The sequence below is a fragment of the Poecilia reticulata genome, chromosome 14, assembly GCF_904066995.2.
Source record: "Poecilia reticulata chromosome 14, P_reticulata-male-v2, whole genome shotgun sequence".
Taxonomy (NCBI): Eukaryota; Metazoa; Chordata; class Actinopteri; order Cyprinodontiformes; family Poeciliidae; genus Poecilia; species Poecilia reticulata.
The window spans coordinates 385,401-437,408 of NC_088843.1; the positions used below are offsets into that span (position 1 = coordinate 385,401).

The 52,008-nt window shown below is 43.8% G+C and overlaps 2 protein-coding genes and 1 long non-coding RNA gene across 5 annotated transcripts; 1 reads left to right on the plus strand and 2 right to left on the minus strand.

Moving 5' to 3' along the window:
* Positions 1-22,664: 22,664 nt before the first annotated feature.
* On the minus strand, positions 22,665-38,669 carry znf346 (zinc finger protein 346). 3 transcript variants are annotated; one of them, XM_081615434.1, is made up of 7 exons: positions 38,533-38,669; positions 35,976-36,079; positions 35,775-35,864; positions 29,287-29,434; positions 28,979-29,194; positions 27,961-28,060; positions 22,665-26,718 (listed from the first exon to the last, which is right to left on the minus strand). In XM_081615434.1, the coding sequence occupies exons 1-7, from the start codon at positions 38,588-38,590 to the stop codon at positions 26,427-26,429; spliced, it is 1,008 nt and encodes a 335-aa protein (XP_081471560.1). In that variant the 5' UTR covers positions 38,591-38,669; the 3' UTR covers positions 22,665-26,426. The 3 variants fall into 3 exon arrangements, with proteins under 3 accessions (XP_081471560.1, XP_081471559.1, XP_081471561.1); XM_081615433.1 differs by having other exon boundaries at positions 24,302-26,718; positions 28,979-29,197; XM_081615435.1 differs by lacking the exon at positions 22,665-26,718 and having other exon boundaries at positions 27,964-28,735; positions 28,979-29,197.
* On the plus strand, positions 38,154-46,161 carry LOC145554818 (uncharacterized). The gene is made up of 2 exons (XR_014090827.1): positions 38,154-38,550; positions 44,444-46,161. It is a non-coding gene; the product is annotated as an uncharacterized LOC145554818 (long non-coding RNA).
* LOC103460018 (15-hydroxyprostaglandin dehydrogenase [NAD(+)]-like) lies at positions 39,424-51,398 on the minus strand. The gene is made up of 7 exons (XM_081615437.1): positions 51,069-51,398; positions 44,498-44,621; positions 42,860-42,966; positions 42,268-42,364; positions 42,087-42,163; positions 40,502-40,659; positions 39,424-40,411 (listed from the first exon to the last, which is right to left on the minus strand). Exons 1-7 carry the CDS (start codon positions 51,159-51,161, stop codon positions 40,276-40,278), a joined length of 792 nt encoding a protein of 263 aa, XP_081471563.1. The 5' UTR covers positions 51,162-51,398; the 3' UTR covers positions 39,424-40,275.
* Between the last annotated feature and the right edge of the window lie 610 nt (positions 51,399-52,008).

A 52,008-nucleotide genomic window follows, 5' to 3' on the forward strand; every position in this document is an offset into this window, starting at 1 on the left:
TGACTGGGCCACTCTGCCTCTGTCATCCTGCTGGGAGGCTGATTTCTACCACAGATTCAGGTTTTTACTCCATGATGATAACAAATGTTTCGGATCCTCATTAGGCCTGAAACGATTAATCAATTATTGCATTTTACATAAAAACTGAACATTTCCCATATGAAACTCCTCAACAGACAATTTTAACCTGAAATGGTTCAAATAATAAATTAAACACCTTTTGATGTCCAGCTATTTTTACAGGTTGATGTTTGGAGGATTGTTTACTGAAGGATGCTGCATTTTAGGCTACAAAATGTGTATTTTCTTGTTTTGCATCTTTAAATGTATTTATTCTATTGCATTAAAATGGTTGAATGAATGCGAGGTGGACCTGGACGCAGGTATGACGAGTAAATGACGGTTTAATGATGAGAACGGATCTCCAGCAGCGACAGACACAGACGGTTTAAATACTCGGAGCGGGTCGGGGAACCGGACACAGCAACTGACTCGACTGACAGAAAAACTCAAATCCTCACAGATTATGGACAATTTTCATCTGATTAGTTGCCAGAATAGTTGATTCATCACCAGATTAGTAAAAATGAATCATCATGATAGTTGATTCCTGGATCCTGAGCTTTAGAGTAACGAAGACGCTCCGTCTCTGTCCCGTCAGCAGGACGGTGTCCTGAGCCGGACCTGCAGGCGGCCTAGTCAAAGCCAGATTCCCGTCGGCTCCCGTCTTGTTTATGGATCCGTCTTGTCTGCAGACTGACTGATGCGACGCTGAGGCGGACAGGAAGCCCAGAGGTCACAGCGCCGCCGTGAGAGGAACAGGAAACGAACCACAACACGAACCAGACGCTGAGCGTTTCTGTGGTCAGGAAGGAAAATTAAAGATTATTCATGACAGTTCAGAAATACGGTGGTGTGGCGGCGCAGGGGAAGAGCATGGCCTCAGTCCTGGTGGCGGCGGTCGCAGGTTCGATTCCCGGCCGGCGCCACGTCTCCCCCTCCTTCCTGTCGGACACCAGAGCCAACCAAGCCTGACAGAAAAGGTCAGATTCAGTTTATCTGTGAGACACAAAGTTAATCAATAAAAGACGATAAAAATGATCCATGGAAACAGAAACTTTCAAAATTTACAGAGAAAAAGAAACAAAATCAGAAGCTGATCGATAAAACAGAACTAGAGTTTTTAACTAATTAAAATAGTGGAAAAATGACAGTATACAGAAAACCGACCTCCACCGGTCAGAGGTCAAAGGTCAATCGTTTGACAAATGAGGTCAAATCTTGTGGTGCAGCTCGTTTGAACGCACATTTTAAAAAATAAGAGCTTATCAATAATATCAATAATTATTTCTGCGAATGTGAGTTTATTCTGCTGTTTTATTCTCCCAGGTGGATTAAAAAGATTTAAATCTTCTGCATACCGACAGTTTTTATCTACGAAATTACTTTAATCATTAACCCAAAACAATATCTGTGTGTGTGTGTGTGTGTGTGTGTGTGTGTGTGTCTCTGTGTGTGTGTGTGTCTCTGTGTGTGTGTGTGTGTGTGTCTCTGTGTGTGTGTGTGTGTGTGTGTGTGTCTCTGTGTGTGTGTGTGTGTCTCTGTGTGTGTGTGTGTGTGTCTCTGTGTGTGTGTGTGTGTCTCTGTGTGTGTGTGTGTGTGTCTCTGTGTGTGTGTGTGTGTCTCTGTGTGTGTGTGTGTGTGTCTCTGTGTGTGTGTGTGTGTGTCTCTGTGTGTGTGTGTGTGTCTCTGTGTGTGTGTGTGTGTGTGTGTGTTTTGAAGGAAAACATTAAAAATAACCCCACAGCGCTGCAGTCGCCTGTTCAGCTGGAATGTAAATGAAGCATAAATTACATGTAATTAGCTGTAAATGGGCTAAATCAGAAACTGAGCCAAACCAAGCAACATTTCAATGTTTGCTTCTACAAATTACAGATCTATGTTCAGCATGCAAATCGCTTTCAGGTCAAAAGTTCAACCTAATTATCCAGAAAACGACTGTGAGGAAACGGCCGGCCTTCTCAGAACCAGCTGATTCAAAGATTTAAATTCTCTGTATCGGGTTTGACCCCCGGAGGAAACGTTGGGAAAAGGGAGTCCAGTTACTACAGATTCTTCTACTGGTTGCAGGGAAAATGACTCCTGTCCTGGATCAAACCTTCACCTCCCATCCTTCACCAACCGCAAGAAAGACTGAAGAATGTTTATAATGGATAACGGAGAAAACTTCATGTAAAAATGGACGTTTTTCTGAGTGTTTGGGCCTCAGATACTCCCCACTTTCACACAGATAAAGATGCTGCGGGTTATAAAAGCTGCTGGTCCCCTTTGTATGCGTCTCTTTTATTGGAAGACGTTGGACATGTGCACCTCCCCATGAGGGCCTGTTAACAAATGTCAGTTGCTGAAATGAATTTAAATGTTTGCTGAGCCTTTTTCTCTCTTTTCTGTTGTACTATGTATGTACATGTATAGATATGGATATGTGTTGGATTCATAATATTATTAAATAAAGAATAAAAGATTTAAATTCTCATATGGATCCATAACAAACTCAGCAGATTTGGAGAGTTTATTAAACAATCTCTATTTTTACATCAGTTTCTTTTATGCTTTGTTATTGTCTTTCAGTCTTTCCCTCAGTGGTGTTCCTTAAAAGGGAGTTATTCGTTCTACTGTCTATCTACGGAAGCCCATTTCTGCCATGAAAGGAAAAATTAAAGCTCAACAAGAAAACATAATCATGGGTTTACAGTCATAGTTATCAGATGTAGAGTAAATTATGAGAGGAAACCAACACTGTGAGATAGAAAGTCATGAGATTCAAATTCATAGTTATGAGATTTATTGTAATTATTATGAGTTGAAGACATAAATATGAGTCTGCTTCTCTAAGGATTCTTCTATAGAAGCAAATATCTCATAATTATGACTTTATATCTCATAACTTTGAGTTTGAAAGTCGAAATTAAGACTTTTATTCTCGTAATGAAGATTTCCTGTTGGGCTTTTATTTTTTGTTTCATGGCAGTAATGGCCTCCCATAGTTGCCACATGCTTGCTTTGGTTGTTTGATCAAATGTCATTTAAACTAAACTGGATTCTATACAGTTAGATATGAATTGTCTTGTAGAAAAACATTCGTTGTGAATTAGTGCTTTAAAATATAAAATGAAGTGAATTTTATATAAATGACTCAACAGTTTGTTTTTTTGTCCCCATGAAACGAGCAGCATTTCAGAGAAGCTCTGCTTTTTCACAAAGCTAACTCTTTGGAAATGCTATGACCGGGATTGTTTGAAAATAAAAATAAAAGTTATAGTTATGCTTTGCCTTCCAACAGTTTGGCCTCTGGCACATCGACTAACTGTTCTGTTCAAGTTGTGCTAAAAGGAGTTAGCATATTGTAGCTATGCTAGCTTAAAATAGCATCCCAATGCTAACGCTAACGTTAGCGTCCACAGTCCAGATGTCTACAGAAAAACCACGAATGATCAGAGAAACAAAGATAAACTTTGGTCCAATCAGCTGAAGAACCTGAAGATCAAAAACTATAAATATTTATGATTTTTATCTCATCAATAATTTAGCTGCAAAAAGGACTTTGGAATTGAAAATGTTGCTCATTTTGTCGATTAAAATGTGATTTTTACTTTAGCCCCAGCAACACAGCTCATGAAATGTAACATATTTTTTAAGACAGAAAGTGAAAAAGTTCAAAGGATATGAATAGTTTTGCAGATCACAATAAACTCTTCTTCTCTGGTTTAATAATAACAGTTATACTGCATATGAAGCAGTTTGTTTTTAATGAACATTAAGTGAAGCTGTGCAGCAGCAGCTAGATTCAATAATCCTGCTCACACATTAAACCTGTTAGTTTTTCTGGGATTTAATTGCGGCTGTAAAACAGAAAACCCGTCTCTGCTGAAGCGCTCAGCAGTTTTTAAGGAACTGCGGCGCTAGTCAGTTAGCGCTGCAGCGACCACATCACAGGCCGAGTGGTTCCTGCAGGACGCCACTGCACAGATCGCTGCTGGGTGGCCATCTTCTTAGGCGTCGCCATGCGGGCGTGTGCCACGAGTAAAACATGAGTGTGTGTGTCTCCACAAAGTCTGGAGGTCTCTGAAGCTGCTGTCAGGATCCCGCTGGACACTTCATTAGTGTCTGAGCAGCAGAAACAAACATCAACTGGTTCAGGCGTCTGCTGTCACTGAACTATGAGCCCCGAGGTCAGGAAGACGACAAAGTCACAGAATCAGAAACGACTCGACTGTTTTACCTGCTTCTAACATTAAAGCTGCAGTTTGTAACGATTGTAAAAATGTTTAAACTGTCTTTATGTTTGTTATGACACAGATTATCTGTGAACAGATGAATCTGCTGCCAGAAATGAACCAAAAACAACCAATCAGAGCCAGGAGGCGGGGCTTGGCGCTGTCAATCAAGGAGGGTGACTAACAGCGTTAAGACTGGCTCTGATTGGCTGCTTCTAGTCAGCAATGTGAAAAAAACAGAGGAGCTTGATTTGTCTCATACCAAACAAGTAAAAACATTTTTTTTATAAAAGCTACTGCAGCTTTCAGGATGTTTCCCTCCTTCAGTCAGTCGACCCGGTTCTACTGGACCCAGAACATCTGCTCCTCCTCCAGCTGCTCTGAGTCAAACCAACCTGTTCCCCTCCTGGCCTGTGGGGGCGCTGCACCAAGAACCACTGAAGGAAACGACACAAAAACCTCTGAAGACACTGAGAGCAACTTCCTTCTTCACCAGATGGAAACAAGATGGAGGATTTTAGCGGCTGGAGGATTTCTCTTTAGGCTAAAGACCAGGAGCCATTTCTGCTGCTAGCGCTAGGCTAGCATGTTAGCTTTGGTTGGATTTACCCAGAATGCCCTGCGCTGTAGGCCACTTCCTGCTTTTGGTGTTCACATTCAAACCGAACCCAGACCGAGGTTTGGAGGACCAGAGGTCAGAGGTCAGAGGTCGTTTTTGTGAATTCATCTTTTGGTCAAACACTGAAACTCTCTTCATGTCTACCAGGTTTGTATTTATTTAAAATATAACCCAAATAAACTTTGGCTCAGTTTTCTGTGCTGAACTCGACTTTAGAGACGAAGAAGTTTGACTGAAACAAAAACTAATTTAAAATGTTTAGGTAGCAGAATTGAAGACGTTTAATCATCAAACATCACATTTACAACCAAACTTGGAACCAAATCTAAATAATCTTAGTGTTGTATATTTAGTACTATTCTAAATTATTTTTACACTGTAAATTTACTAGTCTGAACAAAATCTGGCAGTTTTTTCTGAGTCTCACAGGAAAAACATCTGTTTCCTGCAGAAAGCCTCTTTTCCAGCTTAACTGGGTTGTTCCTTTGCTGTTTGCAGACAAAACTGGGCCTTTAAATTTAAATGTGAGGAACAAAGAGAATCTATATTTAGATTCTACAGTTTAGAGGGAAATTCTGCTGTATTTCCTGCTTTAACCTCCAGAAACTATTTGCTGCTGCTTAAAATCTACTGAATTAAATCAGCCAAAGGTGAAGGAAATACTGACATTTATATTCAGTTTGTGCCTCCGACATGGAAAGAATGAGCCTCATTATCAGTAAACGGTTTGAACTCTGCGTTAGTCGACTGACAAACTAAACAAGCCGCCTGACTCACTCAGATTGTCCTGAAGTGGGTTTGGATTCCCTGAATGTGAAGCTAAAATCTGCCACAAACTGTTTTCCTGCTTTTCTCCCGATGTGGGAAGAGCCTCCTGCGGTCGTATCAGAAACGCTGCTGGATTCCCAAGTGCATTTCTTTGTTTTAACATTTGGCTCAATGTGAGAAATGTGGTGGATTCGGGCCAGCATGTAACACAACTGCAGCAAAACCGGAGTGGAGTCAGGAAACCGGCTCTGAGTCACGATCCGGGTTTCTGTGTTTTTATTTAAGGTTTTTCTGTGTTCAGTCCTGTGAGTCTTGGTTGATCCCAGCTGTGTCCCGTTCCTGGGATCACCCTCCCAGTGGATTCAGTCCCACCTGTCGTCTGTCTAACGTCGTATGTTGTGTCGCTTTAGTCAGTTTTCCTCAGTAGAGCTGTGAAGTCCTGAGTTGCTGGTTTCAGTCTGTATGTCAGCTGCTAACAGTATTAGCTATGTGCTAATTTGCTGCCTGATCCTGGACTGTGAGCTTCTCATTAAACTCATCACCATCTTCCACACCCCCTGACCCGGAGTGTCCTGGATGTCAGCTGGTAGCTCAGAAACACGAGGAGATGAAGGTCGACCCCAACATGTCCGCCGTCCACAAACAGCAAAACGATTGATGTCATTTCCATGAGAGGAGATTCATATTTGCACATTTTCAGACTGCTGTTGCAGAACGAGTCAGTTTGGACGGGGTCAAGTATGAAACAGGGCACTTTCACCAAAAGGAGAGATTTTCAGGAGTGGACGACGTTTCCACCAAAAACTCACAAACATCTCAGAAAGTTTCTAGAAAAAATCTGGAAATTCATAAAGTCTAAAAATATCCATCATATATTTATGACTTTTGGAACTCAGAGAGCGGTTTGAACCCTAATCGACCTCTGACCTCTGGTCAGACCGGAGGCCGCTCCAAAAGCAGGAAGTGGACAACAGCGCAGGGCATTCTGGGTAAATACAACCAAAGCTATCGTTATAATGGAGTGTTGCTTTGATTTTTCATGTTTGAGAAGTCCGTTAGTCTCCATGGCAACCATTCAGCTGTTAAAACACCTGGGTGGACCTAGCCCCGCCTTCGAGACTTAGCTCCTCCCCCACTCAGCTCCTCCAGACTAGCCAGCAGCAAATAGCTGAGCTCATTACAGGAGCTGCTGCTCAGAGCAACGCTGGTAAAAACGTTAAAGGGTTAATGGAGGAGCCATGTTGGGATGACTTCCTGGAGGCGGAGCTTCAGGAAAAGCAGGAGCTTCTTAAAGAGACAGCAGTTAAATTTCTTTTAAGTTCTGTTTCATTGGCTCTACTGGCCTTTAGTTGGTAGCGAATTGGCAGAAAAGAGGATAATGAGAAGGAGGAAGACATGCGGCAAAGGGAATCGAACCTGCGACGGCTGCGTGGAGGACCAAGGCCTCCACATGTGGGTTGTGCTCAATTCTGCACCACCACCGCCCTCCAGGTCATGTCTGATATATTTAGCATTTTCAGTCATCTGGAGGTAACACAGATGCTGATTATGCTATAAAAGGCTTTATGTGCCTGAAAACCAGAACACTGTAAAAACACAACGTAATCTGGTTCCAGAAGCAAAACACCAAAACAGGAGCAGCCTGAAAATGCTGCACAGCAGGAAACGTGACGTTTGGTGTTGGATGTTTCAGGTGAAGCGACGAAATCGGCTGATTATCAGATCGACTCATTTCTCCTGCTAGAAAACAGGAAGGCAGGATTAGAGCGACGAGATCCGGATGAGACCCGGGAGGAATACACACACACACACACACACACACACACACACGCACACACACACACACACACACACACACACACACGCCTACACACACGCATACACACACACACCCACACACACACACACACACACACACACACACGCACACACACACCTACACACACACACACACACACATACGCATACACACACACCTACACACACACACACACCCATTAAACTTATGAAGTGATCCTGAGCAAACAAACACAAACAGCTGAAGGAAAAACCTTCAGGATTGTGAATCTAATAAAGAAAATCCCAGTTGAGGAAAAGTTGCACTGAGCAGGAAACGATAAGGAGCCGCTGCAGCCAAGAGGCAGCAAAGTTTACGAGCCGCATTAGGCCTCAGACTCAGTGGTGATGAGGAAGAGCTGCTGCTCATTATGGCCGTTTGTGGCAGGAAACAAATCGTCCCTGTGATTAGCAGAAATGTGAAAGTATAAAAACACCAGAGTTATCTTGGACAGATATCTGTGACCTCGAAAGGCGGTAATTGAGCGGAAAGGGGATGTAAAACATCCGCTGGTGGGTTTAGTGTGACTCTCACACACACACACACACACACACACACACACACAGCGCGGTGGCAGAGCCGGCTGCTCTGTCCGCCATTATCTCATAGCCTGAGCCTCCCGCTCTGCGCCGTTACGCGCATCTGCGTCGCATTATGCGGCAGATTGTGAAACGGCGCCAAGCCGCGCGGCTCGGGGAGGTTTCAACCCGGCCTCCTCCGGTTCGGGACGTCGGTCTCGTTCTGGACAGCAGTGGTCAGTTCGGTGCTGAGCGGTGAACCAGGATGAAACTGGAGGATTAAATGATATAAAGAAAGTTTCACAGCAGATGTTAAATATGAATAATTTACATGACCTCATCCACAGCTCAGCATTATTACAAAACAATAAACTGACAATTAAGCTGCCTGGTGGTTTGTTTGTTTGTTTGTTTGTTTGTTTGTTGGTTGGTTTTTATCGGTGTATCTGTAAAAGCCCTTCATTACATTATATTAATATTTCTGTAAACGTTTTGTTGCTCCTGATCATCTGCTTTGACTCCTTGCAGGAGAGATGAAGCTGTAAACTTAAACTGCACAAATGTGTTGAAGAAATGGATGAATTACTAGTAGACCTGTTGGTGACGGACACAGTCCGCCGGTTCGGCCCGTTCCTGATGATTCAGCTCAGAAAGTTCAGCTTTAACTCAAACTGTGTTTCTGTAACCCAGCTGGATTTTTCTGTGTTATTTGCTTTTCTGTATTGTTTTTACCATAGACATAATATATATATCCTTATATTATGTCTGGTTTTTACTTTATGGGTAGTGTCCCTTTAAGAGCAAAGTACGACATCACTTTACGGCAGCGTTCCGACTGCAGTTGCTACGGAAACTCGCGGGCTTTGGCGCTTCAGAGCTGCTGCGGAGACATGCTAGGCTCTGCCTTGACTTCTTCATGCCTGATAAATGATGATTTCCTGCTTATTGTGGCCGGTATGGGGGAAAGGAACCCTGGGAAGGTTCTCCTGTGTCCGAGGAGGAAGAGAGGGAGGCTGCGGAGGTTCCGTCCAGTAATAAACATAACTGGTTGATCGTAAACTGCTGTCTGAACCCGAGTAGCTTCTGTTCTTTGGTTCCATTTCCACTAAAGGAAGCACAGCGTGGTGTTAACTCAACACTCATCCATAAAACTCATTAAACTAAACAATGGGGCGACAAACTTTTCTCCATGTTGGTAAAACAGAGTCTGTTTCCGCGCCTCGCCTGCTGCCCGTTTCCTCCATGCCGGCTTCATTTGCCTCATTAAGCCGGAAGTGAGACGCTGCGATGCGCCGCATCGTATCGCCCCGTAAACACCGACTGCAGCAACGAACCGCAGGCGGAGAAATACAGGAAACCAGAGACAGTTTAACTCACTCAGTTTCCCCAACAGATTCAGACTTTTCAAGACTTTCAAGGAAATTGAACTGGGATGGACTGGGACTGACTGACACCATCAACTATCTATCTAAATGGTCAAATTTAGATATTTAAATAAAAGACATGATTGAAATGGACATAATAATAATAATAATAATAATAATAATAATTCTTATTTTGAACACCTGAAACATTTCTTAACCCAGTCAGTTTATTAGTTATATTTTTATTCATTATATTTCTATTAACTGTGTTTTTTTCAGGTCACTCAAAGACAGCTGAACTCTGACCTTTGACCTCAGCCTGTGAGGAGAAGTCACATGGCTCTATAAGCTCAGGTCTGCTGAGAAGGATTTCCATGTCTGGAGAAACTTGACCTTTGACCTCTGAGTTCCTAATAAAGTTGTGCACCTGTTTCTGCTGCTGGGAATCATGACGCAGTTTTGTTTTAATAATTATGTTATAAATGAGACGAGGGAATGTTTACATGAAATAAATGTAACAGAAAAACAAAGTTATGCAGAATTTAAATATGAAAATATTTTGTTTCAAAACAGGAAAAAAAAAAAAGGTCAATTTAACTTGATTTCTTTTTAAACTAGTCAAAGTGTTTCTGTTATAAAGGATCATGATTTATCCTGGACAACAAATCTGTTTATTTTTATAATAGACACATTTTACCAGATATTTTTGTTTTAGCTTTGGACTAAAGATCAAACGAGTCACAACTCTGAAAAACAAAAGATTTTAATGACGTTTCTGTATTATTAGTATTATTATTGAAGCCGTTCTGTGGGTTAGCCTCGCTGTCTGATCCACATGTGGGAACGTGAGAAAAGGATTGATGTGAAATCTGTTTTCTGATTGGGGGATTTTTCTGCAGCTTCATGATGAAACCTGCCAACGTTTTGATTCAAGAACTGCTGATGATTTCAGGCTGTTTCTCCTTAAGTGTTTCTGCTTTGCATGAGTTTAATCAAACTAAACTTGGAGCACAACTCCAGGAGTGATTCAGTTCAGCAGAGGAGATAAATGCAGACCATAAAAACATTTTAACCACAAAATTAAAACATCACAAACACAAAAAATATTTTAAAAGTTCCTCAGGGAAAAACCAAACAGAGAGCAGCTAAAAACAGAAATACAGTCAGAAAAGAGCAAAAGAATGTTTTTAAAGAGAGAAAAACACTGAAGTCCAAATCATTTTAATGTTTATGAATTAATTATTATGAATTTCACAAAATCTCCTTCGTTTTCTCACATTTAGGCCCACAAAGCACGATCTTCAATGTGATAGGTGAGGTGCGAATTCTAACTGACCTCTGACCTCTGGTCGGACCGGAGACCGCTGCAAAAGCAGGAAGTGGACTACAGAGCAGGGCATTCTGGGTAAATCCAACCAAAGCTAACGTGTTAGCCTAGCGCTAGCAGCAGAAATGGCTCCTGGTCTTTAGCCTAAAGAGAAATCCTCCAACCGCTAAAATCCTCCATCTTGTTTCCATCTGGTGAAGAAGGAAGTTGCTCTCAGTGTCTTCAGAGGTTTTTGTGTCGTTTCCTTCAGTGGTTCTTGGTGCAGCGCCCCCACAGGCCAGGAGGGGAACAGGTTGGTTTGACTCAGAGCAGCTGGAGGTGGAGCAGATGTTCTGGTTCCAGTAGAACCGGGTCGACCGACTGAAGGAGGAAAGCTTCCTGAGGTTTCAGTGAAAGACGTCATTAGTCATTGACTGAATCATGTGGATAAAGACGATCTGTGTTGTAATAAGTGTTTATTGTTATTTTTGACAGAAGGAGTGTGAATGGTTGATTTTACCGCTGTGGACTGAATAAAGCGCTGGCTGGAGGATCGGATCCTTCAGGGTTTTAATGCTGACAGGGCTCCAAAAGGCCGCTAAGCTAATCTGGTTAGCTGCAGATGGACATCCGGGATTCAGCACACAGGAAGCCAACACGCCATGTTGCTTTATCCCTGCATGTCCTGCCTTTCCTGTTTTCAGAGCGGCCGAAACATCCCGACCACCTCGGCCCACTCACACAGTACCCCAACCCAGATTTTACAGCTGGATGAAGAGCATCAATGGATTCAGTGAGCGAGAGCCAGACAATGGCCGCCATGTCCAGGCTGACACACCAGCCCAGGATTTCCTGGCTTAAACCACAAAAAAAAAGAAGTTGTACATTTCCGGCTCCAGAGGGAAGAATGAAGCGTTGCTGTGAATGTTGAGTCTCTGACCGCCTGGCGGAGCAGCAGCTGCCGCTGCAGGTGCTTTGTTTCCCTCTGTCATTGTGAGTTACTGTAAGAGTCCGGCTGGCCGCCTGACACCAAACGGCTTCAGCAAAGCAAACAGAGGCTGAATGAGCGGCGGGCTTCAAACGGCAGCGCATCCCTGACAATAAACGCTGCGGATCAGCTGCTGCGACTCTGTGGCCGCAGGGAGTCACCATGGAGTCACTATGAGTCGCCATGGAGTTGCCATGGAGCCGCTATGAGTTGCCATGGAGTTGCCATGGAGCCGCTATGAGTTGCCATGGAGTTGCCATGGAGCCGCTATGAGTTGCCATGGAGTTGCCATGGAGTCGTCATGGAGCCGCTATGAGTCGCCATGGAGTCGCTATGAGTCGCCATGGAGTTGCCATGGAGCCGCTATGAGTTGCCATGGAGTTGCCATGGAGCCGCTATGAGTTGCCATGGAGTTGCCATGGAGCCGCAATGAGTTGCCATGGAGCCGCTATGAGTTGCCATGGAGTCGCCATAGAGTTGCCATGGAGTTGCCATGGAGTCGTCATGGAGCCGCTATGAGTCGCCATGGAGTCGCCATGGAGTTGCCATGGAGCCGCTATGAGTTGCCATGGAGTTGCCATGAAGCCGCTATGAGTTGCCATGGAGTTGCCATGGAGCCGCTATGAGTTGCCATGGAGCCGCTATGAGTTGCCATGGAGTTGCCATGGAGCCGCTATGAGTTGCCATGGAGTTGCCATGGAGCCGCAATGAGTTGCCATGGAGCCGCTATGAGTTGCCATGGAGTCGCCATAGAGTTGCCATGGAGTTGTCATGGAGTTGCCATGGAGCCGCTATGAGTTGCCATGGAGTTGCCATGGAGTCGTCATGGAGCCGCTATGAGTCGCCATGGAGTCGCTATGAGTCGCCATGGAGTTGCCATGGAGCCGCTATGAGTTGCCATGGAGTTACCATGAAGCCGCTATGAGTTGCCATGGAGTTGCCATGGAGCCGCTATGAGTTGCCATGGAGCCGCTATGAGTTGCCAAGGAGTCGCCATAGAGTTGCCATGGAGTTGCCATGGAGTTGCCATGGAGCCGCTATGAGTTGCCATGGAGTTGCCATGGAGCCGCTATGAGTTGCCATGGAGCCGCTATGAGTTGCCATGGAGTCGCCAAAGAGTTGCCATGGAGTTGCCATGGAGTTGCCATGGAGCCGCTATGAGTTGCCATGGAGTTGCCATGGAGTCGTCATGGAGCCGCTATGAGTCGCCATGGAGTTGCCATGGAGCCGCTATGAGTTGCCATGGAGTTGCCATGGAGTTGCCATGGAGCCGCTATGAGTCGCCATGGAGTTGCCATGGAGCCGCTATGAGTTGCCATGGAGTTGCCATGGAGTCGTCATGGAGCCGCTATGAGTCGCCATGGAGTCGCTATGAGTCGCCATGGAGCCGCTATGAGTCGCTATGGAGTCGCTATGAGTCGCTATGGAGTTGCCATGGAGTTGCCATGGAGCCGCTATGAGTTGCCAGGGAGTTGCCATGGAGCCGCTATGAGTTGCCATGGAGTTGCCATGGAGCCGCAATGAGTTGCCATGGAGTTGCCATGGAGCCGCTATGAGTTGCCATGGAGTTGCCATGAAGCCGCTATGAGTTGCCATGGAGTTGCCATGGAGCCGCTATGAGTCGCCATGGAGTCGCCATGGAGTTGCCATGGAGCCGCTATGAGTTGCCATGGAGTTGCCATGAAGCCGCTATGAGTTGCCATGGAGTTGCCATGGAGCCGCTATGAGTTGCCATGGAGTTGCCATGGAGTCGCTATGAGTCGCTATGGAGTTGCCATGGAGTTGCCATGGAGCCGCTATGAGTTGCCATGGAGTTGCCATGGAGCCGCTATGAGTTGCCATGGAGTTGCCATGGAGCCGCAATGAGTTGCCATGGAGTTGCCATGGAGCCGCTATGAGTTGCCATGGAGTTGCCATGAAGCCGCTATGAGTTGCCATGGAGTTGCCATGGAGCCGCTATGAGTCGCCATGGAGTCGCCATGGAGTTGCCATGGAGCCGCTATGAGTTGCCATGGAGTTGCCATGGAGCCGCTATGAGTTGCCATGGAGCCGCTATGAGTTGCCATGGAGTTGCCATGGAGCCGCTATGAGTTGCCATGGAGTTGCCATGGAGCCGCAATGAGTTGCCATGGAGCCGCTATGAGTTGCCATGGAGTCGCCATAGAGTTGCCATGGAGTTGTCATGGAGTTGCCATGGAGCCGCTATGAGTTGCCATGGAGTTGCCATGGAGTCGTCATGGAGCCGCTATGAGTCGCCATGGAGTCGCTATGAGTCGCCATGGAGTTGCCATGGAGCCGCTATGAGTTGCCATGGAGTTACCATGAAGCCGCTATGAGTTGCCATGGAGTTGCCATGGAGCCGCTATGAGTTGCCATGGAGCCGCTATGAGTTGCCATGGAGTCGCCATAGAGTTGCCATGGAGTTACCATGGAGCCGCTATGAGTTGCCATGGAGTTGCCATGGAGTCGTCATGGAGCCGCTATGAGTCGCCATGGAGTCGCTATGAGTCGCCATGGAGTTGCCATGGAGCCGCTATGAGTTGCCATGGAGTTGCCATGGAGCCGCTATGAGTTGCCATGGAGTTGCCATGGAGCTGCTATGAGTTGCCATGGAGCCGCTATGAGTTGCCATGGAGTCGCCATGGAGCCGCTATGAGTCGCCATGGAGTCGCTATGAGTTGCCATGGAGCCGCTATGAGTTGCCATGGAGTTGCCATGGAGCCGCTATGAGTTGCCATGGAGTTGCCATGGAGCCGCTATGAGTTGCCATGGAGTTGCCATGGAGCCGCTATGAGTTGCCATGGAGCCGCTATGAGTTGCCATGGAGTCGCCATAGAGTTGCCATGGAGTTGCCATGGAGTTGCCATGGAGCCGCTATGAGTTGCCATGGAGTTGCCATGGAGTCGTCATGGAGCCGCTATGAGTCGCCATGGAGTCGCTATGAGTCGCCATGGAGTTGCCATGGAGCCGCTATGAGTTGCCATGGAGTTGCCATGGAGTTGCCATGGAGCCGCTATGAGTCGCCATGGAGTTGCCATGGAGCCGCTATGAGTTGCCATGGAGTTGCCATGGAGCCGCTATGAGTTGCCATGGAGTTGCCATGGAGCCGCTATGAGTTGCCATGGAGTTGCCATGGAGCCGCTATGAGTTGCCATGGAGCCGCTATGAGTTGCCATGGAGTCGCCATAGAGTTGCCATGGAGTTGCCATGGAGCCGCTATGAGTTGCCATGGAGTTGCCATGGAGTCGTCATGGAGCCGCTATGAGTCACCATGGAGTTGCCATGGAGCCGCTATGAGTTGCCATGGAGTTGCCATGGAGTTGCCATGGAGCCGCTATGAGTCGCCATGGAGTTGCCATGGAGCCGCTATGAGTTGCCATGGAGTTGCCATGGAGTCGTCATGGAGCCGCTATGAGTCGCCATGGAGTCGCTATGAGTCGCCATGGAGCCGCTATGAGTCGCTATGGAGTCGCTATGAGTCGCTATGGAGTTGCCATGGAGCCGCTATGAGTTGCCATGGAGTTGCCATGGAGCCGCTATGAGTTGCCATGGAGCCGCTATGAGTTGCCATGGAGTCGCCATAGAGTTGCCATGGAGTTGCCATGGAGCCGCTATGAGTTGCCATGGAGTCGTCATGGAGCCGCTATGAGTTGCCATGGAGCCGCTATGAGTTGCCATGGAGTCGCCATAGAGTTGCCATGGAGTTGCCATGGAGTTGCCATGGAGCCGCTATGAGTTGCCATGGAGTTGCCATGGAGTCGTCATGGAGCCGCTATGAGTCACCATGGAGTTGCCATGGAGCCGCTATGAGTTGCCATGGAGTTGCCATGGAGTTGCCATGGAGCCGCTATGAGTCGCCATGGAGTTGCCATGGAGCCGCTATGAGTTGCCATGGAGTTGCCATGGAGTCGTCATGGAGCCGCTATGAGTTGCCATGGAGCCGCTATGAGTCGCCATAGAGTTGCCATGGAGTTGCCATGGAGTTGCCATGGAGCCGCTATGAGTTGCCATGGAGTTGCCATGGAGTCGTCATGGAGCCGCTATGAGTCACCATGGAGTTGCCATGGAGCCGCTATGAGTTGCCATGGAGTTGCCATGGAGTTGCCATGGAGCCGCTATGAGTCGCCATGGAGTTGCCATGGAGCCGCTATGAGTTGCCATGGAGTTGCCATGGAGTCGTCATGGAGCCGCTATGAGTCGCCATGGAGTCGCTATGAGTCGCCATGGAGCCGCTATGAGTCGCTATGGAGTCGCTATGAGTCGCTATGGAGTTGCCATGGAGCCGCTATGAGTTGCCATGGAGTTGCCATGGAGCCGCTATGAGTTGCCATGGAGCCGCTATGAGTTGCCATGGAGTCGCCATAGAGTTGCCATGGAGTTGCCATGGAGCCGCTATGAGTTGCCATGGAGTCGTCATGGAGCCGCTATGAGTTGCCATGGAGTCGCTATGAGTCGCCATGGAGTTGCCATGGAGCCGCTATGAGTTGCCATGGAGTTGCCATGAAGCCGCTATGAGTTGCCATGGAGTTGCCATGGAGCCGCTATGAGTTGCCATGGAGCCGCTATGAGTTGCCATGGAGTCGCCATAGAGTTGCCATGGAGTTGCCATGGAGTTGCCATGGAGCCGCTATGAGTTGCCATGGAGTTGCCATGGAGTCGTCATGGAGCCGCTATGAGTCGCTATGGAGTCGCTATGAGTCGCCATGGAGTTGCCATGGAGCCGCTATGAGTTGCCATGGAGTTGCCATGGAGCCGCTATGAGTTGCCATGGAGTTGCCATGGAGCCGCTATGAGTTGCCATGGAGCCGCTATGAGTTGCCATGGAGTCGCCATAGAGTTGCCATGGAGTTGCCATGGAGTTGCCATGGAGCCGCTATGAGTTGCCATGGAGTTGCCATGGAGTCGTCATGGAGCCGCTATGAGTCGCCATGGAGTCGCTATGAGTCGCCATGGAGTTGCCATGGAGCCGCTATGAGTTGCCATGGAGTTGCCATGGAGTTGCCATGGAGCCGCTATGAGTCGCCATGGAGTTGCCATGGAGCCGCTATGAGTTGCCATGGAGTTGCCATGGAGTCGTCATGGAGCCGCTATGAGTCGCCATGGAGCCGCTATGAGTCGCCATGGAGTCGCTATGAGTCGCCATGGAGCCTTGATGGAGTCACCATAAAACAAAACCCACTTGCAGGAAACTTTTCAACAAAAAATACGAGTTTTAGTCAATAATTCCTTATCACTGATTTTAAACATTTCTAGTTCCCCCGGCAGTTTATTTTACTTATAACATTTGAGAAATATCTTTTCATCAAGATTAAGGAATTACTGACTTACAACTCCTATTTGTCTCTGAAAAGTTAGTTGTAATTTAATTTTGTTTTTTTTAAGGGAACTAAGATATTCAGACTAGAAACTCGATGAAAATATTAAAGTTTGAGTGTTTTTGCATTGTATGCTGTTTTTATTGCCAGTCTAAATGAAGAGTGAAATTTGTTCCCATAATTATACATTTATAAATAAATAATATGAGGTATATTTATATAACACATTGACGTATTTCTGGAATAAACCTTTGTCGAACATTTGAGGAAATAGTGTTTCTTCTTTCCTCTTTGAAAAACAAGCCAGTCGGGAAGCGAGCAGCATCAGAGTGAAGCCAGCAGCTCCGGGTTAAATCCGGGCTTAGAGGCGGCTCGTTCTCACCCAGGAGGAAAACTCTCCCTCTGAGGATCAGACAGCGCTCGGTTTTGTGCTGAAGGGAAATGAGAGACGCTGGTGATTATCAGCACCAAAGGCAAAAGATCCCCTCCATCTTAAACCCTCCAGAAAGATCTGAGGCTCGATTCGCTGCTTTATTCGTCCTGATCTGAAACACAAAAGCTCCTCATGATGGAGACTGAGAGGCAGAGCGCGAGACGTGGAGCTTATTGTGTAAAAAATCTTAATCTTTCCTTTAATTACTCGGAGTACAGTAGTGTGAAATCCTCCCTGTTCATTCAGGGAGAACTGATGAAGGTTCCTCCGCACTAAAAAGTTAAAATAGAAGCTTTACTCCTTTTTGCTGGTTTCTTACATGCTAGCATTAGCGCCCAACACAGCAGCTACAGGAAGCTGATACAGTTTCTGTTTGGCTGATAATTATTGTTCTAATAATAACATGTTGAGCTCAGGTGAGGAGCAGCAGGGGGGAAGGAAGCGCTGTGTGTTTAGGACCTCACTGACCTCTGACCTCAGGTTTTCATTCTTCAGTTTGGCTCTGAACTGAACACATTCAGCTCCACGTCCCAAAACCTCCACCGACCTTCCTGCACACCCTGACTACCACGCTTCCCAAAATACAAATAATGGAGATAATTACCTGTCATCTGCTTATTATTCCCACCATTAACACAACAATTGGAAACATTTTGCAGATTTTTCATTAACTCACTTAAGATAATTTAATAAGATGTTGGAAATGCATAAAAAAAGGCTAATGGACAAATAATGAAACTCTAAGTGGGAAAATAAAACATTTTGTTCCCTAAAATGCAGCAACACACCGTTCCTCTAGTGCAGTCGGCCCACCGTCTCCGTAGAATCAGCACTAATCCTGGTTTGATTTGCCAGAAACAACTAAATGAAATATTTATGACACCTGTGATTTTATAGCAGTTAATTCAAACATCTTCCTAAAAAACACAACAGAAATACAGTTTTCCTTTTCCAAGGTTCAGAATAATGTGTCAGTTAAATATATGCAAAGTGGCTCAAACTGAACCACAATGAAAGATACAAAATAAACTTTACACCAGAAAACAATAATTAAATGTTTCTGTAATAAACACAGAATAGTTCAAAAACATTACTTCATGTTTAACACCTACAATAAATCAGTAAGCTGAAACTTCAAAATGGCCGACAGCCTTTCCATATGAACCAGACTCAGACCGAACAGTGGACAGTTTACCTCCCTCTGACCAACCAGGTAAAATCAACCAACAGAAACCAACCAATAGAAACCAACCAGGTAAAACCAACCAATAGAAACCAACAACCAGGTAAAACCAACCAGGTAAAACCAACCAACAGAAACCAACCAGGTAAAACCAACCAATAGAAACCAACCAGGTAAAACCTGCTGAGGCCTCCTCCTGCCGTCTTTCTGATATATTAATATAAACAGTCTTGGATCTCCGTGTTTCTCTCGGCGGTTACAGCAGTCTGGTCTCTCTGGGTCTGAATTCATCCCAATCAAACCTCATTTTTACTAAAACAGAATTAAACTTAATATGAAGATTATTCCAACTTCTGCCACCAACATTAACCATCATTTATCTGTCATCTTAGCAGTTTATGAGGCTTTTGCCACTCATCCTTCCAGCTTCAGATCCGGACCACCGGCTGTTTCACGGAAATGACGTCACACTTAACGCTTAAAACAACACAGCAAACTAAAACTACAGAGACTACAGTGCCACCTGCTGGACACATAAATGTAAAATGTTTATGTTTTTATACAGTTTTGGCTTAATTACCTCTGAGGATGTTCTTTCAGTAAACGATCTTTAGTTTACATCACTTTAAACCAGTGGAGGCGTCCTGCATGTTTTATTCTCTCCCTGCTGGTAGAAACAACCTGTTCAGCTTGTCAACGTTCCTCTCAGGCCTCTAATGAGCCTCATTTGGTCCAGGTGAGTTAAACCAGGGAGACACTAAAACAGGCAGGACGCCTCCAGGACCCACTTTGGCCTCCACTGGTTTAAATACTCCAGTTAAATAATCAATTATTAAATTATTTGATGATTCTGTGGGCTGAAATTGTAACAATGTCCAAAGATTTTACAATTAAAGTCACACTTTGTGGTTTTAAAATGAACAGAAATGTGATTCAGCTGGTTAAAGATGGCCGCCTGAAGTCGCTCCGCTCTCGCTCACAAATCTGAGCCAGGAAACAGAAAACGGAAACATTCAGCTGATCCAGCTGTTTTCTCGCATTCTGCCCTTCCTCCTCGATTTGTCTCTGTCTCGCTCAGAGCCCCCCAACACACACACACACACACACACACACACACACACACACACACACACACACACACACACACACACAACAACCCCTCCACCCCCCCACAAGTATCAGGTGTCCTGGCAGTGTGTGTGTGTGTGTGGGGGTCAAACAGGTGTCTGCTGAGAGTCCCACACAGCGCCTGTTGGAGGAGGCAGGTTTTACCTCACGCTCCCAGCTGCTCTCTCTCTCTCTCTCACACACACACGCACACGCACACACTCACACGCACACACACACACACACACCAAGCACCATTTGTCCATCTGTCACAAGAATTAGATGTAATCCATGGGAATTTTCAGATGTCATGGAAGGAAGAGAGAAAGTGTGTTTGTACTTTGAGTGGAGCTGAAATGCGACACACAGCCACCTGCAGCACACACACACAGAAATACACACACACAAACACACACACACACAGAAACAGACACACACAGAAACAGACACACACACACACACAAACACACACACACACAAAAATACACACACACACAGAAACAGACACACACACACACAGAAACAGACACACACACACACAGAAATACACACACACAGAAATACACACACACAAACACACACACACACAGAAACAGACACACACAGAAACAGACACACAAACACACACACAAACACACACACAAAAATACACACACACACAGAAATACACACACACAAACACACACACACACACAGAAACAGACACACACAGAAACAGACACACAAACACACACACAAACACACACACAAAAATACACACACACACAGAAATACACACACAAACACAAAAAAAAAAAACACACACTCACACACACAGAAATACACACACATACAGAAACACACACGCAGACACACACGTCTGCCTGTGTGTTGTTGACATTCTGCCCTGTGGAAAAATAAAGTTTTTTCTTTCTTCATTCTTTCTGTTTGTTTTATATGATTTATATTAAAACTAAATTATAAAATCTCTGCAAAATGAAATGTAAAAGTTTGCCGTTGTTCTTACTGTACATCAGGTTTTAGCGTTAAAACTTAAAAAGGTTAAAACAAAAGAGAAACAACATTAGCTATAAGGCTAACATTAGCAAAGCTATCGCTAGCATGTTGACGTCCAATGAGCTTCGGTTTTACTTCTGGATTTTTCTAAATGTTTTTTATTAAATGTGAAAGACTCTGAGTTTACAAAGCAAAAAGAAATTAAGTTAAATATCTACAAAGTTATTTATGATATAAAAAATGGTTTATCAATGTTAAATTATACAAAAAAATAAAACAGCCACAACAAAGAAACTAAATAAAATCCTAAGTTTTTCAGTTGGTAAATAACAATAATGTAGCAGATATTAATGTCCACCGTTTGTTCTCTGACCTGCACACAACAGATGCTGCGGAGGGAGACGTTATGTTTTTACCTGCAAATTAAAATGTTCTACAACGGAAAATATATAATTCAACATATTTTTCTTTTAATCCAATGCCTTCTCTTTAATTTTATATGGGACCAGATGTATCTACAGCCTCAGAGGCAGACTTTAGAAAAGCCAAATCTGCTTTTCTTTCATTTATTAAACCTTGTTTGATACAGCAAGACTTCTTAAAGAGACAGTGACCCAAATCTGCTTCTTATTGCTGTTAACAGGCAGAAAGTTTTCCTTTAAAAACATGAAAAATGATTTACATGTTTTATTTACAATGATTAAATTTCTATTTCCTACAAAAAATATTTATTTACATACTGAATTAAAATTAATACGTGCTCAGTCTATTTTAGAAATGTTTTGACCTGAAAGTTCATGTGAGCTGCAGATTTAGAGACCAAACCTTCTAGCAGAAGAAGCAACAGATTTAAATCAGTTTTGGTTCTTGGAGCTTTTCATCACAAACTAAAAGTTTCTCAAATCTTTTTCTGCAGGAACCAGCAAAGTTAGTTAGTTACCCGCAGCAAGGGCGCCACCGTGTGGCCAGACTGAGCCAGCTTTTCAACAGGATCGATAAAAATGTGGATTTGCTGCTGCAGCAGCTTCCTGCGGTCATCGATCCAGCCGGACAGCTGCAGGATTGGGTTGTTTGGCCCGGTTCGGAAAGCTGGACGGGTTTCAGGTCAGGACTTTTCACGGCAAAGCATTTCTTCTTGCACTGTGGTTTTTAGAAGCAGCTGAAACTAAAATGGAGAATAAAAATGAGAATTTTTCTCAACAGTCTAAGGTCAAAGGTCAAAGCTGTTATGAACTTTTCTGCAGAATCATGTTTGTTTAGAAAACGCTGTGAGGTGGGGCTGATCAATAAATCAATTTGGTCGATAAACATTTGAACTCCTTGAGTGACGTCACCGCCCCCAGAGCCGCCATCTTGTTTATTTGGATTCTGAGTTCAGGTCGACTCCACGATGAAATATGATTTATTTTTTCAAATTCTGTCTAATAACAAAGTCAAAATAATATGAGAATAAAGTTTTAATTTTACCAGAATAAATTTGTTCTCTCAGTAAAATTGCATCTTTATTCTGGAATTAATGAATATAATATAAATATTGTCATAATTTAAACAGTTAAAACTCTCTGCAGCCTGGCGTTAATGCTGAAACCTGCAGATTCTGTCATTTCCTTCTTAGAAAAGGAAGTTAGAACAAAAACAGGTTCAAATCTGATCTGGTGTGAAACTGTTAGTTATTTTATTTTTAATTCATATCAGTTTTAATCTGGAGTCATCACAGTGAAAAACTTCCTGTTCAGTTTGTTCAACGATCATCAAAATAAATGATAAAATCTCAGCTGATGTAACATCTGCTTTGGTTAATGTTAAGAAAATGTCATGAACTTTTCAAAATAAATGAAGTTGATTTGTTTGTGACCTTTGAACCTGCTTTCATTCATCAATCAGTTTGCATTTTTTCACATTCACTTATTTTTATCCACATTACAAGAAAAGACTTTGTGTAAAACTGTTAAATGCTTTGCAGAACGTTTTAATACATAAACAAAGTGAAAGTAACTCTTAAAATCACAAACACAGGATGGGAACAGAAAGGCCGTTTCTGTCACACATGATCTGTACAGCACCAATAAAAAAAGCTTTAGACAAAAACATTCAGTACTAAAATATTTCCTGTTTTGACATCGTTTGCTGTGACATCAGGAGCTTTTCAGGGACAAACTGAGAAATCCTTCATAACTCAGATGAAGGAAACGGACATTTTCATGCCATGAACTTTTAATGAGACAATCTGGTGACAAACAGGAAACGTCTGCAGGAAGCAGAACTGGCTGAGAACGACCTGATTTACGATCAGCTCAGGTTTTATTGTTGCTTAAAGAGATTTCAGGACGTCTTACAGAAACATCAGGTAGAAGCCAGGAGGTAACAGAGCCTGTAGTTTAAATAATCAACACTATTTTAAAAAATGGTCAACATAAAAAAAACAAAGTAAAATGATGTAAACGGCTAAAAGAAACTCAGCAGAGAGCCGGTTTGGAGAATCTCCTTCAATACATTCAGAGGAAAAGTTTCTCTGTTGGTCGCTATTACTGACATGTAGCTTTAAAGCTGCGTAGATATTAGCTAACAGTGATCCGTTACGCTTCCTAGGACAGATCAGGATCCCTCTATGGCCTAAACAAAACCTGTTCATCACATTTTTTACATTAAATTATTCTCAGATAATCAGATTTCAGTCTGAGCTTTTTTAGGGTCTCTGTCGCTTTAAATCCAAACAACCTGCTGCTGGCCACGCCCCCAACTCAACATGAAACGTAGGCAAAACTATACAACCATACATCCTTGAAAAGCAATAGTGAAGCCTCCTGCACAACCAACCAGAATGCAGCAAGTCAACAACTAAACTCTTGACTTTTCCAGCAGCCGTTGTACCGACTAAAACCAGCTGACCAAGCGCTGGAGATCAGCTGGGTTGCTAGGTGACGGCGCCCGCTGAACGTGACTCATCAGTAGTTTTAGACACATGAAATCGCCAGAAATCACTCAGCTGTTTGCTTCTTAGAAGCATAAAAATATTAAAATGTGAATTCTGCGTAAAGTTTCACCACTGAAGCTGCAATGAACCGTTTTCACGGTGGGAAGTTCTTCATGGATCTCCAACTCGCCAAACTAAAGTCCGGTTCTGGTCCGACCCAAATGGACTCCAGCTCACCGACCGCTACAACAGGAATGCTAATTTAGTGTTGATCACTTCCTGTTGGTCACTTCCTGTTGCCAGGGGTTTAATGGCCGCCGCTGGCTGCTGCTGAACCGCCTGCTGGTGTCGCCCCTGATCCGTTTCACTGCAGCCCACTTTGGGTTCTGGTACCAGGAACGTTTGGGTCTTTCACATCTGGAAGGCTTTTCTGGGTCTGAGGTTCTGAAAGCCCGGCCGATGTAGAGCGGTCCGTTTCAAAGCCGCAGCTCAGATTGAAGCAAGGTTATGTTGAGAGAACATCAGCAGTCAGCAGCTGCAGGTTGGCACCGATTGGATCTTCATTTTAAGGTGGATTTAATCCGTCCAACCAGAAACTGCCTGATAAAACTCAACTTACTAACATTAAAGTTCATGGAGGGTTTAAAATGAAACAGAAAAAATGGATTGTTATGACGTCACACAGCCCTCACTTCCATAAACTTAAGATCATACAAATGTTTTTACAAACATGGAAACTCTCATTTAGTTCTTACGGATGTTTTTCAGTCAACTTCAGAAACTCAGAACCAATAAAATCCAGTTGGATTAAATATCATTTTGGATCCTGAGTTTTGACTTGTTCTGCGTTTAATTTGGACTCCTGAGGGAGCGACTCCCCCTGCTGGCCAACCTGAGCAAGCAGACAGGTGGATATCAGAACCAACAACCAGAACAAACCAGAACATTTAACACACACTTGAGCCCGACCCGTTTCAGCAGAACCTCCAGCCTCGGCCCGGGGCGCCTCCAGGAGCTCCACAGGGAACCGTTCCCTCACCGTCGGTCTGGAGTTCAAGGCTCTACGATCAGCTGCCATGAACCGGCGCTACGGATCGTTTGCGTTTCGAAAATTAATTCACTTCATAAAACGCCAATTTAGAAAAAAACCTCATGTTTTGACAAAACGTACTGTGGGACCCGGTGTGTGTTTGGCAGTAACAAAATTAGTGTATTTTGCTAAACTGCAAAAGAAACTTTTTTCTGTATTGAGTCACATGATCCAAAGCCGGATGTTACTACTGCTGGAAACCACGAAGAAGAAAACAGGAAGTGGTTGAGGACGATGGTGCTGCATGTTTCTAATGACTTATCAGATGAAAAACGATTCATTTTGTTTCTTATGTAAAGGAAGCAGTGAAGTTTTTTCAACATTAGTAGAATATCAACAACGTTTTTCTCCTGTTTAATAAAAATGCAGATGCTGGATTTGTTTACATTGTTCATATTGTTGCATAGCTTAATCAAAACACACCAATTTTGAAAAATCTCAGTTTTGTTGCTGGAATGAGGTGGATTTGTTGCCTCATCGGTCACATGACCAACAACAGGATGTTACTACTGCTGGAAACCTCGAAGAGGAAAACAAAGTGGTTGGGGAAGATGGTGCTGCGTATATTTTAATGACTTATGTGAACAAACGTATTCATGTGATTTTAATTGTGTCTCTTACTGGAAACAACAATTGTAAAATTATTTTTTAACAAACTATTGACTGAACTCAGCTGCTGTCAGAACAGCAGCTGAGTTCAGTCAGAGATCAGATTCTCCGATCCATCTCTGAACTGGTGATGGTCGTTCCTCTGAGCCGCGATCGCCACTGTAATCACAGGATGAAGCGCCGTTGTGTTACCGCGGCAGCGCTGCGTTCCCATAGCGTTGCGTTACCGTGGCGTTGCGTTACCGTGGCGTTGCGTTACCATGGCGTTGCGTTACCGTGGCGTTACCATGGCGTTGCGTTACCGTGGCGTTGCGTTACCGCGGCAGTGTTGCGTTACCGCGGCAGCGTTGCAGTCCCATGGCACTGCGTTACCATGGCGTTGCGTTACCGTGGCGTTACCGTGGTGTTGCGTTACCATGGCGTTGCGTTACCGCGGCGGCTCAGCAGTGGAAACCACTTCATGTTTCACATAAAATTGAAAAAACATCAAGGAAAACCTGGAGCCTCCTCTGTCTGAGACAGCGTCTTCAGTCAGAGGCATCTACAGAGCCGCTGTTAAACAGACTGCTACAGGTACAGCCATCAACATCTACAGCCACTGAGTGACACGAGTCAACACGTTTAATTTCCCTCTGGAATTAATACAGGATGTTTGAACTGAACTGGATTTTCTTGTCAAAAACCATAAAATTAGCAAACATGTTAAAAATACTGAGTCTGGGTCTCACGGTTCCCAACAAATCAGCCTGAAAGTGAAGATACTGACTGCTGATGAGCAAACAACAAAACCCCGCCTCAAAAAGTCCTGAACAACCGTTTAAAACGCGGCGCTTCTTTCTGCTGGCGCGTTTCCGTCGCTGCAGCTAAAAACATCGTAGTGTCCGAACTTTGAGAGGAAACAGGAAGAAGAACTGCAGCGTCTCGGAGCCGCGTCTCTGCAGCGCCCAGCAGGATCAGTCAGAAAAACGAGACAGAAAATGATGGAGGGCACATGGGGGCCACAGTCCAGACTGGTTTACAGGAGCTAAAGTTTAATGGGGGGGACTGGGAGTGATGGTTTGTTAAAGGGGGGCTGTTTGGAGAGTTCAATCCCAGTCCGGCCTCAAGTGTACTGGAACTGGTCCGAAAACGCAGAGAACTCCGGCGTGTACTGGTGGTTCCCGAACTGGCCTTCTCCGCCCTCGTACTGGTCGATCCCAGAGCCGTACTGGTCGTCAGGGGCAACGAACTGGTCGTCAGGGGCAACGTACTGGTCGTCAGGGGCAACGTACTGGTCGTCTCCGGGGGGGTACTGGTCGTCTGCGGGCGCGCGCTGGCCGTCGCCCCCGGCGTACTGGTTTGACTCCACAGCTGAAGGCTGGTCGTCTCCAGACTTCTGACCAACTTTCTTCATTCTTTAAAATACATTGAAAAACATAATAAATTCAGAATTAATTTCCTTTTCACACAGTAAAACTAAACATTTTGATCATCTGCAGCTAAAATAACAAGAACTGGTTATAATGGTTTCTTCGTCTGCCGCCCATCACAGTTATTTGAACAATTCACCCAGAAAAGCTCATTTGGGTGACTAATGCTTCAAGTTTGGTCAGATGAAGCACTTTAATATTTTACATTTTTGTAAAACCAGCCATGACCATATTCAGTCTGTGGGGTCCGACTGGAGGAATCTGCAGAAAACCCACTGGGCAGTTTTTACATGACAAGTTTGGTCCTTTTACAGCTTTTTACAGCTTTTTACAGCTTTTTACAGCTTTTTACAGCTTTTTACAGCGCCACCTAGAGGTGGATGTTGACCAAAACAGCAGTACGAAGAAAAAGTGGTACGGTTTCAAAATTATGACGATTGAGTTTCACAGCTATGTATGTAGCGATGTTTAGTGAGTTATTATGTCGTAATTGGAAAAAGAATCAAGAATCTGGCACGAAGATTAGTTTTAGTTTATTCCTTGGTGCACAATGTGGTGGGTTCATTCGGCTCAGAGTTCATCCCAGACTGGCTTTGGCTAACGACGTCTGAATGGCTCTGTGGTAAAAATATTCCAGATCAAAAGTTTAACAAAAAGTTTTTAACGTTTTGGGGGATCGGCAGCAGTTTGGATTTCAGCAGAGAAACATAATAAGACTGGAGTAAAACAAAAAGCCTCCGCAGAGGCAGGCGAGAGACCTGACCCTGCGTCGCTACGGCGACCTCACCCTGCAGCACCCGGCGTCGCTACGGCGACCTGACCCTGCAGCACCCGGCGTCGCTACGGCAACCTGACCCTGCAGCACCCGGCGTCGCTACGGCAACCTGACCCTGCAGTACCCGGCGTCGCTAAGTTCTCGGCGCTCACCGGAGGGAACGGTCATGCTTGGACCCGGCCAGTCGCTCGCCCTGCAGGTTCAGAGCCCTGAATGTGCTGCAGGTGTTCAGCTTGAAGCTGATCTGTTTTTTGTATTAAAATATTAATAATTGGACAGTAAAAAGTGATAAATAGGAGATTTTTTAGTAAAATTACAAGCTAAATAAATCATGCTGAGGTAAACCACCTGCTGCTCAGATTGAGTATTTAAACATAAAATACAAAGGTTTAAAAATATACATCTCCATGGTTTCGTTACTGGTTTAAATGGTCTGTTGAATCGTGACTTACTGGTTCTTATGCCTGGCGCCGCTGATGTGAGACTGGTACTGTTCCACGGAGTTGAGCACGATGCTGCAGACGGTGCAGGGGTATCCGTTTAGTGTCGACGCTGCAGACAGGACAGAAGTTATTTTCCCAGTGAAAAGCTGAACTTTCAGGGACAAAATGAGCAGAAAAGATACTGAATATTGATCATTAGTGATCTGGTGTGATCAGTTCTCCAAACTTTACAGCTGCAGAGCTTTTCATCAGGAGTTTACTGATGATGCAACATGAGAAGGAAGTGGAAGGTCAAGAAGATTTTCCAGATTCCACTTTGTCCATTTTAACCACTTTTAGTCCGTCTTTGTGCCTAGTCAAAGCCCGGTTTGGTTGGTGAGGTGTGAACGCCAACCGACCTCTGACCCTCCAAACCTCGGTCTGGGTTCGGTTGAAGTGAACGCCAGGTGGACCAGAGACCGCTCCAACAGCAGGAAGTGGACTACAGCGCAGGGCATTCTGGGTAAATCCAACCAAAGCTAACATGCTAGCCTAGCGCTAGCAGCAGAAATGTCTCCTGGTCTTTAGCCTAAAGAGAAATCCTCCAGCCGCTAAAATCCTCCATCTTGTTTCCATCTGGTGAAGCAGGAAGTTGCTCTCAGTGTCTTCAGAGGTTTTTGTGTCGTTTCCTTCAGTGGTTCTTGGTGCAGCGCCCCCACAGGCCAGGAGGGGAACAGGTTGGTTTGACTCAGAGCAGCTGGAGGAGGAGCAGATGTTCTGGTTCCAGTAGAACCGGGTCGACTGACTGAAGGAGGGAAACGTCTTTATATATGGATCCTTCTTCACTGTCTAAAGCAGCTGATGCATCAGAAACATCAGGCTGGTTGAATTAAACAGCTCTGCAGCAAGAACAAAGCTTTACTATTTTTAGTTGAAACATTACATAAATATGTAAATGAGGCAGAACATTTGCAGTATGCCACTAATATTAATGCAGTGAGTCTGCAGAGGACGAATGAGGGGAACCAGAACCGGGCAGCAGTCTGACCTGGTGCGGTGGAGGGGCCGTACGTCTCCATCAGCTTTAGCCTGGTCATGTGTTTTTTATGCTTCTTGCCGGCGTAGTGCTGCTGGGCCATGAGCGGGTTGTTGAACGACGCCTTGCAGGTGGAGCAGAAGCGATCTGGGTTGTTGTTGTTGTCGGTTTCAGAACCGCCGGCTGGATTGTCGGCAGGTTTCTCTGCTGGCTGTGAAATCTGAGAGGCTTCTGCAGAAAACAAGGTGTGTGTAAAAAACACAAGAAATGCAAAAATAAAACAGGAAATGTTCTTTGGATGATATGATGGAAGCAGCAACCTGGAGTCTGGGATTCAACAGCTTTCATTTTCAGCCTCTTGGCATGAAATTTGCCCTGATAGTGAGACTCGGCCATCACCGGAGACGTGAAGGTCATGTTGCACAGGTGGCACGCCTTCAGCCGGTCCGTGTCTCCGTTGTTGCAATCCTGCAGAGAAAAGATGCACAAACAGTTGGTCAAACATTTAACAACAAGGAAACGGTTCAATTTAAAGATGCAGCAACCAAAAATGTTTAATTTACGGATTAAACTAATCGATTAGTTAATCATTCTGCAGATTCTTCATTAAACTTGTATATGCACTAGAGCAGGGGAGCCCAAAGTGGGTCCTGCATGTTTTATTCTCCCCCTGGTTTAACACACCTGGATCCAATGAGGCTCATTAGAGGCCCAAGAAGAACATCGACCTGCTGAACAGGTTGTTTCTACCAGCAGGGAGAGAATAAAACACGCAGGACCCACTTTGGGCCGTCCTGCTCTAGAGCTTTGGAGCAGAGGGACCGCTGCAGACGCACTGCTGCAGACGCACTGCTGCAGACGCACTGCTGCAGACGCACTGCTGCAGACGCACTGCTGCAGACGCACTGCTGCAGACGGATACACTGCTGCAGACGGATACACTGCTGCAGACGGATACACTGCTGCAGACGTCAGTGCTGCAGACGGATACACTGCTGCAGACGGATACACTGCTGCAGACGGATACACTGCTGCAGACGTCACTGCTGCAGACGTCAGTGCTGCAGACGCACTGCTGCAGACGTCAGTGCTGCAGACGGATACACTGCTGCAGACGGATACACTGCTGCAGACGGATACACTGCTGCAGACGGATACACTGCTGCAGACGCACTGCTGCAGACGTAAGTGCTGCAGACGCACTGCTGCAGACGGATACACTGCTGCAGACGGATACACTGCTGCAGACGCACTGCTGCAGACGTCAGTGCTGCAGACGCACTGCTGCAGACGCACTGCTGCAGACGGATACACTGCTGCAGACGCACTGCTGCAGACGGATACACTGCTGCAGACGCACTGCTGCAGACGGATACACTGCTGCAGACGCACTGCTGCAGACGGATACACTGCTGCAGACGTCAGTGCTGCAGACGGATACACTGCTGCAGACGGATACACTGCTGCAGACGTCAGTGCTGCAGACGTCACTGCTGCAGACGTCAGTGCTGCAGACGGATACACTGCTGCAGACGTCAGTGCTGCAGACGTCACTGCTGCAGACGTCAGTGCTGCAGACGGATACACTGCTGCAGACGTCACTGCTGCAGACGTCACTGCTGCAGACGGATACACTGCTGCAGACGTCACTGCTGCAGACGGATACACTGCTGCAGACGGATACACTGCTGCAGACGTCACTGCTGCAGACGTCAGTGCTGCAGACGGATACACTGCTGCAGACGTCACTGCTGAAGACGTCAGTGCTGCAGACGGATACACTGCTGCAGACGGATACACTGCTGCAGACGGATACACTGCTGCAGACGGATACACTGCTGCAGACGTCACTGCTGCAGACGTCAGTGCTGCAGACGCACTGCTGCAGACGTCAGTGCTGCAGACGGATACACTGCTGCAGACGTCACTGCTGCAGACGGATACACTGCTGCAGACGTCAGTGCTGCAGACGGATACACTGCTGCAGACGTCAGTGCTGCAGACGGATACACTGCTGCAGACGTCACTGCTGCAGACGGATACACTGCTGCAGACGGATACACTGCTGCAGACGGATACACTGCTGCAGACGGATACACTGCTGCAGACGTCAGTGCTGCAGACGTCAGTGCTGCAGACGGATACACTGCTGCAGACGTCAGTGCTGCAGACGGATACACTGCTGCAGACGTCACTGCTGCAGACGGATACACTGCTGCAGACGTCACTGCTGCAGACGGATACACTGCTGCAGACGTCACTGCTGCAGACGGATACACTGCTGCAGACGTCAGTGCTGCAGACGGATACACTGCTGCAGACGGATACACTGCTGCAGACGGATACACTGCTGCAGACGCACTGCTGCAGACGGATACACTGCTGCAGACGCACTGCTGCAGACGGATACACTGCTGCAGACGGATACACTGCTGCAGACGGATACACTGCTGCAGACGTCACTGCTGCAGACGGATACACTGCTGCAGACGGATACACTGCTGCAGACGGATACACTGCTGCAGACGGATACACTGCTGCAGACGTCAGTGCTGCAGACGGATACACTGCTGCAGACGGATACACTGCTGCAGACGGATACACTGCTGCAGACGTCACTGCTGCAGACGGATACACTGCTGCAGACGGATACACTGCTGCAGACGGATACACTGCTGCAGACGTCAGTGCTGCAGACGGATACACTGCTGCAGACGGATACACTGCTGCAGACGGATACACTGCTGCAGACGTCAGTGCTGCAGACGCACTGCTGCAGACGTCAGTGCTGCAGACGGATACACTGCTGCAGACGTCACTGCTGCAGACGGATACACTGCTGCAGACGTCAGTGCTGCAGACGGATACACTGCTGCAGACGTCAGTGCTGCAGACGTCAGTGCTGCAGACGTCAGTGCTGCAGACGGATACACTGCTGCAGACGCACTGCTGCAGACGTCAGTGCTGCAGACGGATACACTGCTGCAGACGTCAGTGCTGCAGACGGATACACTGCTGCAGACGTCAGTGCTGCAGACGGATACACTGCTGCAGACGTCAGTGCTGCAGACGGATACACTGCTGCAGACGGATACACTGCTGCAGACGGATACACTGCTGCAGACGTCAGTGCTGCAGACGCACTGCTGCAGACGCACTGCTGCAGACGGATACACTGCTGCAGACGGATACACTGCTGCAGACGGATACACTGCTGCAGACGTCAGTGCTGCAGACGGATACACTGCTGCAGACGTCACTGCTGCAGACGGATACACTGCTGCAGACGGATACACTGCTGCAGACGGATACACTGCTGCAGACGGATACACTGCTGCAGACGGATACACTGCTGCAGACGGATACACTGCTGCAGACGTCAGTGCTGCAGACGGATACACTGCTGCAGACGTCACTGCTGCAGACGTCAGTGCTGCAGACGCACTGCTGCAGACGTCAGTGCTGCAGACGTCACTGCTGCAGACGTCACTGCTGCAGACGGATACACTGCTGCAGACGTCACTGCTGCAGACGGATACACTGCTGCAGACGTCACTGCTGCAGACGTCAGTGCTGCAGACGTCACTGCTGCAGACGTCAGTGCTGCAGATGTCAGTGCTGCAGACGTCAGTGGCTGGAGGGACACCAGCGCCATCTCGAGGGGCCATAAACACAACAAACAAAAACAACTTTCTCACAGATTTTTTTAATCCAAGTTGCTTAAAATAATTTAGCTATGGTAAAAACCTGCTGCGTTATTGTCTGTAATGTCTGATCACACGACTGAAACGGTAAAAACATGAAAAACTGACTTTCGTTTCACTATTTTCCTGCCTGGAAACAACGCGAGGAGGCTAAGCTAACGGAGCTAACAAGAAGAAGACGAATGTCCTGGAATCAGCGGTGAGACGCAGATATTTGGTTCTCCAACATCCCCAGATACCTGCATGTTGCTCCAGACATTTCATTCCGGTGTCTAAATTCTCTTTGTTGGTTTTGTGTCATAATGTTTTGCTATGATTTTGTTCTCACGTTCAGTTTCTGTTGAGTTTGTTTACGTGGGTCAACCTTGTTTAGGTCGGGCTAATATTGTTTATGCAGCGTAGTCCGAGTTTAGTCAGTGGACATGGATTTTCTTACATTATTGTGAAGTAACTATTTAAGTTTTCTAGCGTTTTAATGTACAGTGTTAATACTGGAGCTCAGGTCAGAGCTGGACACACTAAAAGTTAAATATTATGCAGGACTTCCTGGCTTTGTCATCTTCTTATTTAACACTTAGGCCTTTTCTGCCGGCATCAAAAACAACTTTCACAGTTTCAAATGTTTTTTCTTACACTGATGTGTCTGAGACTCGAACTACATGTTCAACATCTTTTTAATGTGTCATCAAACTGGACGTGTTGGATCCTCATGGTCAGCTGCCTCAGAGGACACACTCAGGTTTTGGAAACATTTGGAAAACATGTAGCAATTATTGTTGTTGTTTTGAATTAGGCTCAGAAAGAGCCTCACATTTAAAAGCACAATCCTTCATCTTCCTTATTAGTTTAACACCACATGGGTGGATTTCTTTTATTTCTGAGGAATGAGGTGGACGTGCATCAGACAAGCACACAGCAGACAGCTGTTTTATATTGAATGTTTTTCTAATGCCGAGCGCTGGAGCCGCCATCTTTACAGGCCACAGACCAAAACAAACTGTGTTCCGGTGGTTTTGTTGTTCCCAGTAGTTTTCATGGTGGATGTTGTGGCAGCGTTTCGCTCCAGGTTGACCCGGTTCCTGAGCTGGTTCGGGTCGTTCTCCGCCCTCAGAGCCTCACCGTCAGTTAACCAACCAGTAAATGTAATAAAAGCTTTGTGACCATCTGACACAAAACCGTGGCACTTCATGCTGAGGCGCACTATCCTCTATTACAACTTTAAGTCATATTCAATATTTAAAATAATTTTAATGTTAAATGTTTTCTTCATTAGCTTGTAGGTCATGTGACCCTTTGACTGGAAATCTCCAGTTTATTACCTGGGGACATCGTGTCAGCTGACAGAGGCTTTGATATTAACAAACCATGTGTGCTGAGGTCAAAGTGCCATCATTCACTGAAGGGAGACGTCAACTGGATGCCACACGAGCTGCAGCTCAGAACCATGTGGGGACATTTAGGAACAAATACTAAATGTTACACAGAACCAAGAAGGTTCCTGCTGGCATGTGAAGGTGACGTGTGTGTGTGTGTGTGTGTGTGTGTGTGTGTGTGTGTGTGTGTGTGTGTGTGTGTGTGTGTGTGTGTGTGTGTGTGTGTGTGTGTGTGCTGCAGCTTAGTGAACATGTGTTCACTAACATAATGCAAATGATGTTTTACACCAGAACGTTAAAACTGAACTGTTAATTAAAATGCAGATTAGCTGTTTTATGTAAAGTGTAGACAGTAAAAAAAGAAAATAGTTATTTTGGGATGTGTGTCCAGTTGGAAGTGTCTGTTTTCTCTCATTTAATGATTTAATGTGGTAAAAATTCATGAACAGGAGATGAAATGGATAAAAATCTGATATTTCAGAGTAAAAATAAATGTTATGAACTGGATGACATTCAGGTAACAAATATACAGGTAATGAAATCAATCCTGTCTGAATTTTATGTAATTGAACAGCTAACAAAATGTGATGATCATCTGAGGTCATACATTTGATCAAATTTTAAAAATATTTTATAAATAAATAAGGGCCAATAGATAAATGTATCCGATCATTTTGACCACTCAACGCGCTTTACACTGGAGTCACATTCACCCATTCACACACCGATATGCAGCTCGGTAGGCAACTTAAGTGCCTTGCCCAGGGGCACATGGACACGTGGCAGGAGGCAGCTGGAATCGAACCTGCAACCTTCCGATCACAAGACGACCGCTCTACCCACAGAGCCACGGTCGTAATGAGGATGTTTGCCTCGTCGATCCAGTTTAGTGGAATAATTTCAGATTTTCAGTCAAAGGGTCACATGACCTACAAGCTAATGAAGAAAACATTTAACATTAAAATTATTTTAAATATTGAATATGACTTAAAGTTGTAATAGAGGATAGTGCGCCTCAGCATGAAGTGCCACGGTTTTGTGTCAGATGGTCACAAAGCTTTTATTACATTTACTGGTTGGTTAACTGACGGTGAGGCTCTGAGGGCGGAGAACGACCCGAACCAGCTCAGGAACCGGGTCAACCTGGAGCGAAACGCTGCCACAACATCCACCATGAAAACTACTGGGAACAACAAAACCACCGGAACACAGTTTGTTTTGGTCTGTGGCCTGTAAAGATGGCGGCTCCAGCGCTCGGCATTAGAAAAACATTCAATATAAAACAGCTGAATCCTTTTCAAGTCAGAAAATAAACCAACTTCTTTTCATTCCTTTGGTGCCATGAGAAAAGCTGAACATCAGACAGACTAGAGCTGATCTATGGGTTGATTATTGATTAATAATTGGATGCAAAATGTGTTATCATTTGAACCAGATGAAGCTAAAACTGAAACTGGAGGAATTTTGGGTGGAACAGATGAAAGTTTTTCTTTTCATCTGAAACGTAAAATGTTTATTTTTTAAACATTTTCACCTTAATTACTGATCTGAATGTTGTTCTTTCAGCAAATTGTCCTTTTCTTTAGCCTTTGCACTCCAGTTAATCAGTTACTAAATCACTTGATCATTTCAATAATCGATTAATTGTGATCAATCGATTCAGCCCTGCTTCTCTGACGTAAAACTCAGGTTTTCAGTTTGCTCCACATCTAACTGAGGGTTTTCACTCACGTCGTCGGAGGTTTTGGGCTTCTTGACCGGATCGCCGTTCTCATTTTCCAGGGAAAGGAAACGCCGAACCTTGTTGGCATGTTTCTTACTCTGGAAGCAGAAAAACAGTTTGGACATAAAAAATAATCCAGGCTCATTGTAACAGGTGTTTCAATGAACCTGATGAGCTCAGAGCTTCAGCAGCGATTCTGCTGCACTGACCTGATAATGAGTCAACTTCTGAGACTGAGAAATCAGGACGGCGCTGCAGACTTTACACTGGGTGTCAGAAAACAGGTCGCCTCGCTCCCGGATCATTTTATCTACTGCAGGGCGGAGAGCGACAGAAGCAGAGGATAAATCATCTGGAAATAAAACACCCACGGCAGCACGGCTGCTGTTTTCACACTCATCAAGGACAAACCGGCTCTTCGATTTACACAAACCTCCCGAACGCCTCTGATGACGCATCAGCAGAGACCCCCGAATAACGCCGCCAAAAAATAAAAATAACATGTTTTCAGGCTGATCCGAGTCACAATTTAAAGATTCAACCTGGTGATAATTACAGAAATATAAAAATAATCTGGAGATTCAAGACTCCGTGGTTACACCAGGCGTGTCCAACATGTGGCGCGGGGGCCAACTGTGGTCCAAGCAGTTATTTAGGCCACATGCCAGTTGATGCAGGTAAACATTTTATTTTATTTAAAAGGGCGATTTTCACAAATTAAAGTCTCCTTAAAATGGAAAAGGTAAAGTGCGACACATAGTATTCTTATGTTTTGGCTTTAATAGTAAATAAAAATGGAAACATCCAGAGACTTTTACTCAAAAAGCAGTCATGCTCATTTATTAGTACATTTTATTTTTGTTGAGATAACAAAACATCCATTGTTTGTTTGTTTGTTTGACCAGGCTGACATCCTGCTGACCACGTCAACATCGTTTCTTTTAAATCGTGACATGCAGGTTTGGGTCGTTTCATTTTCTCTCATTTCCTTTGGAACAGGAAAAGATGGATCGTTAATTTGAAGATCTGAGGTGGGAGAAAATGCCAAGCACTACATATTTTTTTATTAATAAGTGTAATATCAATACAAATAAATGCAAACAAAGTATTGATGTTTGCTTGGACACATTTACTGAATAACTTCATTATTCACACCAAAATGACCAAAAGCTTCTCGTTTCTGATGGATTATATTTAATTAAGTCACATAATTTAATAAAGCACATTCCTAAAGTACAAACTTATTTCCAGTTCACCGATTCGTCTCTAGTATTTGAAACAAAACTAAATCTAGTATTTCAGGCCAAACTGTGGCAATTATGAAACAAAATGTAATATCCAGGTGTCTGGCCAGGTTGTTCACACCGTGATCACGTTTCACTGCAAAACGTGGAAATAATCTGCAGCTTAATCCCAGAATTTAACCATTTTTATTTTTATAATTAATGTAAGCAAAATATGTTTGTGCGTCACGGCATCACAGTTACTGTGTTAAAGTTTTAATGGTGAAAATGTTAATTATACTTTTAAAAACTGCTGCATAAAAACGGATCATTTTACAATAAAATGGCGTTTATTGTAAAACATGAAAAGACAAAACCTCCAATATGGTTTGTAGAAGAAAAGCATTTAAAAATATATATTTTTAAAGAAAGTAGTCAAGAGTAGCACTACCTAAACATATTTTTACTCAAGTAAAATTAGTCATCCAAGAAACTACTCAGGAATAAAACGGTATGACAGAAAGACTACACAAGTACTAAGTGATCAGAAAATATTACTTAGTATGTGAAAAGTTATTCTGTTTAAGAGTAAAATTAAAGAAAATCACTTATAAAACAGTTACAGAATAAATTTAGGCACTAGAAACTTTTAGAAGTCAGATTTTCAACAGAAACTTTAAAGTCGATTCGGTTTGTTTTGAGGTAAATTTGCAGCTTTTATCGCATTTTGATCTTCAAACGGCTCAGCAAATAAATGACTAAAACAAAGCTGGTGTGTGAACAAGAGGTCTCACTTTGACAGAAACCTGGTACATTTTTAATTAAAATATATTCAGTGAAGTTACTCCAGCTGAGTAGAGACTCCATACATTTTATTCAGATATGAGCAGGACTATTTCATAATAACATTACTCAACAAAAAGCAAAAAGGATGTTGGAGTAAATCTACTCTTAAAAGTGCATTTTATTACAAACCGTTACTCAAGTAAATGTTGCTAGTTTCTACAAAAGCTCTGCTATTTGAAAATGTTGCTAATATGCCCATTGTCAGTTATTACATTATATTTATTAATATAACGATTTAGCTTAAATGTGCAGTTGTATTAGTGATCGGTGAACAACGTGATGGGTTAAATTTAGAGCATCCTGTCAGGCTAGCTAGGCTCCATCGCGATGTTTAACTGTAGTCAGTGAGCGGCTTTCCCATCACTACGCACAGCAAACTGCATAAAAACACCTCCTCCCAAATAATTAAAGCAGCTTCTTCAGCGGAACACAACATGGCGGTGCTCCCATGGTGTTGTCCTAAACGTATTTTTCGAGAAAAGTCCGAATTAATATCGGATGCAGACCTGCTCTCGTCGACCTTGGAGCAGAAACGTTAGAGCTACTTAGCTTAGCACGTTTTAGCATTAGCTTCGAGGAAGCCGCGAAAAAAACAGCAATGTACTTCAACCGCTACGCCGTCCGGGAGGACTGCTAGGTGCGCTGACGCGGTTCTCTACTAGCATATGCATGCGTTTGGAGGATCCGGGTGTCATACCCTCCGCCAGTCCCGAAGGTAAGACAGGAAAACTGTCGGTCTGCATCGTCTCCGCCATGATTTTTCTACACACAGCATCGGCTTCCAACAGCGCATGCGCGGCTGCACACTGGAGGCATTTAGAAAACTCTGCTTCAAAACAATTAAGTAAAAGTCTCCTTTATAACACATCGAGTAAAATATGTGTTACAATGATGCAATTAAGATGTCAGATATTATACCCTTCGAAACATATGAGGGTTATTTAATGTTTTTGCGACTGTAGCTTTAAGAATTGACGTAGTCATGGAAACCATCTTTGATAAAAAACACATTTAAAATGCTATCTTATAACCCCGACATGGCTGGCTCAACATTCTGTAATCAATAAGCTCGTAAAGTGGACACACAGGGTCTGAGCCGGTCAGAGGTGATTGGAGAAGTTTCTAGAGCCGGCGACCTTTAGACGGTGCAGACCCTGAACCAGCCACTAGATGGAGACAAATCAGTCAGTTTTTAACTGCGTAGTAGGTCCATCTCTGCATGACTCCAAAATGACATGATTTGGAGTGGCCTAGTCAAAGTCTGACAGTTAATCCAAACAAAGGGCTAGTCTTCCTTCACAATTTGTAAAAGACTGACTGTCAGCTGTGGCAAACAGTTTATGATAGTTGTTGTTGCCAAACTTCACAGAGGACAAGAGAGATAACTAACTTTAACTATGAATATAAAATAACAACACATTATAAATCATGTCATTCTTATTCTGAGTAAAATTAGTTATGTTAGTTTGTTATACAGTTCATCAACCTTTTGGATCCGAATGATTTAGTTCACAAACTAAACTGTAACGACTGACGTGTGTCATGGAGAGGAACATTTCCACTGGTCAGAGAAAAAACCATCCACATGTAATGTGCATATAAATGTTGACTTTATTCTCCAGGTTCTGGTGACATGCATACAAAGTATGTCGATTGGTTTATAAATGACTAAAGTAACATCCAGATTAACGTTCTCTCCTGGCCTGGGGAGGAAAACGCTCAGCACAGAGAAAACGACAGAAAATGTTCTGTTTACAGAAAGCTGCATGTCTGACCTTTGGTTTTCTAACAGCAGCTGTTAGAAAATGTCATTAAAGTTAATGTCTAACAGATTTAAACCTTCTGGCTCTTTTTGTCTTCAGAAGATCAAGAAATTGGGCTCAGATTTCTGGTTATTCACATTTGTTGTGTTTTTACGTGGATTAAACCTAAACTTTCTGCTGCTGATCCTAATATAAACTGTGTGGAACATTTTATGTGCTAATGGCTTTTTAAAGCTCTTTTCTTTTAAATTAAATTGCCCCGAAGCACCAAATAATAACATTAATAGGTATGAAAATGTTGTATTCTAGTGTATTTCATTTATTTTTACATTGAAAATAATAAAAACATTGTTAAAATGGCATTACCCCTCTGTTCCTCAGACTGTAATCTGAATTCTTTTAAAGGTGCAGTTTGTTTGGTTTAGTGATTTTAATTTTTTTATAGAAAGTAATTTTATGAATGTCCAAAATGTCTGTCAATAGGATGATACTTTACTGTTAAGTTCTTTATTTTCTTAGTTTGGGTTCAAACTCAGTGGTAGAAAATGACTAGAAACAAGAGAAAAAGTAAATTGCAGGAACAACGTGGCGAAAAGAGGAGCTGCTGTCTTTAAGGCCGCAGCAGGTTGACGGGTTTTTGTGGAACCGACTCCAGATGTTGGTTATCGTTGGTGTTATTAGGGTTTATTCTGTGTTGGACTGAATGAAGGGAACTGCATGTACGTGTTTCCACTCGGTAAGACCAGCAGGGCCTCTCCGTTCTTTGTGTCGTCTGTCAGCAGCTCCAAGGCGGCGGCGCCGACGTCAGAAACCCTGAAACACATTTAAAACGCGTCCATCAGAGGATGTCGACAGGACGAGTAAAAAGCAGATTAGAATCATTTTCCAGTGGCGTGTGCTTACGCCAACGTCCCCATCACGTCAACTAGTTGGTGTGTGACGGCGGCCAGGTTGGAGAACTGACCCAGCCGAACCGGGATGTTGGTCATCAGGTCGGTTTGCACGAAGCTGGGGCAAACCACGTTGACCCGAACACCGTACCCAGCAGCCTCAGAGGCAGCCTGAACACAACAACATGGTTTTCCTGCCAGGTCCCAACCAGAACCATCCAGAACCACACAGATCCCACCCAGAACCACACAGATCCCAACCAGAACCACGCAGATCCCAACCAGAACCACACAGAACCACACAGATCCCACCCAGAACCACACAGATCCCACCCAGAACCACACAGATCCCACCCAGAACCACACAGATCCCACCCAGAACCACACAGATCCCATCCAGAACCACCCAGAACCATCCAGAACCACACAGATCCCAACCAGAACCACACAGAACCACACAGATCCCATCCAGAACCACACAGATCCCACCCAGAACCATCCAGAACCACACAGGTCCCACCCAGAACCACACAGATCCCATCCAGAACCACCCAGAACCATCCAGAACCACACAGATCCCATCCAGAACCACACAGATCCCATCCAGAACCACACAGATCCCATCCAGAACCACACAGATCCCACCCAGAACCACACAGATACCATCCAAAACCACACAGAACCACACAGGTCCCAACCATAACCACTCAGATCCCACCCAGAACCATCCAGAACCACACAGGTCCCATCCAGAACCATCCAGATCCCACCCAGAACCATCCAGAACCACACAGGTCCCACCCAGATCCCACCCAGAACCATCCAGAACCACACAGGTCCCACCCAGAACCACCCAGATCCCACCCAGAACCACCCAGAACCACACAGATCCCACTCAGAACCACACAGATCTCACCCAGAACCACACAGATCCCACCCAGAACCACACAGATCCCACCCAGAACCATCCAGAACAGTACCTAGCAACCCAAGCAGAACTCCAGCACGGTTGGTCAGCTGGTTTTACTGCTCAATTCTCTGCACTTTAAAACAAATCTTTGTTTTTCCTCATTTTTATGAAAAGTTTTGAGGATTAAAGAGAAATAACGAAAAGCTTGTAACATATTTAATGTTCCTTTGTGTAATTAATTACTCTATTGATTATTCTGACAATCAGACAGAAAAACTGGCACATTCAGCAGATTCTATATTAGAAATACATTAACAGATGCAAATTAACAAATAATGACATTTATTTTTTAAATAAAAACATTTCATTTCCTAAAATGTGACCTTTAGTTCGATCATTTCTAGTAAAGATGAATCTGCAGATAAAAACTAATTTCTAACGTCAACATGAGGAAAGTTCAGATCTGTTTATGGATTAACGGATTAATAATTGGACAGAAAAAAGAGATTAAGTGGAGATTAAACACAGTTGTACAGTTTTGGATTATTTACTGCTCGGACTTGTTCTTTTAGAAAATGTTTTTTTAGTCTATGCTCTAATTAACAATCGGTTACTAAATTATAGCTGCAGATTATTTCGTATCTGATTATTAATCTGTGGTATATAATTAATATCAGAGTTTCCTTACGGCCATGGCTCGGGTGAATCCCACCACTCCAAACTTGCTTGCTGTGTAAGAGGGGCAGCTCAGAAACGGACCGATTCCTCAAAACACAAAGAAAATAAACTTTATTTCTGACGAAACTCATTTAAAGACCAAATCACAGCCAGTCAGATGTTTGATTTTTCATTTCCAGCTGAATGTTTACCTGCCATGGAGGCCATGTTGACGATGACGCCGCCGCGGCCGCCGCTCAGCCGGCTCATCTGCTCCAGAGCCGCGTAGGTCCCTCTGATCACACCCATCTGAAACACACACACACACATGCATACACACATGCATACACACACAAACACGTACACACACACAGAGATACACACACAGAGAGACACAGACACACACACACACACAGAGACACACACAGACACACACACACACAGAGACACACACACACACAGAGACACATACACACACAGACACACAGAGACACACACACAGAGATACACACACAGAGAGACACAGATACACACACACAGATACACAGATACACACACACAGATACACACACACACACAGAGAGACACACACACACACACACACACAGAGACACAGACACACACACACACACAGAGACATACACACACACAGAGACATACACACACACAGAGACACACACACACACACAGACACACACACACACACAGAGACACACACAGACACACACACACAGACAGACACACACACACGTCTCACTGAAACTGCCCTGATGATGAAATGTTCAGTCTGCTCCATCTCCTCACCAGGTTGATGGAAATTGTTTTCTCCCAGCTGGTTTCGTTCAGGATTCCTGCGTTGTTGCATAAAATGTCGATTCCCCCGAAAGTTTCTACGGTTTTCTTAAACGCAGCTGCAGAGAAAAACAGCAGGTTGTGGTTTAGTTTATTTAGTTAAAGTTTTCTCCTTCAGTGTTCAGCAAAAAGCAGCAGTGAGTTGATCAGAAGCTTTATGTGATGTAAGAACCATATTTAGGTAAAACATCCATTCAGAAACATTTCATTGATCGCAAAGGGAAATTAAATGTAATTCATGATTCATAAAGGAAACGTGGCTCGATGCCTGTCTTTCTATATGTGGTAAATATTTAATCTGGTTTTTTTACAATAAAAAAAAGCAGGGCTGCACAGTGGAGCAGTGGGTAGAGCTGTTGCCTTGCAGCAAGAAGGTTCTGGGTTCGATTCCCGGTCTTTCTGCATGGAGTCTCCATGTTCTCCCTGCATGGTGGGTTTTCTCCTGGTACTCCGGTTTCCTCCCACAGTCCAGAAACATGACTGTCAGGTTAATTGGCCTCTCCAAATTGCCCCTAGGTGTGAGTGTGTGTGTGCATGGTTGTGTGTCCTGTGTGTCTCTGTGTTGCCCTGCGACAGACTGGCGACCTGTCCAGGTGACCCCGCCTCTCGCCCGAAACGTTGGCTGGAGATGGGCACCAGCAACCCTCCCGACCCCACTGAGGGACAAGGGTGCAAGAAGATGGATGGATGGATATTTACAATAAAATGTTTTATTTACCAGTTAATCTCCGTTTTCTCGTAATAATAATGTTTATTTTTTAAAGCTGTGTTTCACACAGACGGGCTCTGATTGGTCCGTCCTCACAGGTTCAGGTAATAATTTCCACTGGAAACCAAAGAAAATATCTCTTTAGTTGACTAAAAATTCAAACTACATTTTTATTTCATGTTTCAAAAAATAAAAACGTAAAAAAGGTCAGTTTCTAATATGACCTGTAGAGGGCGCTGAGTTCTGAAAACATTCAGAATCAGAACAACATCCTGGACTTTCAGCTGCATAAAGCATAAATCCCTCTTACGGTTTAAATGTTTTAATATGCGAGATAACAATCATCTTTTATTTAACCAACCTTCACTCAATTTAATAAAAAGTTTTACTTTCCCAGCATGCAACAGGAACGCTGGACAGAAAACGAATCATTTCCTTCGTCTGATTTTAATCTGCTGGAGCTTTTAAAGCTTTACGTGTTATAGCTGTACATTTATCATCTAATATTCTATGTTTCTCATGTTAAGTGTGTATAACTGTGTTCATGATGTGGACCCAGGAAGATTAGCTGTTGCTATGGTAACTACTGATGGGGATCCAGACACACACACAGAGGAAAACATGTCAGTTTGACTCTTTACTGATATTTCCTGATATTTTCTCATATTTTCAGATATTTCCTGATATTTTCAGACATTTTCTGATATTTTCTCATATTTCCTGATGTTTCCAGGTGTCTCCATGTTTCCAGGTGTCTCCATGTTTCCAGAGCAGCAGTTATGCAACAGAAACCTGATCCTGTTTGTCGTCTTTCTGGTTTCTGACAGACGTTGTGGAAAAGCTTCTGGCTCTCAGCTCAGCTCCGTGTTTTAACACGCTACCTCTGATCTGCTCCTCGGATTCAACGTCACACTTCAGGAAGATGGTCTTCTCTGCTCCGAACTGCTGCTCCAGGGCCTGCAGGGGGCGCTCTGCTGCAGCCTCGTTAATGTCCAGCAGAGCCACCTGCACAGGTCAGAACATGAGAAACACCATCAGTCGGCTGTGAGCCTCATGCAGAGACCAGAACTGGATTCTGATCTTCATGTTAACTCTGAGTTTAACAAGCTGGATGAGAGCATTAATGCAACATTCGGCCACAAAGTGTTAAAACTACATTATTCTAATAATCAGCACATCTGTCATTTAACCCATTCAGTTCAGTTTATACTAGTGATGGTAGATGAGGCGTCGTATCGTTTCGACCCAAAGCAAAACTGTTGATTCTGTGTCACTGAATACTGACACATGCTGGACATGCTGGACATTAAAAATCCTGCAGGCAACGTGGGGATTTGATGACCAGGTCCAGGGGAGCCCAAAGTCTGCCAGCATCCTGCAGGTCCCTAGTTCAACACACCTGGATTAAATGAGGCTCGTTTGAGGCCTAGAAGGAGCTTTGAGAAGCTGAACGGGTTGTTTCTGCCAGCAGGGAGAGAATAAAACATGTGTGGACACCCTGACCTATCCACAAATATTATGGAATATTACATGTTGTATTATGTCATATCTTCAGTTAAATTTAAAATAGATTTATATACAGTCAATAAATAATGTGAACATGAACCATAAAGTGAACATTTAAGTGAATGTTTGGAATGAGGATGGATGGACTGTTTTTGTTCCACACATTGTTATTTAAAAAAACAAAAAAAAAGTTTTTACAACCTGTTGAAATTGAGCCTGTTACGCTTTTTGACAAAACTTCTGCTGTAGAAAAAAAGGAAGTAAACTCTACATTTACAGTGATCCCTTGTTTTTCTTAGGCGTTGCGTTCAGAAAATAACCTGAAATCCGTGAAGTAGTTCCCTTTATGTTTTACAGTTATTACACAGCATTAATAAATACATTAAACCAAAGAACAAAACCTGTTTTCAGGTCAGCGGATGTTCATCAATCAGCATTAATGTGATCCAGTCGGTCATTACAGCTTCTCCTCCAAGCTGCACCAGATTCACAGCTGGATCTACGGCAGAGCCACGGATCTCATCAACGAGCCTCCGGTCCGGTTCTGCTGCCTCTGGCTACAGTTTGATTCTCCAGCAGACATTGAAAGTTTCAGTTTCCATCTCCTGATGGCCAATCTGTGTTAAACACTGTAACGTTATTGGCACTCAGGAAGCGCAGAGACTGTTTTTACCAACCATTTGGTCAATCAGGACGAAGAACACTGGAAAAAAACTGCACAGAAAAATCAGCGAAACCGTGAAAAGTGAACGGCGTCACAGCGAGGAGGGATCACTGTGTATGAAATGATTTATAATAAAGACGGAGTCATTTGTAGAATGGCTGCATATCTGAGTTTATCCAGGTGAATCTGGGACTTTATTCTCCTGCCTCATGATGCCTCAGCACTGAAAAGGTGGATTTATTTAAATAAGACAGTTTAGTGAAACATATGCGAGTCTTAACCTGCAGAACATGATATGAAAGTAAACTAAAAGTCAGTTTCAGCTGAATTTGGGTTCAGATAGATTAAGTAGAAACTGACAAGAACCGGATGAAACGACAAAATGAAAAATGTATTTTCCAATATAAGATCAAAATGGTCCCAGAGAGGAAACGTTTCCTCTGAAGCTGCTCCGTAGATGATGCTGTAAAAGATCAATAACTCCTTTGCTTTTGACAGATTCGCTTCCTTACAAACAGTTTGATCATCAATATTTGATCATCTGAGCGAAAAATCCTTCAAACATCAACATGAGAAAAGTTTCTGCTGGATTAACGTCAATACAGATCAGAGATTATCTGGGGATTATTAACTAATCAATAACTGGATGTGAAAGGTGATTAATAGACGAACAGAGTAGGAACCAGGAGAAACTGACACTGATCAATAATCAATTACTGTCGTGAATTGAGTTTTCTGTGTGTTCTCCACTCATCTTCATCTCCACCAGTGTTTCTCAACCTGTTTCAGCCCAGCGCCCCCCCAGCCCTAATCCAGGCCCCTCACCGCCCCCCACCAAAAAATTTGTAGGCTAGTTGCACTGAACATTATTTTATTATTAATGTTACTATCATTATTGTAGATGTTTTGAATCGCCGCACCGATTATGTTTCCCGGACACTTCAGCGCCTTACGCTGCTTCACCTCGCGCACATAACGGGGTAAATGTAGCGCGCGGGGGGGGAGCGTATGTTTCTACGTTTCTTCGTGGGGGGGCGCCGATTTATGTTTTCGCATCCACATGAATAATGTGTAGTTACGCCCCTGCCCATGACACTTCAACAATATTATTTTACCTTTTATCTGAAAATAGTGTCTGTTTATTCTTGCCATACAGTCTCTGTATTAATTATTGCTCTAAAGGTCTTGCCATACCAGTTTATTCCTCTGTATTTACTTTAGTTTCTTAGTTTATTCTTGCATTTTGTTCTTCATTCATTTCCATTTAGTTTCATTTGATTAGTTTTATCCTCTCTTGGTTTATTGTTATGTCCACTTTAGTTTCTTTCCTGTTGCTACATTTATTTTATCGTTTATTCACCATCAGTAATCTTCACTCATCACCTGCTGCTCCGCCTAATCATCATGTTTCACATCATGTGTTGATTTTTTACTGTTCAGCGTCGGATTCTCTGTTTTTATGCCATAATTCACATCTAGTTCGTCGCTCCATTTTGTCCGCTTCTCGTGTTTCAGAGTTTTGCACAATGTGCGCGGATTTTTTATTTATTTTTTTATTTATTTTTTTATTTTTAACTCCCTAAGATGCAGGGCGGTCGGGAAACATATCGATGGGGAAAAGGCATACTTTTAAAACAACGGAAACAATTTCTGCATTCTGGTTATTGAAATGTTAAAGTGCTGTGTTGTTCTATCACCCCGTTTCATACCGGACCACTTACAGCACCGTGTTAACGCTATAAAATGAACGCTCTCTATCGTGGTATCACCCATGGAGGGATTTCTTTATTTCTTTATTTAAATGGGTTCATTTTTCAGAGGGATACACAGTGAGGGCATCATGATTTTAGTAATTACATGTTTATAAGAGCCATTTTCTGTTGTCCTTCCATGGAAGCAGGCAGGTTTCAAACGGAAATAAAAGACTTTTTAATATAAATTGCTGCTTTGACATGATCACAGAACTGCCAAAACATATGTAGCTACATAAATACCAGACAAAGTGAATCACAGCAGCGTCATCAGCCGGTGTGACGCTGAACTGATGCGGAGCCATGAAGCTACAAACACTGAATAGAAGAAGAGCTGCCATCATACAGCTGCAGCTAAACATGGTTTAATGTTACACAATACAGTTTTACCAAGTTGCTCAAAGTCTAAACTGGTATTGTTGTGCATTTAAGGTGTAAAGTTTACCTTCGACCAAACGTCCCCCAAAGGCATCCCAGCGCCCCCCTTTTGTAAAAATGTCCGCCAGCGCCCCCTGCCGTGCTCTGAACGCCCCCTGGGGGGCGGTACCGCCCACGTTGAGAACCGCTAATCTACACTCATCTTCATCTCCTCCATGTTCTCTCTCACCTCCACCAAACAGCCACGTCATGACAGTTAGTAAATGTGTGATTATTTCAGTAATGATCTTGATTAATGTGATTGGTTGTAACAAAAAGACGTTTTTATTCTTTTCTTTATTCATTGAAACGTTTCCAGTCGGATCCATAAAACTTCATCTCATCAAACTGAAGACATTCAATAAAAACATTGAGTTTTCAGCGCCTGGAATAATCGACTGAATTGATCTTCGTCGCATCGTTTTGGATTTGAATATAATTTCCCTCTGGGATCAACAAACTCTTTAATTTGAATGTCTTTGGAGCGTTAGCTTTAGCCGCTGCCGACATTTAAAACTCCATTAAAACAGAAAACATCTTTTATTAAAGCTGCAAAGTTTCACTTTTATAAAAATCTGTTTTTCTCATGTCGGTATGATTCAGATAATCGGAGGAAAAAACGTTTAGCTGGTTTGTATGACGCAGTTTTAGGGATGTACCAATGAAAAATAAGAATTAAGATAAAAGGGTCATAATAGAATAAAGATGTAATAATAAGTCATAATATTGTAACATTATAAAAATAATGTAGTAATATTACGACTTTGTTCTGATAACTATGTTTAGTTATTGTCTTAGTGTGGCTCTACTGCCACCTGCAGAATCTCACTGCTCAGTCAGAATCAACCAATCAGAGAGAGGGGGAGGGTCTTAGTGCTGCCAATCACGCGGTGTATGCGCTGCTCACACCCTGCTGTGGTACAGCCGGTTCACCAGCAGTGATGGGAAGCATCAGCAGTAATGCTGCAGTGTGTACCCGAGGATGATTGACAGCACCAAGCCCCTCCTCCTGGCTCTGATTGGTTGTTTCTGACGGAGAGATTGATATTTTTCTGTCTCATATTTTTAATAAGTTTCAAACTTTCTTCTGTTTAGTTGGAGCATCTTTTACTAAATATGGCTGTGAAGCAAACTGATGATTTAAAGATGTTTTTCTGATGTTTGTTTGGTTTTAGTGAGATTTAAATAATGAATGTAATAAATTTCACTGCATTTCTGCTGATTGTGTCGTTTTAATGACGTTTCACGTTTTCTCTCTGGAAATAAGAAACTTTAAAGCTTCTGATTCTTCGTTTCACTGATTGTGTTGGAAAATGTTTTTGTTTCTCATCCATAGAAATCATTTACCAAAGATTGCTCCAGGTCAAAGGTCAAACCTCATGGACTTTAACCTTTTGTCCTTATTGGAAGCCCTGTATGTTTTTACTGCATACTTATATATTAAACTTTATGAATATTTTTCATTAGCAAAAATCTGTTTCCTCCTTTTCTTTCCACTTCTCTTCGCCTGTCATGACGACATTTATCTGGACGATAAGTCGACTCAAGTTATCGCGATAAACGATATTATTTTTGTTTTGATACCCAGTAAAAAGTCATAATAATGCAGGAGCTCAGAAATATCCCAGATCAGGAAACTTTAATTCCTTCTGTTGAGGCTTTAGTGGCTCTTTATCTGACTGAATCGACAGGAAGACGTGGGGCAAAGGTCAGCAGGCCGGGAATCGAACCAGCGCGCCTCATATGTAACAGAAACAAATGTGAATCATAATTCACATGTCATAATGTCAGATGGCACCAAACGGAAACTTCAGTCATTCAGTTGTTAGAAAGAGAAAAACAATAAATCATCCAATGACTGAGTTTAATTTGTCATGTGATCAATAGATTGTATTGATTTATTGTGACGGTCCAGAGAAACGACTGGCTTCCACTAAAACCAGAACATTTCCTGGATTTCCCAGTTGGATGGTAGCTTCAAACCGTCTCTGTAGAAATCATTTACCAGAGATACAAAGGTCAAAGGTCGCTCCTCTTTGTGCCAGCGGAGCGTTTTACGACCCGTCAGGAAAATCAAACCGTTTGTTTTTAAAGGTCAGGCTGCTAACTTGGATTTCCATCTTTATAGTTAATTTTTCTACACTGGGAAAAATTCCTCCTCCTCCCATCAACTCAGCATGATGCTGCCACCACCGTGTTTCAGGCTCCACCCGAGCTGCTGGTCTCTGCTGCTAATCTGAACAGTTTAGTTCAGATGTGCTGTTGAACTTTTCTCTGTGAAACTTAATCAAGACTCTTAAGACTAAAGAGGCAGAATACTAAAAGCATGCCACACTTTTCAGAAAACAGCATCTTTCATCTGCTAAGTTATTTAAAAACTTTGTTTAAAAAGATTCCAGAGCATTTAAAGTTCAGAGCATCTTGACCACACAGTAATAACATGTTTTATCCTGAAGAATGGCAGCAATTATTAATTATTAGAATAATTATTGATGAATTTATCTCCAATATCATCAGAACAAACTCATCATGTCTGTTTCTATGATTTATTGCTTTTTTCTTAAAGAAAAGGTTTCATTTTATTTGTTGTTTTCTTCATGTTATTTAAAATTCCTTCCTGATCTGGTGTTAAATGTTCATTACAGTTTAAATGAGGATGTTTTTGTGCTGTGATGATTCTTGGAGACTATTTGAATATTTTTCGTATGATGATAAAACTTTGTTGGTTTAGTGGAAGAATAAATGGAAGTAAAGTTCAAAAGAAACATCTGAGCAACAAAAACAAAGTCTGAAATATAATAAATGATGCGCAGCCTCAGTCTGCTCTTTCTTTCTCACGCAGGTCTATTTTTATGATAATATTTAGCTTCACATTTAAATAATGCAAACTCAAACAAATAATTTGCCTCCTTCGTGTGGGAAGGAAATATTAGAAGTGAGTGTCAGAGTGAATCAGTCATCCTGAAACTTTTACAGCCGTTTTTACTCCAACAGATCAGGATCGGTTCTGACGGGACCTGCAGGATGGAGGAGCAGCCCTGATCTGAGTATTACCTGGTTACTATCTGGTTACTATCTGGTTACTATCTGGTTATTATCTGGTTGTTTCCTGACCTTGGCTCCGTTCTCCAGCAGGATCTCCGCCAAGGCTCTCCCGATCCCCATGGCCGCTCCGGTCACCACCGCGGTTTTCCCCACCAGCGCCATCTCAGCCGGGCTCTACAGCTTCAGGAAGGCTGCACGGCGTTAAAGATCCTCTTCCACGGAATCTGCTTTAACTATCGCCACCCACGAACTGCCTCCGCCCACAAAAGCCGGACCTGCGGGTCTGAGCCTGCTGAGGCCTGGAACACGGAGTTCCTCTGGTTCCGTTCACCTCAGAGGCATAAAGGGAAACTAACTGCCGATGACAGAAACACTGGAGATGTTTGGATTGTTGCACCATCGTGATTCATTTGGGGTGTAAATCCCCACATGACTCAAATCTTTTCTCTTTTTTCTCCCCTCGTTTTTCCCGATGATTCATAAGTAAAAAATTTCCTCATCTCCAAAAAACATCAAGATTTATTTCTGTAGCAGCTGAACAGTAATGTAAATATAATCTGAAATGTAAATATAATTTGATATGGTCGTTTTGTCCCGTTTGGACCCGAGTTAAAATAACTAAACCATAAAATAAAACGGCTTCTCAGGAGTTGTGCCAGGTGCTGTGGCAGCATGTGACCGCCAGATGGAGACAGAGAGCCGCCGTGACTCCTTTAACGGAAAGAGTAAGAGATTTTGTTTTTATATCTGAATTCAGAGATTAAAAGTCAGATATTTGTTCAGTGGCTCTGATCTGCTTCCGCATATTCTTGACTCAATATCTAAAAAATAAAAGCTCTGTCACTGGGTGAACAAATAAATGATACATTTCAACTTTTTAACAATTTTATAAAATCAAGCTAACAGATTTCAGCTGAATCTGATAAACATTTTGACCCAGTAGTTATTCAGCTACTGCTGTTTTTTATTGTATATAAATATACTGTATGTAAAGTATGACATGATCATG

Bases quoted from the DNA above. Each gene is read 5' to 3' on its own strand.
- znf346 (XM_081615433.1), bottom strand. From the start codon at position 38,590: ATGGCGGAGACGATGCAGACCGACAGTTTTCCTGTCTTACCTTCGGGA. The intron at 35,865-35,975 runs GTCAGTGCAGCA...TTCTGCTTCCAG, and splicing joins AGAAGTTGACTCATTATCAG to AGTAAGAAACATGCCAACAA. The intron at 29,435-35,774 runs GTGAGTGAAAAC...TTTTCTCTGCAG, and splicing joins AGCCCAAAACCTCCGACGAC to GATTGCAACAACGGAGACAC.
- LOC103460018 (XM_081615437.1), bottom strand. From the start codon at position 51,161: ATGGCGCTGGTGGGGAAAACCGCGGTGGTGACCGGAGCGGCCATGGGG. The intron at 42,365-42,859 runs GTGAGGAGATGG...TGTGTGTTTCAG, and splicing joins AAACAATTTCCATCAACCTG to ATGGGTGTGATCAGAGGGAC. The intron at 42,164-42,267 runs GTAAACATTCAG...TTGTGTTTTGAG, and splicing joins CAACATGGCCTCCATGGCAG to GAATCGGTCCGTTTCTGAGC.